At 43.3% G+C, this 72,089-nt stretch overlaps 1 protein-coding gene across 1 annotated transcript; it reads left to right on the forward strand.

Annotated features, from left to right (window-relative positions):
• Positions 1 to 14,766: 14,766 nt before the first annotated feature.
• Positions 14,767 to 57,209, forward strand: LOC139278590 (CD9 antigen-like). Its single transcript, XM_070897529.1, has 8 exons — positions 14,767 to 15,109; positions 31,223 to 31,325; positions 41,572 to 41,669; positions 44,324 to 44,398; positions 45,860 to 45,961; positions 53,605 to 53,694; positions 56,381 to 56,464; positions 56,574 to 57,209. The coding sequence occupies exons 1-8, from the start codon at positions 15,047 to 15,049 to the stop codon at positions 56,637 to 56,639; spliced, it is 681 nt and encodes a 226-aa protein (XP_070753630.1). The 5' UTR covers positions 14,767 to 15,046; the 3' UTR covers positions 56,640 to 57,209.
• The last annotated feature ends 14,880 nt before the right edge of the window (positions 57,210 to 72,089 follow it).

The raw sequence follows: 72,089 nt of genomic DNA on the forward strand, positions 1-72,089 counted from the left end.
ACCCTCAGTCCCCTAGTATTTTTGGGAGGTTATTTGTTTCTTCGTTAGTGAAGACAGAACCAAAGTATTTGTTCAATTGGTCTGCCATTTCCATGTTCCCCATTATGAACTCACCTGATTCTGACTGCAAGGGACCTACATTAGTCTTCACTAATCTTTTTCTCTTCACATATCTATGGAAGCTTTTGCAGTCAGTTTTTATGTTCCTGCAAGCTTACGCTCATACTCTATTTTCCCCCTCCTAAATAAACCCTTAGTCCTCCTTTGCTAAATTCTAAATTTCTCTCAGTCCTCAGGTTTGCTGCTTTTTCTGGCCAATTTATATGCCTCTTCCTTGGATTTAACACTTTCCATAATTTCCCTTGTTAGCCATGGTTGAGCCACCTTCCCTTTATTATTTTTTACGCCACACAGGGATGCACAATTGTTGTAGTTCATCCATGTGATCTTAAATGTCTGCCATTGCCTATCCACCATCAACCCTTTAAGTATCATTTGCCAGTCTATCCTAGCCAAATCACGTCTCATACCGTCGAAGATTCCTTTCTTTAAGTTCATGACCCTAGTCTCTGAATTAACTGTGTCACTCTCCATCTTAATGAAGAATTCTACATTATTATGGTCACTCTTCCCCAAGGGGCCTTGCACGACCAGATTGCTAATTAATCCTCTCTCGTTACACAAGACCCAGTCTAGGATGGCCTACTCTCTAGTTGGTTCCTCGACATATTGATCTAGAAAACCATCCCTTATACACCCCAGGAACTCCTCCTCCACAGTATTGCTACCAGTTTGGTTAGCCCAATCGATATGTAGATTAAAGTCACCCATGATAACTGCTGTACCCTAATTGCATGCGCCCCTAATTTCCTGTTTGAGGCTGTGCCCAATCTCTCTACTACTGTACACAACTCCCACTAACATTTTCTGCCCTTTGGTGTTTCGCAGCTCTACCCATATAGATTCCACATCATCTATGCTAATGTCCTTCCTTACTGTTGCATTAATCTCCTCTTTAACCAGTAATGCTACTCCACCTCCTTTTCCTTCCTGTCTATCCTTCCTGAATATTGAATACCCCTGGATGTTGAGTTCCCAGCCTTGGTTACCCTGGAGCCATGTCTCCGTCATCCCAATGACATCATATCTTTAAAAACAGCTATCTACGCAGTTAATTTATCCACCTTATTACGAATACTCCTCGCATTGAGACTCAGAGCCTTCAGGCTTGTTTTTTTAACACTCTTTGTCCTTTTAGAATTATGCTGTAATGTGGCCCTTTTTGATTTTTGCCCTTGATTTCTCTGCTTTCCACTCTTGTTTTTCTCCTTTCTACCTTTTGCTTCTGCCCCCTTTTTACTTCCCTCTGCCTCCCTGCATTGATTCCCATCCCCCTGCTATTTCAGTTTAAACCTTCCCCAACAGCACTCGCAAACACTCTGCCTAGGACATCAGTTCCGGTCCTGCCCAGGTGCAGATCGTTCGGTTTGTACTGGTCCCACCTTCTCCAGAGCTGGTTCCAATGTCCCAGCAATTTGAATCCCTCCCCCTTGCAACATTCATCAAGCCACGTATTCATCTGAGCTATCCTGCGATTCCTGCTCTAACTAGCACATGGCACTGGTAGAAATCCTGAGATTACTACCCTTGAGGTCCTACTTTTTAATTTAACTCCTAGCTCCCTAAATTCAGCTTGTAGGACCTCATCCTGTTTTTTACCTATATCGTTGGTATCTATATGCACCACGACAGCTGGCTGTTCACCCTCCCCCTCCAGAATGCGCTGCAGCCGCTCTGAGACATCCTTGACCCTTGCACCAGGGAAGCAACATACCATCCTGGAGTCTCGTTTGTGGCCGCAGAATCGCCTATCTATTCCCCTTACAATAGAATCCGCTATCACTATAGCTCTCCCACTCTTTTTCCTGCCCTCCTGTGCAGCAGAGCCACCCCTGGTGCCATGGACTTGGCTGCTGCTGCCTTCCCCTGATGAGCCACCTTCCTCAACAGTACCCAAAATGGTGTATCTGTTTTGGAGGGAGGTGACCGCAGGGGATCCCTGCACTTCCAGCCTTCCCTTGCTCTTCTTGATGGTCACCCATTCCCTATCTGGCTGTGCAAACTTTACCTGCGGTGTGACCAACTCACTAAACGTGCTATTCACGACATCCTCAGCATCCTCCAGAGTGAATCCATCCGCAGCTCCAGTGCCGCAATGCAGTCTGTCAGGAGCTGCAGCCGAATACACTTCTCGCATACGTAGTAGTCAGGGACACTGGTGGTGTCCCTGATTTCCCACATAGCACAGGAGGAGCATGACACGGGTCTGGGCTCTCCTGTCATGACTTAACCCTTAGATTAACTTAATTTGTAACAATGCCAAGGTTTTCTTACTGCTAAGAAAAATAAATGATCAAATACTCACCAACCAGCCAATCGCTTACCTGCTTGGCTGTGACGTCCCACTTCGATTTTTTCTTACTTCTTTGTTTACCTTCTGCCCCTGCACCAGCGAGCCTCCTCCAACTCTTGGGCCTTTATATGCCGCTCGACTGCCCAAACTCCCACTCCTGTGGCCGTCTCCTCTGACTCGAAGTTAGAGTGAGTTCAAATGGAAATCAAGGAAATCCCGTGGAGGAAAACATTCCTCAGGATCAGCCTCGAAAGAGTTTAAATTCGACACCATGTTTGGAAGATTCTGTTCGAGAGCGAAGTTATCCTCTTTGAAACAGAAAACAAGTTGTTAAGTTAAATTTGTAAGTGTGGCAAAATAAGTCCATATCCTTTGTTATGTACAAACATGCAAGTTATGTGTGATGTTTGTTATAATAACTTCTTCATTAAGGAGGGAGAAGTTTAATATTTGTAAGCTTGTAATGTTGTAGCTCCACACTGTGGATGTGTTACTGTAACTAAAGGTGAATAAATGAGTCAGCTGACCAGAAGCTACCGGAACTTCTGAGATGCTGTCTGCCATTATAGAAAGCTGTGTGTGCTGTGCTCTGTGAATATATCACAGGTGTAGAAAGAAGGATCCGCTTATTTGTACTGTAAAAATTGCCAACAGACTCCACCCCTTATTTCTGATTGGTCCCCTTGGAGGATAAGCCACACCCTGAAGTTTCATAGGAATGTGTCACTGGATCCGTCCATCGCAAGGTGTTACTGACTTTGCAAATTGTAACTCGATCCACTTTGCCGTCCTGAAGCAACGCAGCTCCCCAGAAGACAGCAAGGACCAGCCAAAGTGCCTTACCCCAGTCCAAGTATATCCCTCCACCAGCCAAAGTGCCTTACCTCACCCAGTCTAAGAACATCCCTACCCCAGCCAAAGTGCCTTACCTCAGTCCAAGTATATCTCTCCCCCAGCCGAAGTGCCTTACCCCAGTGCAAGTACATCCCTCCCCCAGTCAAAGTGCCTTACCCAACCCAGTCCAAGTACTTCCTTCCCCCAGCCGAGATGCCTTACCCCAGTCCAAGTGCATGCCTCCCTCAACCAAAGTGCCTTACCCAGTCCAAGTACTTCACTCCCCCAGCCAAAGTGCCTTACCCCAGTCCAAGTATATCCCTCCCCCAGCAGAAGTGCCTTACCCCAGTGCAAGTACATCCCTCCCCCAGTCAAAGTGCCTTACCCCACCCAGTCCAAGTACTTCCTTCCCCCAGCCGAGGTGCCTTACCCCAGTCCAAGTGCATGCCTCCCCCAACCAAAGTGCCTTACCCCAGTCCAAGTATATCCGTCCCCCAGCCGAAGTGCCTTACCCCAGTCCAAGTATATGCCTCCCCCAGCCGAAGTACCTTACCCCAGTGCAAGTATGTCCCTCCCCCAGTCAAAGTGCCTTACCCCACCCAGTCCAAGTACTTCTTTCCCCCAACCGAGGTGCCTTACCCCAGTCCAAGTACATCCCTCCCCCAGTCAAAGTACCTTACCTCACCCAGTCCAAGTACTTCCTTCCCCCAGCCGAGGTGCCTTACCCCAGTCCAAGTGCATGCCTCCCCCAACCAAAGTGCCTTACCCCAGTCCAAATATATCCGTCCCCCAGCCGAAGTGCCTTACCCCAGTCCAAGTATATCCATCCCCCAGCCGAAGTGCCTTACCCCAATGCAAGTACATCCCTCCCCCAGTCAAAGTGCCTTACCCCACCCAGTCCAAGTACTTCCTTCCCCCAACCGAGGTGCCTTACCCCAGTCCAAGTACATCCCTCCCCCAGTCAAAGTGCCTTACCCCACCCAGTCCAAGTACTTCCTTCCCCCAGCCGAGGTGCCTTACCCCAGTCCAAGTGCATGCCTCCCCCAACCAAAGTGCCTTACCCAGTCCAAGTACTTCACTCCCCCAGCCAAAGTGCCTTACCCCAGTCCAAATACTTCCCTCCCCCAGCCAAAGTGCCTTACCCCAGTCCAAATTTATGCCTCCCCCAGTCGAAGTCCCTTACCCAAGCGCAAGTGCAACCCCCTCCCTCCCCAATAGATGGGGCATTGTGTATGGATTTACAGGTTTATTGGGTATGAAGTGAACAGTGACAGTGTCGTGAGTTCTAGATATCATCCACTCGGACGATGTCCCTTGTAGGGCGTTGGAAGAATGTAATCCATCTTTCCTGAGCTCCCTCCCTCCCTCCCCCCCCACCCCACCACCACCCCGTGTCTCTCTCTCTCTCTTCCCCCCCACCCCCCCAGCCTCTCTCACTTTCTCTTCCCCCCCACCCAGCCTCTCTCACTCTCCCCCCAGCCTCCCTCTCTCTCCCCCCCCCCCCCAGCCGCGCACTCTCCCACCAGCCTCTCCTTTCCCCCACCCCCCAAGCCTCTCTCTCTTTCTCTCCCCCCAGCCTCTCTCACTCTCTCTCCCCCCAGCCTCTCTCATTCGCAGCCCCAAGCTCCTCCGGTCTCGGCCCCAGGCTGGCCGGGGGGAGGGGGAAGAGGGTCGGAGCCTCAGGTCCTGCTTCTCGGCACCATGTGAAGGGAATGATTCAGCTGTCTGTCAAAAAAAAGTGCAGTACAAATAGTTAGTCCCTAGACAAAATCAATTTGTATTTAGATAGCATCTTTTTACATCCTCAGGATGTCCTGTATCACTTATAGCTTTAGAAGTACAAGTAGGCAAACACAGCAGTCAATTTTGCAATTATGCATGAGATGAATGACAAGTCATTGTTTTTTTGTGGTGAAAAACTTTTTCAAGGCTTTTTGAAAGTAAATGTACCACATCATATGGGTTGCTGCATTCTCAATTTAAGATTAGTAAAACAGAATCTTAAGCCATGATGTGACTAATTACTAGATTATTGTTATGTAGATAATATTCAAGTTTGCTTCTGATATTGCTGCATGTTACTGATCAACAAATAATGGGGACCTATAGGGCTAGATTTTCCGGTCCTGGCCGCCCCTGTTTTCACCTTGGAGGGGCAGCAATGGCATTGGTGAATTCTTCTAGGCGGGCGGCCAGCTTCCAGCACCCCGTCAGAGTTTTCGGGGCCGGTTTCAGCAGGGTGCGGGGCATTACTGCCCAGAAGAGGCGAGCCGGTTTGCAACGCCCCTGGTTGCAACACCGGATCGATTTTTGACACCCGCCCGACCTGTAGCGCTGCATAGAGCGACATGCTGGGACCGCCTGTGAAAACGGGTGACCTGACCTGTAACGGCTGCAGTGAGGTAAGTAATGTCCACCTCAGGGATTGGTTTTTTTGGCGATTTTTGTCGGGGTGAGAATGATTTTGGTGGGGGGGGGGGGGGGGGGGGGGGGTGGTCTCTCCCCAGGCCTCTCTTAAAGCGTGCTCCGAGGCCGGCTCTTTAGCTGGGGATTTTCACATGCTCAGCCGGCCTAGCGCCCTAAGAGAGGTGTGTAACATCTCACTTAGCGCTCCGCCCCACACTCAGGGCCCAGCTGCCCAAATTTTCTGACTGAGGCACAAACTTTTTCTAGGCAGTATCAGGACCGCCCCACCGCCATTAATGCCCCGAAATCTTAAAAGCCGAAAATCCAGCCCGAAATTAGATTTGCCACCTTTTTTGAATCAGGGTACGATATTAGTTCATTTCCAATCCAGTGGAACCTTTCCATTATTCAATTATTCCCTCGTGCCTACTGTCGGCACTTCACAAATCAAATTCATTATTTTCTTTTGGGCAGGGGTCCTATTTTTCTGTAGGTCAGTGGAACTGTCGGACACGACAAGCCTAACCCGACTTGGATTCATACAAATCTCTCCCCTTAAAAGGATGACACCACTAAAATCCCTGGTGGACTGGCCCAGCCAAACAGTTTTTATTCCAACACGACTTAGTTAAAATAACAAATTAAAATAGTGAAGGCAAGGAAAATTAGAACAAAATTTCTCTGCAGTGCTCTTGGACAGGAGGTAGAGTAGAAGATGGTCAGTTGGAGATATAGTGAGGTACAGCCATTTTAACTCAAATTAAATTTAAGCACATTTTAGCCTTTTGTGGACCTTCTTCAATTCTGTTTCTTCAGTATCTGATTTACCAGCAAGTGCTTCCAGGCTAGTGCTTTTCCTTATTAGTGCCAAAAAGTTTATCTTTGTCGATTTTGTTTGCTATGATTTCTGCCTCTCCCCACTAGCCTTGTTGTTGACCTCCCTGCCGAGCTGTCCCATTCTTCCCAAGCTTCCTGCCCTTTGCTCTGCCTATGCTGTCCCCCCCCTTCCCTCCCCCTGGGCTTCTGTCGTGACTGGGTTGGTTATGTTGCCTCTCCCTGCTCCCTTGCCAGTGAACCTCCCTCCCCACTGGGCTCATTGTGCGGTCAGTGCTGCTCCCAATTCCTTCCCACTACCCTTGCTATATTGCTGCAGCTTCTCCTTGGCACTGGGCCATAGCAGAACATTGCAAGAAGTAAACTGGCGACAAAGAATCTTTCCAACCTCCTGTTTATTTTCATTATTTATTTTCATTCCTTAAAAAGAAAACCTCAGGAACATATCTTGAGAAATGGTTGTGGTCTTGAAGTCTGATCATGAAAACAGGACTTGGGTCATCTGCTGCCTTTGGGATAGAGCTTAATAAAGGTAAAGTCCTTTTTGATTCTCTTGGGGGAGGGAAATCAGAAGAGTGCAGTTTGTTGAAATTGGGAGCTGGAAGAATGAAGAAGAGAGAAATCAGAACCTGATCAAAACAGCGCTGAAAAATAGGAACAGAGGAGATTCTGAATTCAAAAATTGAACATGTGAAAGAACTGTGTATCTGTTAATGGGAGGATTCGGACGAAATTTTTTTGAAGTTTGCATTGCAACACATATTTGTTATTGTTTCTGAAAAATAATAAACTGCTCTTTGACTTTATATGAGTATGGCCCAGTACTTGTAAATTTCTAAACAGGGTAGGATGGAAAGTTACACAAGACATGGGGGAAGCAGATAGGGCATCAGTTCTTGTGTTGAATAAATTCTACATTAACTGCTGCTCTCAGGTAAATAACATCTGTCTAAGTGGATTTCTGAGCTCTTTAAGCCTGTCTACTATCTCCATCTTATTAATGTCAAAGTCTTAAAAAATACTTGGATTATCTATTTATAGAGGACTTGATACTATGGTCCTCCCAACTCAAAATAGTCAAGAGTATGTTAATTATTCTCTGTTTACCCTCAGTTTCAACTGCATCAGGATTTTACACCCTCCCTCAACAGCCTGCTTGCTGTGATGGTACTTGAAGAATGTTTTGCTGATGTGTTTAGCCCTTGAAGCTTTTCATTTTCAAAGTTTATCTGCTCCTGATCACACATTTAAGATGTTTCTGGCCAGGATCCTGCAATATATCAAGAATGCCTAATCACGCGGAGTTAGAGAGTTCTATGCAGGGAGAGCATACAAATTTGCTATGAAAGTGGAAAAAGAGAGTGTAATCTGTTCAGGGGGAGGGAGGGAGAGCATAAATTGTTTTTGTGAAGCAAGAATGGAGTGTGCAGAGAGTATCGCAGTAAAGGCGAGGGAAAGGGAGAATTTCTGTATCAGTGTGTGTCATGTATTCAACCAGCATTATAACCCATATATAATCTGACCTAAGTTGCACACTGTGAGAACAATGAGCACTAGGTGGGAGACACTCCTAACCTGGACCTTCAGGTACAAAAGGGGAAGCTCCACCCACCTTCATCACTTGAGTGCTAAGGAATAAAGGACAGGTCACAGACTGACCTTCTCTCAAGCATGGGCCTCGTGTGCATTTATACTGTACAGTAAGGACCTATCAATGGCGACGAGAAACTGGGATTTAAACCATGCGAGCATGGCCACTAGCAGAATAGACGAGAGGTACTGTGTTAAGGAATGGTTGGGACAGAGATTCAACATTGTTAAAGCAGTACACAGTTCTCCAGGCAGACAAGGGCAATCGGGCATGCCCCAACATGTAGTCGAACCCAGAGGGGGAGTTTGACAGAGACAATGGCAAGCTGAACGGCGATTCACACCATTGCAAGGGACAATGCGGCCAGTAGTGGGGCCATCAACACCTGTTAATAGCGCATTCAAGGACAGTCACAGGGGAAGTCAGGGACGATCGACTGGCAAGGGACCTTTTGTTTCCAACAACAGCTCATGTTGGAGGCGTGGAGGCACACACTCATCCGAAGTTTGCAGAGATGAGCAAAATACCTGCAGAAATTGCAGAAATGAATGCTGGGGGAAATCGCTGGAAGCTGAAGTTCAGCGAGTTCATGTGGAGCACGTATACAGTTCATACACCAGGATGCCACCGATAATGATGAAAGTGCTCCTCAATGGCATCCCAGTATCAATGGAGCTAGACACGGGCGCCAGCCAGTCCCTGATGGGTATCAAACAGTTTGAAAAGTTGTGGGCGTCCAAGGCCAGGAGGCCAAAATTATCGCCGATTGATGCACAGCTACGGACTTACACAAAGCAGATCATTCTGGTACTAGGCAGCACCACTGTAGTCGTGACCCACAAAGATTCGGTGAACAGGTTGCCACTCTGGGTTGTCCCGGGGGAAGCTCCCGCACCACTGGGGAGGAGTTGGCTTGCTGTCATGAACTGGAAATGGGGCGATGTCATGGGGGCCAAGGTAATGATTCACATAAACCCGGACGCCAGACCAGTACACCACAAGGCCAGAGTGGTGCCGTACGTGATGCGGGAAAAGATAGAAGGCGAATTGGACCGCCTGTTGAGGGAAGGCATCATCTCGCCAGTCGAATTCAGTGACTGGGCGAGCCCGATTGTGCCGGTACTCAAGGCGGATGGGTTGGTCAAGATATGTGGTGATTACAAGGCCACCATCAATCGGGTGTCACTCCAGGACCAGTACCTGCTACCGAGAGCGGACGCTATCCGGTGGCAAACTTTTTTCAAAATTGGACCTGACCTCAGCTTACATAACCCAGGAGCTGGCGAGTGAGTCGAAGAAGCTGACCACCATCACGACACACAAGAAGTTGTTTGAGTACAACAGATGTCCGTTCAGGACTCGCTCGGCCGCCGCGATCTTCCAACGAAATATGGAAAGCCTTCTCAAGTCGATTCCAGGGACGGTGGTTTTTCAGGACGACATCCTCATCACGGGCTACGATACTGAAGAACACCTCCACAACCTGGAGGAGGTGCTACGCAGACTGGATCGGGTAGGACTGCGACTGAAAAAGGCGAAGTGCGTCTTCCTAGCTCCAGAGGTAGAATTCCTGGGGATGAGGGTAGCAGCAGACGGGATCAGCCCTACTGCGTCCAAGATGGAAGCGATCCAAAGAGCACCCAGACCCCATAACACGACAGAGCTGCGTTCGTTCCTGGGCTCCTGAACTATTTTGGTAACTTTCTTCCCAAATTGAGCACGCTGCTAGAGCCGCTACACATGTTCCTATGCAAAGGTCGCGAATGGGTCTGGGGGGACAGCCAGGAAAGGGCTTTTAATAGAGCACGCAATTTGTTATGTTCCAACACTCTGTTAACACTATATGACCCATGTAAGAAACTTGTGTTAACGTGCGATGCGTCATCCTATGATGTCGGGTGTGTGTTGCAGCATATCACTGTCAAGGGTCAGTTACAGCGGTAGCTTATGCCTCCAGGAGTCTGTCCCAGGCAGAAAGGGGTTACGGGATGGTAGAAAAGGAGGCGCTCGCATGTGTATATGCTGTAAAGAAAATGCACCAGTACCTGTTTGGCAGGAAATTTGAGCTGGAGACAGATCACAAACCCCTAACGTCCCTTTTGGCCGACAACAAGGCCATAAATGCAAACGCATCGGCCCACATACAGAGTGGGCACTCACGTTAGCCGCCTATGACTATACAATTCGGCACAGACCGGGCATCGAAAACTGCGCCGATGCACTCAGCAGGCTCCCACTAGCCACCACTGAGGGGGCTACCGAGCATGGTGCTGAGATGGTCATGGCTGTTGAAACTTTCGGAAGCGAAGGCTCACCCGTGACAGCCCGTCAGGTTAAAGTCTGGACAAATAGAGACCCGCTATTGTCTCTAGTTAAGAAATGTGTCCTGAATGGGGACTGGGCAGCCACGTACAGGGCATGCCCTGAGGAATTTAAACCATTTCACAGGCGCAGGGATGAACTCTCGATTCAGGCCAATTGCCTACTGTGGGGAAACCGAGTAGTCATGCCCCAGATGGGCAGAGAGGTGTTCATCAGAGAACTTCACAATGAGCACCCGGGCATTGTCATGATGAAGGCAATTGCCAGGTCACACGTTTGGTGGCCAGGGATAGACGTAGATCTGGAACTTTGTGTTCGCAGGTGCAACATGTGTGCCCAGCTGGGCAATGCGCCCAGGGAAGCCTCCCTTAGCCCCTGGCCCGCCAAGCCTTGGTCACGCATCCATGTGGACTACGCAGGTCCTTTCATGGGAAAAATGTTTTTGGTTGTAGTTGACGCCCACTCCAAATGGATCGAGTGTGACATTTTAAATTCAAGCACATCCTCTGCCACGGTCGAAAGTCTACGGGCAATGTTCGCCGCCCACGGTCTACCGGACGTCTTGGTCAGCGACAATGGCCCGTGCTTCACAAGCACAGAATTCCAGGACTTCATGGCAGGCAATGGAATTAACCATGTCAGAACGGCACCGTTCAAGCCGGCCTCAAACGGCCAGGCAGAACGAGCAGTGCAGATAATCAAACAGGGGATGCTCAGAATCCAAGAGGGTTCCCTACAAAGACGCTTATCACGCCTCCCATTGGCCTATAGATCCTGACCACACTCACTCACAGGGGTTCCACCCGCAGAGTTGCTAATGAAAAGGACGCTCAAAACCTGGCTATCCCTTATATACCCCACCATGAAAGAAATTGTCGAGAGCAGGCGCCAGCCACAATGTGACTACCATGACAGGAATGTGAGAGCGCGATGTATTGATGTAAATGATCCTGTTTTTGTCCTCAACTACGCTGCATGGCCCAAATGGCTCGCAGGCACTGTGATTGCCATAGAGGGAAATAGAATTCTGGTAGTTAAACTTACCAATGGACAAATCTGCCGCAAACACGTGGATCAAACAAAAAGGAGGTTCAGCAACCCCATAGAAGAAGCAGAGGAACAACACGATGTCAAGTTCACTCCACCACAGGTGACCGAACACCAGAACCAAAGGGAGGAGAGCCCAATCACTGTGGGCAGTCTGGCTAGGCGTGAGGCACTGCAAACAGCAGACACTCAGGCCAGCGCCCAACAACCGGAGCCCCAACTCAGGCGCTCTACAAGAGAGACTCAACCTGTGATCCCAATAAGACTTTGGGGGGGAAGTGATGTCATGTATTCAACCAGAATTGTAACCCATGTATAATCTGACCTAAATTGTACACTGTGAGAACAATGACCACTAGGTGGGAGACACTCCTAACCTGGACCTTCAGGTACAAAAGGGGAAGCTCCACCCACCTTCATCACTTGAGTGCTAAGGAATAAAGGACAGGTCACAGACTGACCTTCTCTCAAGCATGGGCCTCGTGTGCATTTATACTGTATAGTAAGGATCTATCAGTGGGAGTGAGGAGTATCTCTATGAAGGGGCCACAGGCAGTGAAGGTTGAGAGAGGAAGGGAGGAGGGGGTAACATGCATCCCCCAACCCCCCCACTCCCCAGGACTCCTTGACATGTATGCATCAGTGGCACAAAGAGGGAGGATATTGGAAACAAAGTGTATGATTCTAAATTTGCTGCCTAAGGACTCTAGATTTCACTGCCTAAGCTTTCCTCTTTGGCAGGGTTACTACTGGAAATTTGGCATTTGACTTCTGAATGCCCATCTTACTGAACCGCCGCTAATCATGGCAAATTTGCAGTGTCAATTTAATTTCAAGAATCTAGGTAGGCTCCCAGCATTTATTCCCACTTTTGATTGGGTGTTCACCACTGGGTGGGGTGTGCTGCTATAGGATGTAAATGTCTGCAGTAGCTTAAAGGGCAAGACACCAAAGACCATTTAGCATATATGCATGTGTTACGATCGTTGGACAATGCCTGCCGGGTCTGCTGCAGCACCATCTTTTCGGCAGCACCTGCCTGATACTCCTCCCTTGGAGCCCTCCTCCTCCTGGGCCTCTATGAGGTTTGTAACCTCACGGCAGCTCATTGGAGGCAGTTCAGAGAAGGTTCACGAGGTTGATTCATGAGATGAAGGGGTTGTCTTATGAAGAAAGATTGAGCAGGTTGGACCTATACTCATTGGAGTTTAGAAGAATGAGAGGTGATCTTATTGAAACACACAAGATTCTGAGGGGGCTTGACAGGGTAGATGCAGAGAGGATGTTTCCCCTCATGGGGGAATCTAGAACTAAGGGGCCATCATTTCAGAATAAGGGGGTCACCCATTTAAAAAGATGAGAAGGAATTTCTTCTTTCAGAGGGTCATGAATTTTTGGAACTCTCTATCCCAGAGAGCTGTGGAGGTTGGGTCATTGAATATATTTAAAGTGGAGAGAAACAGATTTTTGAATGATAGGTAAGGGTTATGGGGAGCAGGCAGGAAAGTGGAATTGAGGTCAAGATCAAAGGCCAAGATCAGCCATGATCTTATTGAATGGCAGAGCAGGCTCAAGGGGTCAAATGGCCTACTCCTGCTCCTATTTCTTATGTTCTTATGTAAGGCAAAGTTGTGCCACACACCACCACTATCCTTGAGCCCTAGGTGGCCTATACATTAGAGAGTTCACAGGCCTATCCAGACACCTGAGGTGCCTTCAATTTTCAATAACATGCACGATGATGACTCTGGTGACAGAATGGACAACATCTAAGGAGTGCTGAGCTGGTGCCCTGGCATCACCAGGTTGTATCGGGTAGTCTTTATCTCCTAGGATTCTCCCAAGCAGAAAGAGTGCAGGCACAGTCGACTGCCATAAAATGAAAGCATTATGGCAGCTGCCAGAAAAGCAAGCATTTACTTGCATAAGATTGTACAGTGGACTCTACTTCTATTTCAGGCATTTGTTGCACAGAACTTCTATGCGCCTAATGATCTGCTAGCATCCTGCTCGTCATTAAAAAAGACTTGCATTTATGTAGCACCTTTCACAACCTCAGGATATTCCAAAGCACTTCGCTGCCAATGAAGTATTTTTGAAGTGTAGTCACTGTTGTGCACCCAGCGTCATCCCACCAACATTATTTAATGTTAACCCGAACATTTCGATCTCCTAGTCATCTGTGCTTACCCTGGCAGAGCAGGGCCCCAGAAATTTCCAGGCCTGCATGTTTGTATTCATGTCATAGCAGGACAGCCTGAACACTTGAAGGCTGGAAATTTACCAGTCATGTGTAGAATACATACTGTAATCTTAACCTTGTTAAGGCATAATGTTATCTTGGACATTCAACCTAAATTGCATCCTGTCGTCAACAGAATCCTTACTACTTAAATATTGTGATACACTTATTACAGCTGTTTAGGATGATCTACTCGCTGTCAATTTGACAAAGTGCCACATAAAAGGTTACTGCACAAGATAAAAGTTCACGGAGTTGGGGGTAATATATTAGCATGGATAGAGGATTGGCTAACTAACAGAAATCAGAGAGAAAGGATAAATTATTAATTCTCTGGTTGGCAACCAGGAACTAGTGGGGTGCCGCCAAGCTTTTGGTTACCTGCGCTAATTTCTATTTATGCGACTCGGTGTCAATTTTTAAAATCTCATAATACTCCTATGAAGCGCCTTGGGACGTTTCACTACGTTAAAGGTGCTATATAAATACAGGTTGTTGTCGTTGTTGTTGAAAGAAGCATGGTGAGATAGAAAGGAGGATGCATTCCCCATGACTAAATGATGGCTGATGATGGGCGCCCGACCAATGAGCTGTATTTCGCAAGAAGTGAAGGAAACTGTTTATACCAGCCCCTCCTCACAATTCTTGGAAAGGAAAAGTGTAAATGTACCGTCACCCATTCCGTGTACTGTATAGTGACACATGTAATGTCATTTGTTGAATGTACTACAATGTATCCCGTATTGTACCGAATTGTACTTTAACTGAAAAGCAAGGAAATGTATCGAACGGAACTGCCGTCAGCACCCAAATGCAGTGTATGGGATTGCTGACCGCAGCTAAATGTACTGCACTGCTTTTGAATGTACTGTACACATTTTTATATGAATAAAGTATATTTTTTCAAAGTTGCCCCAGCCCGTCCTCAGATCGAAGAACTGAAGCAAATCAAGTCCAGCATCTCCATGGAAACCCGTTATGAGAGACGTCAGCCATCGCTGCCGCCCTCCTTCTGTCAGCAGCGGGAGCAGAGAGAAACCCAGCCTGACCTTGCCCCCCGCGCGCGCACACGCACACACACCACGGCGCCCCCACTACCTGCAGCACGGTGACTTGCGCTGCCCCGGCGCCAGTCAGCACAGCAAGAACCCACTCGAGCGCAGCGCGTACTCCCCCGCCTTCCACACCTGTGAGCAATCTGGACAAGGGCGAGGCCGCATTCCGCGCTTGCGCACACCCGCCTGTTTGTTGGATCCTCGGAGCAGATCAGAGCGCAAAACACTTCATTCGAGTCGCTGGATTATCCACAGCTCAGGCGAAGCAAATCTCTGCAAACTATCCTTTCTTCAGCAGCAACATGGTACACGGTGGTATGAAGTGCGTTAAGTACCTACTGTTCGGGTTTAATTTCCTGTTCTGGGTAAGTTTGGTCTCTATTTTTGGTTGTTGAGAAAGTAATGTTCAGACCGACTGCTCAAAGGAAAACAAAAAAAGAGTTTGGCTTGGATTTTGTGTAACCGTGTATAAAGGCATTGGTTGGTTTCTGCGTGGCAACCCGCTTTGCTTTTCTTAACAACTGGCGAATTCTAATCTCCAGAATTTGAAATTGGAAAGTTTATTTTTAAACCAATCTGAATTTGTGATTGTTCTCGACCTGCAGTGAGATGCAGCATTTTCACTAACTTTGCACAGCTCTGAATAACTTCCTGCTCTCACTTTACTAAGTTCCTAAAACAGTTTAACTTTTTGTGACTCTTTGTGAAGTGGAAAATAGTTCACGTTAGTCTGAGAAGTACTGGTATCTCCTTCGAATCTCTAGGTGAATGAGTGTTAAAGGCAAACATGGCTGTTACAATGATAGCGAGAGCATGTCCTCACAAGTTAGAAGAGTGTGGAAATACTTGTTTTATAGATGGAAGATTCTGGTTGGCTGATAAGTAAGAATGTTCTGCGAAATGCTCATTGGTCTATAAACTCTGACTTCATTAAGTAAACATGATTTATATAACAGTTGATTGCCAACGTTTCCTATTTGTATTTCAAATTGCTGTTGTGTACTTGGCTGATTTTTTAATAAAATGCACAGGTTGTTCAGCATGGCATTTCTGTAAAGTAACAACTATTGCTTGGCTAATGACTTAATTTTTCACTTCGGGTGTGCTATTTTCTGTCCCTCTGACATCTTCCAAAGGCATTGAGTCAATTCCAAATGTACACTGACAACATCCAGCTCGACCCCTCCACTGCCTTTCTGTTGTCGGACTCGAGCGTGGTCAATGCTTCGATGCTGGGGATGTTGGTCTGAGTGAGAGTACTGACGGCGCGTCTGTCCTGCCAAGCTTGATCAGCTCCGTTGAGCATGCCTGACATGAGACTCCCAAAGCAAGCGCTCTATGCGGAGCTTCGACATTGCAAGCCGAGCCCCAGGTGGGCAGAGGAAATGCTTCAAGGACACCCTCAAAGCCTCCTTGATAAAGTGCAACATCCCCACCGACTCCTGGGAATCCCTGGTCCACAACCAGCCAAAGTGGAGGAAGAGCATCCGGGAGGACTCTGAACACCTCGAGTCCCATCGCTGAGAACAATCAGAAACCAAGAGTAGACAGCGGAAGGAGCGTGTGTCAACCCAGGCTCCCTGACCACCCTTTCCTTCAACCACTGTCTGCCCTGCCTGTGACAGAGACTGTATGTCCCCTGAGAACTCACCTTTAGAGTGGAAGCTAGTCACCCTCGACTCTGAGGGACTGCCGATGATGATGATGTTGGACTGCTTGTTCAACATACAGTCTTGGATGAGCTGCAATTTCCTCCAGTTGAACATTTGGAAAACAGAAGCTATTGTGTTTGTACTCTGCTGCAAACTCCATTCCCTGGCCACTGTCTCTGGCTGAACCAGACTGCAACTTTGGCACCCTATTTGTCTCTGCGATGTACTTCTGACTCTCTCTCTAGTCCTCTCCATCACACAGACCACCTACTTCCACCTCTTGTAATATCACCCATCTCCAGCCCTGCCTCAGCTCATCTGCTGCTCAAACCCTATCCATGCTTTTGTTGCTTCCAGACTGACTATTCGAATGCTCTCCTGGCTGGCTTCTTGCCTTCCACCCTCCATAAAGTTGAGCTCATCCTAACCCACACCAAGTCCCATTCACCTATCAGCCTTGTGTACATTAGCTCCTGATCCATTAATGACTTGATTTTAAGATTCTCATCCTTGTGTTCAAATACCTCTGACTTCCTTCAGCCCTATAACCCTCCAAGAACTCTGTTCCTTCAACTCTAGCCTCTTGTGCATTCCCCACTCTGCCTCACTGGCAGCCAGGCCTTCAGCCATATAGGTCCTAATCTCTGGTATTCCTTCCCTAATCCTCTCCATCACACTCTGCTCCTTTAAGACACTCCTTAAAACTTAACCTATGACCAAGCATTTAGTGACCCCAACTAATTGCTGCCTTTGGCTCAGTATCAATTTCTGTCTGCGCTTCTGTGAAATGTCTTTGGACATTTTCTTATGTTAAAGCTTCTGTATTTTTTGTGTGTATTTGTGTTTGTTTGAGAAATATCTCTTCAAACCAAGGAAAGAGGGATGGTCAAATATCTGACCTTGACTGAAGTACCTTCACTCTAGTTCTTGAGATTTTCTTTAATCCAAATAGGGTGCAGTTTTTGGCATCGTATTTGTTTCTTTATAAATGCACCATGTAAATGGTAGTGCTTCATTGTATAACATTTTGACCAGTCCAACATTTTTTTTGGTTTGCATTTTGAACAAACTTGGTGCCTATTCAAAGAGTTGAGTCATGTATCGCAGTACTCTGTTTATTTAAAAAGAAAAAATGAGTCACCAAGGTTTGCACTGAAATTGATCGTTTTGAATATTAGTGCAATTATTTATTCATTATTTCAAAAAGTGCTATTTAATTAAATAGTAGACCATGGTGTTCCAGACAAATGTGGTGCAGAAGAGCCCAATTCTAGGGCGTTATTGTACGGTAACTACTTCCTCCCCAAAATGACAGTTTTTTTTTATGTTGGATAGAACTTGGAACTTTTTTTTCTCTAGCCCAAATGTCATAGTGTAATAGTGTGAATTAGCATCTCTGCACATTCTCAACCTTAAAATAACTGACCTTGAGGGGGTTTTTATGCACACAAAGGGTTTTTTTAAACAAGAAACTGGCATTGATTGATAATAATTCCAGCCCCTTTTTATGTTGGAAACTGCAGAGAATAGATTTTGTTAACCACGCAGATATTTAAACATTTTAGAGAAATATCAGAAGGTTGTGTGATTTGCATGTTTCTCCTCCTCCCTCACTGCACGTGCATTAGTCCCTAACTGACTGGGAAAGCAAAACAGAAACTTATCAGACATTTGAGGGAGGCTAATCGCACATAACCATAAATGAGCAATCCGTTATTTCCGTAAGTTAAAAGGGGACTTTTTAAAAACTGTTATTTTTAAGGAACAAATTGAGGTTGGATGAAACTCTTTTTTTTTTTTAAATTTAAAATAGAATACAGAAAATAGAGAAGTCACTATACCAGTACTGGAGGATGACCTGGTGATTAAAAACCAAAGGTGGCTGGAATGGAGTACTTAATGTATGCAACTTGACCAAAACTCTTGGGATCAGGTGTGACATCTAGTCGGCGAGGTGCAGCAGATACGTAAAGGAAGACAATTTGAGGCTGTTCCCGTCTTGCTTACTGTCTTTGTTTACTTATTTTAAAAAAGAAACTTGGTTCTAGCTATTCACTTTCAGAGTTGCCAAAGACATTCGGGCTCTGTAGCACCATTCTGTCTTGAACATGAGTTTTGTGCCCATTGACTGTCATGGGCTAGCATCCCAAAGGCTGGGACTTGGTATTCAATAAATTTGTGGGCTGACACCGGAAAATGATAGTGAAAGCTGCCAGATTGTCATAAAAATCCAACTGGTTCTCTAATAACCTGTGGTGTGGGGGAGGGGAAGGAACATGCCACTGCTACCTGGCTGCCCACACATGACTCCAGTTCAGCACTACATGGTTGACTCAACGCCCTCTAAAATGGCCTTGCATGCTACTCGGTTGTTTTTTTAAAAAAAATAATAAAGGTGGTCTGCCACCTATTCCGGACAACCAGCATGGGTAGTATATGCACCCTTGCCAGTGCTGCCCACATCCCAAGAACACTTTGTAAAAAGCAACTTTCTTGCAAATGGGTATTTATTTAAGTGTTACACTGTTCTTGTATCTTGCTGTGTCTTTTTGCTTCTGCATATCATTTCACTTGTAACTGAATCTGACCTAGTTTACCCAGTACACATTGATCTGACGGCATGTTATTTCTTGCCTTCTGAAGTGATAGAACAACTTTTTGGGCATCCCACATATTCTGCAGTCAGTTATTTACAACAATTAGGTGCTCATTTTTAAGTCCACATATGCTGACTGGAAGACACCTGAGAATAAAGATCTGGGTTTGGATTCATAATTCAATTTGCTTTCAGAAACTATAGGTTGGCTGCAAACAAGGAAAAAAGGAGGGGGAGAGAGAAGGAGCCTGAACTGCATTGTACTCTTTTTTTTTTTAATATATATGTGATCCATATGTCAAAGGGATTGAGAGATCATTTGTTACATTTTTTATCATTGCAATGTGAACACTTATTCTTAAATCCCCCAAATCTTGGAAGGTTTTAAAAAATTGTATCTTGCTGCCACACCTGTGATTGTATAGGTGATGGGACGTAGATTTAAAATAAGTGGTCAGAGGTTTAGAGGGGATTTGAGGAGAATTTTTTCACCCAGAGGGTGATGGGGGTCTGGAACACTGCCTGAAAGGGTGGTAGAGGCAGAAACCCTCATAGCATTTTAAAAAAATACTTGGATATGCACTTGAAGTGGATCAAGAGCTGGAAAGTGGGATTAGGCTGGATAACTTTGTCGGCTGGCACAGACACAATGGGCCGAATGGCCTCCTGTGCTGTAAATTTCTGATTCTAAAGGCTGCACTTGTATTGGTTTAGGATCAGTAGTTATAGATCGGGCTCGTGTTGGGTTACACCTTGTATGACTGCCTTGATTCCAATCATAAGAGACTTTAAAAAAACATTTTTAGTGAGGTTTTTGTAGGTGACAGCTGCTTTAATGTGTTTACTGCTGACTGGGTAGGTACCTAAATGTTGTCACGTGTGTTAATGTTCCTTCACATTAATGAGTGTTAATTGGTAAGTTCACATAGGCAACAGAAACACTTAACATTGATCACTGACTACGAGAAGAGAACCAAATTAATCATATATGATTGTACAGGTTGAACCTCTCTGGTCTGGAAACATCTGTGGTTTGGCATTAGTTTGCGAAACTGCTGCTTTCGGCCATCTTCTCCCAGGCCTGTAGATGGGCAAACTCCATCCCCAGGTATTTCAGCAATCATGCCATTTTATGTCTGGAAATAGTGGGCCTCATTAACAGACAGTTTCTCTGCTATTATCAGCAGTCACTTTTATAAAGAAAAGTACCCAAAGAGCAAAACGCAAGTGGACAGATACAAATGAAAGAATGTTAAAGTTAGCCGAGGAGAGTGGGGAGCAGCACTCTACAGGGACCTGTAAGCCTAGGCTGGGTGTATCGGTACCGTCATATACTGACCTCCCATGGTTCGGATAATTCTCTAGTTTGGCACCAGCCAGGTCCCGAGGGTGCCGGACCAGAGAGGTTCAACCTGCACTATCAATCCATCTTGCAAGCAATGTCCTCACAGATGGCCTTGTCCTGGAAAGGGGGGTAGATGACAGGAATTTCTGAGATGCCTTTGAATCCTCTTGCGAGTGATGGTTATATTTTATTTGATGCTCTTCTATTGAGTCAAATTTCCTAGCAGAACATGGAATAATGTAACTAGATTATTGAGTGAATTTCTACTTCACCAAACTAACTATTGGAAGCATTTCCTGAATACCCAATTTTTGTGTAAATTTTGCAATAAAATGCTAATCCAAGTTATGTGTCATCGTGGAGAACCTCAGGACCTCTGTTATTGCTTTGGAACCGGAGCTGTAAGTTTTTGCAATCTGGTAAAATCTGCTGTGCTTGCTATTGCTTCTATTAATATTACTTAATAAAGCTAGTAGTTTAGAGATTTAGATAAAGGACCAGCTGGAATGTTTTTCTGTCAGTTGGAGAGATGAGGAGAGTTGAAGGCAGCTGGTACTATGTACAATGAGCTTATCAGCAACATAAGGGGTTTATTGTTCAGACAAAGGCACACTGCCTCCAAGATCACCTCACATTTCAGTTTGCAGGAATTGTGGGCCTGCCTGTGGCAAATAGTCCATTTTACTAGGAATGAGGAGGGGTATCTGGAAGCCACCTGGATGATAGCACCCACTTTTGTAATGCTTGAATCATAGGAATATGAGAGTGCTCTGTGGTTTACCAATGCACGGAGCTCCACTTTCTGCTCTTCAATTTCAGTGAGAATGTGCTCACTCAACAATAAATATAGTTTAACTTTTTCATAAAATACCCTATTGAACATATTTTAAATCTGGTTTGACCAAATGGTGTCAAACCCAAATGGTCAGGAATCGCTCCTCATTCAGGACTGGAGTTATACCACTAGTGTTATAACATAACACTGTTACTATGAAATGGAAACCAGTTTACAGCAAACTAAAATACTCACTACCAGTAATATGAATGATCTATCCAAGCTAAAATTGTATATGGGTTAAATTAAAATTTGATCCTAATGGCCAATGATAGAACCAGTATCCTGCGATACCCAATGGTCGTGGAAGGCTTCAAGCATACGAGTGGACACCACGTGATCTCTTTCTAAGGTTATAGGTTGCAACCTTTGCTCTCCTTTTCTACTTTCTTTAGTCACTGACTGGCTAACTTGGCAAAGAATAGGGATCAAACTCTTCTGGTCTGTGGTACATCAGTGCAATCTGCTGTATTAACCTTTGGGGGAGCGGCGGGATGAATTTTTATGTTGTATTTCAATGATTGTGAACTTTTTTTTTAAAACCTTCCCTTGTCTCTCTTGATCTTTGTCCATTTGCATATTTCAACACTTTGGAGTAGTTTCAATTTAGTTTCTCAGTTGAAATTGCAGGACGGGCTATTGCTGTCCTCTCTACCAGGAAGCAGGAGTTAATTGGCACATATCCAAGTAACTTTGCCAACATAAGTGAGCTGATCTACCTTTCTAATAAATTGTATAAAATGGACGATCCCTGATAAATTAACCACAAAGACACTTATTTTAGTTTCTCTCGTAATGCCAAGTTGGACCTGTCGGTGTGTTGCACTTTCTGGAATGGTGATCTATGTTGCTACTCGGCTTATTTAAAATCTATAATCCAACTATTGTGGGATATTTTCCACTGTTAGTGTAAATATTTCCGATGCCTTTTATTGTGCTTTATTGAAGTCCCAAGTGACTTTACTGCTGTGGATATAAACCAATAAATGCTGCCTATAATTGAACATGTTGGAATTTATAAGTACTGGCAGATCTCCAATTTCAAGCCATTTAAAGCTGTTTACTAAATTTTGGGTCTGACTTTTTTTTGAAGCTCAGGATACAAAGGAAGATAGAAGGGGAGATGTTTTCCGTTACATGTAGGTTGGAGGTGTGTATTGTAATAGTTGAGGGAGATGATGTAGGTTTAGTGATAATGGAGTACTGAGAAATGAGGATTGGGAGATCTGGAATTGGGGACTGCAGTGTTTAGTGGAGGTCATGTTGGAGAAAGAGGTTTGTCTGATTGGTAGACTGGAGGATCTTGCGGACAGTGCAGGAACAAATGCTCAGCCTGATGAATAATTGTACATGCAAGAGCCCAAAAAGGAAAATATCAGAAGATATTAAGATGTGGGCAACAAGAGGTGTGATGGGAAGGAGGTCCAGTTGGGAGAGAGGCTTGATGAGACTAGGCTGATACAGTAGGTGGTGGAAGTGGCAGTAGGGAGGAAGGAGATCTGATTGGGTAGAAGGCCAGGAACAAGTCTGGAAATCTGGGCTGGAAGGGCAGGATGTGTGTTCGAATCAGCCGATTAGAGGTGAGGAGTACAGATTTGCTTATATTAGAATACATTTTGGGATAAATAAATATGACAAGCATGAATGAGAAGCATTGCAGGAAGTGCATGCGATGTGCAAAACCTTTAATGTTGGTGAGCTTTGATTGTATTCTCCAACTTTCCATGAGTAACACAATGTTCATAAGGCTAGAAGGATTATATCAATATAATAGTGAATGGTGGGTTAAATTGTAAAATAGTTTACATTTTACACACATGGAAATTATGTATCAATGAAGTTACTGTACATGAAAAGCTTGGAACTTTATAGGTTTAGTAATGAGGTTTGGTTAAAAGTTAATGTGAAATTGTAAATTATATTTATGGTACTTAATGGAAAATATTTCAAATGGTATAAAATATGTAAATATTTGTATTTAAGTTTTGCATGTTATAAGCACCATGTATTCTATGTGCCAGGTGATTTTGGTGGTAGATGGTGTGTAGTGCTCTCAATATTAAAATGGAGAATGACACACTATCTGCCTGTACAATATTAGCCCTTTATAGGAGAAACAGACAAGATTGTGTAGTCTTTTTGAGATCCGTAGTGTGGACTTTCCAGTTGAACCTGACTCCATGGTAAGAGCCTACTCAGTAATTGCATCTTTGGGATGTCTCCAGTGTATGTGATGGAGGGAAGGCCATGTTCTTCAGTGTTCCAGTGCTTGCCTGTGTGTGGGGAGCAACGTGTGTGATATGTCTTCTTGCTGTGGATGAGAGAGAGGGAATGCTGCTATTGCTAGTGTTTGAATTCTGCAATCTCGGCTTGAGTGACTTTTTCATGGAATCAAAGAAGATGAGAACATAATTGGGAGCAGTAGGCCATTCAGTAAGATCATGGCTGATCTTCTACCTCAGCTTCACTTTCCTGCCCGCTCCCCATATCGCTGGCCACCTGCTCATCAATGCTGGTATATGCATAAAAGGTTGTAATCTATTCTTTCTGATTGGAATTAATTTATTTATGTAAAACTGTACTACTCTGAGCTGTAAATTCAGGCTTCAGTGGGTAGGAGGAATAAATGTTTACAGAAATAATAGATTTTTTTAATAGGAAAATCTCTTACTATAAATTTTAAGTTAAGTCACACTCATCAGACTGAGTCAGGAGGATAGGCTGGGAGGCACATGTTAGAATCAGCTGATTGGGTAAATAGAATAAATTAGCTGTCGATCGAATTCCACTCGAGATTTGAGCACTTAATCACGGCTGAGACAGTGCAGTACCAAGGAATGCTGTAATGTGCTGTCTCTCAGATTAATCGTTAAACAGATGTCCCATCTGCCCCATCGAGTGGACATAAAAGATCCCGTGGCACTATTCAAGGAAGAGCAGGGGAGTCGTTCCAGTGTCTAGGCCAGGGGAAGTTGAAGGGTATGTTTGATAAGGGGTGAAGGCTTATTTATAAGTGTGGGTATAATGTTATGGTGGAAGACGTGCTGGTTCCAGAGGGTATGGAGTTGTGTTGGGGAGCCTGTTGCATGAGTATAAAGTTGGCTGTGTGATGGGTGGAAAGGGAAGGCTTGGCTGGCAGAAACCTGTAGGATTTAGTGGAATCACAAGAAGGAAAATATGCTGCAGAGAGGCTGCTAGCAGCATGTAGGAAACAGGAAATTGTAGTGGCTATGAAAGACAGAAAGCTAAGGAAATTGGTATGGAGGGAAGTTTAAAAAAATATATATGGGGAAGGAGTCCTGAGTTTGGGACCATGTGGAAAGGATCTGCAATCATTTAGGAGGGTAATCTTTAGATTGCAAAATGATGGAGAAGGCTGGCAGGGTGGTCTTGGGCTCTGGAAGCAACAAGAGCGGCAGAGATGATACTGGGATTTTGGAGTATTGGGGAGAGGTGTCCCAATCTTTGGGAAAAGATTGGAGTTCTGTGAGGGATGTGGTGCCCTGGTTGTGGAAATACTGGATCTTTTTATTGGGATGTGGGCAACACTAGCAAAGCCTGATTTTATTGCCCATTCCTAGTTGTACTCATAGTAGGCTATCTTGTTAGTGATTTATTTAGAGCCATGTGGCTTGGAGACCACCTCAGACCATATTAGGAATCAACTACATAGTGTGCAACTGGAGTTGTGTGTAGGCTTGACCATGTACGATTGACTGGTTTATTTTCCTGAAGGAGATTAAAACAATGCTCAACCATATTTATTGCATTCAGTTTCACAATTTGCCGTGGTGGAATTTGAACTTCTTGTCTCTGGGTTGCTATCCCATAATCACTACAGTTCATCTAGAAAGAATGGGTAGAAGGATCTTGGGATCTGGGTATATGAAAAGGTGTTCGGGTCTGGTAGCATTGAGGGGGATGGAGACTAGAAGCAATTTGATGTGACCTCCATCTGACCCCTTTTTTGGGTCCTTGGCTTGAACCCTATTGCTGCCACTATGATGTGAGCATTGGCCCAAAAAGTGAGGCTGTTGCCTAGTTCTGGCATTGGATTATGTGCACCACCATACACCATGGTGTACATGTATCTATGATTTGCACTACGGAAGCAAATAGCATGGAACATTTCTTAACCATACGTAGTAAACATTGAATTATGCTTGCACGTTGCTCTGCGGCGTTCCTTGCTGCATGGTTCAAACTCTGCCACTTGTGAGGATGGAGGGGGTTGATGAAAACATCCTGATGGAAGGCTGGGGTCATGACTGGGAAGAGAAGTGCAAAACCTGGAAACATTAGGGTCCCAGATATTTGGGAACATTGGGGAAGAGGTCTTGGGATCGGGGGGGCTGCGGTGAGGGTAGGTTGTCTCGTCTGCCAAAATTGGAAGGGTGGATCTGGGATGTTGCAGCATTGGAATTGGAATTGGAAATGGAGGGATTCTGTGATCTAACAGCATTGGACCTGGGATTGTGGGGGTGGGGTAAGGGGAAACAATCCTGGGCTGAGAAAGAATAGGGCCCTGTGGTATGAAGCATAAGGAGAATTTCAAGAGGCAGAGGCTGGAAACAGGGTGTGAGTTAATGTCTGGTTATGCGGAATGGGGAGGTGGGTGGGGGAAGAGAGGGAGGTGTTAGAAATGTCGTCAGGAATCCTGTTGTGGCATTCCTGGCCATCAGCTAGTTTTCCACATTTCAGTGAGCATAAAGCATGGAAGTACTCAGCTAGTCTTTTCTGACTGCATACAGCCCCTTTAGCATCAACTACAAACCCATAGGAAGCAAGAAAAAAATGTTAATCATGTAAATAACGGGTTGGGGATGGAATGGAAGATATAATGTATGGTTAATGGAATTAAAGTGTTTACTGTACAACACCCCTTTTAGGAATTCTTCATAATGCAAGTTCCTTGGATGACTTTGGGGAGGCGGGGTGGGGGGGAATCTATCCGTGCATTCCATTGTATGCTTTAGTCACTGGAATATTTAGATTCATTGTAAAATAAGTGTCTGATCTCTCAATTATTCTGGAATTTTAGAGATGCTCAATATAAATACTAAAATTTCTTCAAATTTACAATTTTTTTGGGCGGGGGTGGTCCACTTTTTCCCCTTATATTTTCTCCTGCTTCACAGTTAAAGTAGATTGAGTTTTTACAATTTTAATCCTTAGTTGCGTGATTACATTTTTCCCCTTACATTTTCTGTATTAAAGCAATGGGGCAAACCACTGTAGTGTCTAGATTGCGGAGGGACCCCAGTAAACATCTAGAACACTCCAGCTCCCAGAATACCTGTGAGCAATGGCACAGCAACAACAACTTGTATTTATATAGCACCTTTAACATAGTAAAACGTCCCAAGGCGCTTCTCAGCAGTGTTACAAGACAAAACAAATAAATTTGACTCTGTCACATAAGAAGAAATTACGGCAGATCACCAAAAGCTCGGTCAAAGAGGTAGGTTTTAAGGAGCGTCTTAAAGGAGAAAAGAGAGCTAGAGAGGCGGAGAGGTTTAGGGAGAGAGTTCCAGAGCTTGGATGGTTGAGCGATGATCTAGTGTAATAAAAAAAAAAAACTTATTTATGCTTTCTAATCTCCCTACCCACTTCCTCTCCTGCCCCACACCCAATGAACCAGCAATTTATTTTTACAGCAGCCTGCCTCCCAACAAAAAATGAGTTTGGAGTGGTGCAGATTAGAACCCAGTGAGAGATGATTAGTACTTGCACTGCAGAATGTAGGTTTTGGCAGTACATGTTCTTATGAAAAGCCCGCATAAAAACTCAGAACTGCAATGTGAGACATTCCGAATCTGGGTCTGAACATATACTCCCTTTCAATGCTATATTTCTAGTTTTAATTTGGGGCGGGGGAATGATGCAGTTTTTTTCCACACTTGTCATTTAATCGTCAAGTTCATTTTGTACTTAAATTCACCTCGCTGTCTGGGAGCAAATTTAAATCTCTTCTGTTTTCCAGAACACATTCTTGTTACTGACCATTACATAAGATTACAGATTGTTTCTGGACTTCTGGTAATACCTGTAGTTTAATTACTTGTATATTAGTCAATGGCAGTGTCAGCATGTAATCTCGTTGCTTTCCTAATGGGAATCCATTATCATTAGAGCTACATCATTATATCTAAATGTTGTAGTTTAAAGGCTCCCTATGTGCAATCAGTCATTTTTAGTTGGCTTTCCATCCATGATGTTGGCCTGTATTTGTGAGACAAAAGCAAAATACTACAGATGCTGGACATCTGAAATAAAGACTGAAAATGTTGGAAATAGCAGGTCAGGCAGCATCTGTGCAGAGAGAAACAGAGTTAACGTTTCAACTCGATGACATTTTGTCAGAACTGGAAAACGAGAGATGTAACTGATTTTAAGCAAATGCAGGGGCAGGGAAAGAACAAAAGTAAAGGTCTGTGAAAGGATGGCAGGAGAGATTAAAAGACAAAAGGGATGGTGGTGCAAGCCAAAAGGAGATGGTAATGGGACAAGTTAAGAAACAAAAGCTGAGTCTAAATATGGTGTAAATAGGAATGGCAGAATCAACAGTTGCCATGTGGAAAAATATGGGCAGAGATTATGGTCTGAAATTATTGAACTCGATGTTGAGTCCAAAAGGCTGTAAAGTGCCTAATTGAAAAATGAGGTGCTGTTCCTCAAGTTTACATTTTGGAACAGTGTAAGAGCCCGAGCTGGAGAGGTCAGAGTGGGAGTGGAGCGGAGAATTAAAGTTACAGGCGACCGGAAGCTCGGGGTCACGCTTACGGACTGATGAGAGTCTGTTGAAGTCATTGAATTCATTCGAGAAATGATCCATAATCTCTTTGTAAGATGGAAGCCACCGAAGAATCCATTTTGTTACTTTTGGTTTACTAAGCAAAGTGCAGAGTCACTTCCTTTTAAAGATAATTTTTCTATTTGTTTCTTTTGTCATTCACCAACCAGGGAAATTGGCTAGGAGAAATGTTAAACACATGACACCAGCCAGCTGAACGTCATAAATGGTTCAAAGCAAAAGTTTGGGCTAATATCTGTCCTTTTTTACTGGTGTTAACTTGTCTCTCTCTCTCTCTCGCGTGCTTAATTCAGTAATTATTCTTAAACAATGTTTTCAAAAAAAGAGAAAATATTCCAGATTTTGGATTCTCTTTTTACACGTGAAAATGAGGTGAAGTTGGGAAAAGTTTTGTAACTTTTTAAAATATACAGAGCAAGTCGGTCTGCAGTATTACTTGATGTAGCTGGTCAGGAAATATGTTTAAGCAATAGACAGAGTAATGCAGGGAAGTTTCATATCAATTGAAGTGTAGGTAACATCCAACTGTTAGAGGCCTGGTCCTAGCAAACCTAGCTGTATGTACTGTACAAGATATGGCACAATGGTTGTACTGCTGCTGATACTTGAGGCTTTTTTCTCTCTCGAATAATCCATACCATAAACCACAATAATGGTGCAAGGTCACCTTTGGCACTGAACCACACACAGGATCTTGAAGAGAAAAACTTACACTTCCAGCAGAATTTTGGATCGAAGGTGATGACGAGCTTTAGAAAACCACATTTCACAATTTAAATGTCTTTTGCTAGGCATCGTTGTTCAGAGATGATTAGATGAGGGACCTGAAGATTTCTGATGACTCTCCGAAACAAAAAGATTTAATCCGTAGCACTATTGTTTTATTACCTTCTTGGAAACCAGAATTATAATCCATCTACATTCTATCATAATTGTACTTGGAATTCTGTGCTTCATAGTTCTCGTGTTGCCAATTTAAGATGACAAGTGGATTTGTTCCAGTTTTGCATATGTTTTTGACAAATCTTGGGGGAGGAATGATCAGTTGTAAAGGAATGGTTTGACCAAGATGTCAAGAATTAGCCAAAAACTTTCTTGACTAGTCCCATTATGCTGGTGCATGTGTTACATTTCAAAGTTTGTATCTATATGAAATACAATCCGTATACTTCTTTTTTATGATGCAGTATTATATGTCTGATAAAGCTGGTCAGTTTTCGTATCCAAAGCAATTAATCTGTCTTCTCCCTATTTTGAGTAAAAGTTCTTTTTAAATTTCAACTATTTAAAATCTCAAAATCATCGAATGGTTACAGCATGGAAGAAGGCCATTCGACTTGTCGAGCCTGTGCCGGTGCTCTGCCAGAGCACCTCAGCTAATTCCACTCGCCCACCCTTTCCCTGTAGCTCTGAAAATTATTTTCTTTCAGGTACTTATTCAACTCCCTTTTGAAAGACGTGATCGAGTCTGCCTCCATCACCCTTTCAAGTAATGCATTCCAGATCCTAACCACTCACTGTGTAAAAGTATTTTCTTATGTCACCTTTGGTTCTTTAGCCAATCACCTTAAATCTGTGTCCTTTGGTTCTCGAATCTTCTGCCAGTGGGAACAGGTGTTCTCTATCTACTCTGTCTGGACCCCTCATGATTTTAAACACCTCTGTCAAATCTCCTCTCAACCTTCTCTGCTAAGGAAAACAACCCCAGTTTCTCCAGTCTGTCCACATAACTGAAGTCCCCCATCCCTGGAATCATTCTCGTAAATCTTTTCACATCCTTCCTAAAGTACAGTGCCCAGAATTGGACACACTATTCTAGTTGAGGCCAAACCAGTGTTTCACACAGGTGTTCATCATCATATCCATGCTCTTGTACGCTATACTTCTATTCATGAAGCCCAGGATCCCGTAAGCTTTTTTAACTGTTTTTCTCAATCTGCCCTGCCGCCTTCAACGATTTGTGCACATATAGCCCTAAATCTGTCTGTCCATGCACCCTCGTTAGGATTGTACCTTTTTCGTTTACATTTTCTCTCCTCCATTCTTTCTACCAAAATATATTACTTTGCACTTTTCTACATTAAATTTCATCTGCCACGTGTCCTCCCATTCCAGCAGCCTGTCTATAACCACATGAATCCTCTTTGCAATAGTAATTCTGCCAATAAGATGCCCTTGATCATTGAGCTCGGAATGCTTATTTAAAAAAGATTTCTCTTGCAGATAAAAATTGACAATTTAAAAAAGACAGATTTGCATTTATATAGCACTTTTCACGACCTCAGGACGTCCCAAAGCTCTTTTCAGTCGATGAAGCATTTTTGAAGTGTAGTCACTTGTAATGTAGGAAACATGGTAACTAATTTGCTCACGGTAAGCTCCCACAAACGGCAATGACCATATAATCTGTTTTGAAATGTATATATTGATCAGAGAGAATTTCCCTGCAGTACTTCGAAATAGTGCCATGTGATCTTTTAGGTACATGAGGGCAGGCGCCCTCTGTTTTTTAACGTCTCATCCAAAAGCTGTCACCACCTACAGTGCAGCGCTCCGTCAGTACTGCACTGAAGTGTCAGCCTGGATAATGGGCTAAAGTCTCTGGAATGGGGCTTGAGAGTGCTCCCAACTGAGCCATGGTTGATGCTGCTCACTGTTAAAACACTAATAGATCTCTAGTGTTCCTCATGGATAATAAGTTCGCTTAACAACCTGTTCTCCGCATTCACTAGGTTAGTTAAATAAATGAATGTCTCAAGTACTGCGCAGTTACCTAACTAAACCTGAGGACGTAACATGATGCGATTGCATAAACAAGTAATTGTGTATTGCTCCCTTGCAGTTACATTAACATTTGTATTGATCTCAACCACTTCTGGCATTCAGTAACTGGCGAAAGCATGGCTGAGCTTAAGAACTGGGCACAATGTGACCTAAAAATGGAATATCTGTACATTGTACAATACATGCCATTTATAAATAGGCCTTTTAAATATAATGCCTGTGGAAATGCATTATCTTGCATCCTTTTTGGCTTGCTATTCCTGATTCTAAGGAAAAATATAAGGCCAGTATTTTCTGCTTTTGTGGTTTCTCATCCACTAAAGTGAATGGATGAAAAATCATAAGCTGACACATGCAGAAATGGAAAACATTAACTAAATGTCTAAGATGGTGGAATTGTGTTTGAAAGTATGACTAGTCCAATAATATTTGATCTGTTTCTCTTGTCTCAGCTTGCAGGAACTGCAGTCCTGGCGATTGGATTATGGCTTCGCTTTGATCCAACAACAAAGGACATATTTGAAATTGAAAACCATCCTTCTACATTTTATATAGGTAAGATATCAAATCTTGGAGGGGGTGAAGAGGAGAGAAGAAGCGAGTTTATCTATATTGATTCCTAAAGTATGGCATATACTAGACACAAAACCATGGATCTTCCATTGGGTGCTATTCTATGCAACAAAAAAAAATTCAATTGCACTCAATTGTAACTCTCCCATTCGCAACTCACCCAAACTATACAAAGATGTAACCAGCATCATCTATAGTAAGCATGATATATCTGGCTTTATTTTCGAAAGCTTTGTGTAGATGACAACTCAAATGAGTGCATGGTGGTTTGAGTTTACACCTGTGTAATAATAATGTATGAGCTCATGTTGGAAAATTGGTTAGGTTAAAAAAGGTATGGTAGCCCCTTTCAGTCAGCTCTGACACACAAATTAAGTATTTCACTTATTTGCCTTTTAAGATTTTTCAGAATGGAAAGCACTCCTGTCATTCGCTCGGAAATAGCTTTACTTTACACTGGATTTACAAATGGGTTGCTACGGTTATGCTTAAATGGACAGCAGCTATTCAAAATGGGTTATACTATGTTCGACAGTAGAACCTGTTCAACTCGCCTATGTAGAATGGTTTATGATGTGTAATTAATAATATAGTATGTTATTTATAGTATCATTTAGTGCAGAACATTTTGCAGGAGAAAGAGGAACAACAAAGTCGGGGTTTATGTTGGAAACAATGACATAGATAGGAAAGGGTTTGAGGTCCCAACAGAGTTTCAGGAGCTAGGGAAGAAGCTAAAGATCAGGATCTCCAAGGTCGTAATCTCTGGATTACTCCCAGTGCCATGTGCTATTGAGTATAGGAGCAGTAAGATAAGACAGGTTAATGTGTGATAGAGAAATGGTGCAGGAGGGAGGGCTTCAAATTCCTGGGGCATTGGGACCAGTTCTGGTGCTGGAGGGACCTGAACAAGAGAGATGCGTTGGAACCAATGTCCTCACAGGGAGGTTAACTAGTACTGTGGGGGAGAGTTTAAACTCATTTGGCAGGGGGCGGGGCAGCAGGATGATGCATTAGATAAGATACAAGGTGCATAGAGGACTGGGAGAGACCCAACAACATTAGAATAAAGAAATGGGTGGGATCAGATGGGGCAAAATACGACTGTGACGTAAATGCATGGAGCATGGTAAATAAAGGTGGTGACCTGCAGGCACAAAGAGCCACATGGGATTATAATTTAGTGGCAATAACTGAGACCTGATTCTCTCAAGGGGTGAAATGGGCATTTGATATTCCTGGCTACAATCTATTCAGGAAAGCTAAGGAAGGAAAAAAAGGAGAGGGTTTGGTAATATTGATCAAAGATCTGTTGCAGCACTAGGATAAAATAATACATACTGTACAGAAACAGGCCATTCGGCCAACTAGTTCACGCTGGATGGGCTGATGTACTGATGGGTGGAAAGACAGAATCTATTTGGTTACAATTAAGGAACAATAGAGGAACTACTGGGTGTATACTATAGGTCACCGAATAGTGGGAAGGAGATAGAGGAACAAATTTGCATGCGAACTACATAGTAGTGATAATGGGGGCACCAATTATCCTAATATAGCCGAGAAAAATAACAGTGTAAAGGGCAAAGAGCAGGAGGAATTCCTGGAATGTTTACAAGAGAACTTTCTTGATCAGTATGTTTCTAGCCAAACAAGAAAGGAAGCAGTGCTGGATCTGGTTCTGGAGAATGAAATGGGACAAGAGGAGCATGTTTCAGTAGAAGAGCATTCATGAAAAACTGATCAAAATAGCATTAGGTTTCGAGTAGTTGGGGGAAAAGGACAAAGAAAAGTCCAGGGTGAAAATACTCAATTGGAATGAGTTGCAAAGAGATCTGGCTCAGGTGGATTGGAATCAAAAATTGCCAGGTAAAACAGTTAATGAGTCTTCAGGGGGAGGGGATAGTTCAGGTACAGACAAGGCACATTCCAATGAGTGAGGTGGGGGGGGAAGAGGGCATTCAAAGCTAGAGCTCCCTGGATGATTAAAGATATAGAGATTAAAATAAAACTGTAAAAGGAGGCCTATGATAAATGTTGGGTTCATAATTCAGTAGAGAGCCAAGCTGAATCCAAAAAGTACAGGGGAGAATTGACAAAGGGAGTAAGAGGGACAAAGAATATGAGAATAGATTAGTGGGTAACATTAAAGGAAACAGTCTTTTATAAACATATAAATAGTAAAAAGGTAGTCAAAGAATGGTGTTCCAATTGGGGACCAAAAAGGAGATCATCTTGTGGAGGGAAGAAGGCACCACTGAGGTACTAAATGAGTACATTGCATCTGTCTTCAGTAAAGAAGAGGATTCTGCCAGTGTCACTGTAAAGGAGGCAGTAATAGAGAATTTGGATAAAAATAAAGAATTTTTTTAAAAGGTTGGCAGCACAAAGTCAAAACGTCACTCAGTCTGAATGAGATGCACACTAGGTTGCTGAGGGAGGTAAGAGTGGCTCTGGCCTCAATCCTCCAATTCTCCTTCGATATGGGAGAGGGATATACCCGGCAACTACAGGCCAGTCAGTCTAACGTCGGTGGTGGGGAAACCTTAGAGACATTAATCCGAGAAAGTAATAATTGACACTTGGGAAAAATCTTGGTTAATAAATGATGGTCAGCATGGATTTGTTTCAGCCAAATTGTGTTTGACGAACTTGATTGAGTTCTTTGGTGACACAATGGTGAGGTTTGATGAGTGTAGTGTGGTTGATGTTCTATATATGGACTTTCAAAAGGTGTCTGATAAAGACTTATTAGTAAAATTGAAGCTCATGGGATTAAAGGGACAAGTGGCAGTGTGGATATGAAATTGGCCAAGGGACAGAAAGCAGAGAGTAGTGGTGAAAAGTTGTTTTTTCAGACTGGACGGAAGTGTGCAGTGTTGTCCCCCAGGGGTCGGTATTAGGGGGGGTACTGATATTTTTGATGTACGTTTATGACCTTAATTACCTTCATCCCTGGTACCATTCTTGTAAATCTCCTCTGCAACTGCTCTTGAAGCCTTGACATCCTTGGGTATATAGGGCATAATTTCAAAGTTTGCAGAAGACACAAAACTTGGCATTGTAGTAAACAGTGAGGATGATGGTAACAGACTTCAGGAGGACAGACTGACTGGTGAAGTGGGCAGATACCTAGCAAATAAAATTTAACGCCTAGAGGTGTGAAATTAATCATTTTGGTACAAAGAATGAAGAGGCAATATAAGCAAAATGGTACAAATTTTAAAGAGGGTGGTGAAATGGAGGTGGAAGCTGATTCAATAGTAACTTTCACAAGAGTATTGGTTAAATACTTGAATTGAAAACATTTGCAGGGCTATGGAAAAGAGCAGGACTAATTGTGATAGCTCTCTCAAAGCACCAACAGTCATGTTGGGCCAAATGGCAGCCTTCTGTGCTGTATCATTCTATGATTATATCAGAAAGCTACATGTGCAAGCTTCCACATATTTTGGGTGGAAATGCTGGGTGCTTGAAAATTTAATCTGGAGGCCAAATGGGTGCCCAAAGTCCATACCAGCTTTTCCTTTGTCGGTCGACCCTGATGCAACTGAAGTGAGTGGTGCTGCATGTTGTGAGGTGATGGCCTACTCAGTAGCACTAGGCCCTGGCTCTACTTGTGGAGCACTATAGGAACAAGGTTTACGATACTGTCCTTGATGAAGTCCTTTCACATCTATTTTTCAGCAGAATTGTGCTAGGCACTTGGTGAGTGAATAAGGTGAGAATAAAGAGCAGAAGGTTGTTTATACTAACTGAACAGACAGCAGGACTCCTAATTCCCCACCCTCTTTGTCAGTGGGTTCCATGCCTGGAATCTCCAGGGCTGTCTTCCTGTACGAGGTAGGAGGACATAAGTTGTGGGTTGCCCTGTGTGTAATAGTTCCCTTTTGTTGTTCAGTCTTCAGCAAACCAAGTTGAACATGGACACATTCAGATTGTTAAGAGGGCATACAGAGATGCACATGTCACCATTCCACATGTAAAGGGTGGGACTGTATTAAAGATTAGTGGCAGGCTTCCGATGACTAACCCCAGAAGTTCTGGCAGGGACAGCATACCAATTGATGGCTAGGGGATGTGATAATTACAAGGTACTCAACTCCCACCCGGCTAGAGACCTAACCATATACATTACTATGTCCATCCATTATGGCGCAGCATTAAGCCAGGCAAACAATGCTGAACCATGTTACGAAATCAGTAGAGTACAAGTCTAATAGGTCAAAGCTCTACAGTGCTGTGATCAGATTGCACCTTTTTGAGTGTTTTGTTCAGTGCTGGTGACTGAGCCACAAGGGAACCTTCAAAGCTTGAAAGGGTGTAAAAAAGAGTCAATAGGACTGAGTTTATAAAGAAACATTTTAAAAAAAATGAACTCTCCAGCTTGGAGGTAAATAAAAGGGAATCTCAGCTATATAAAATAAGTGTAATAGAAGGGTTAATCTGGAGCAATGTTTCAAATTCAGCCAAGACTCAGGAACATGGGTACAAATTGGTAAAAGGCATGTTTAGGAGTAATATTGAGATTGGCTTCTGGGTAGAATTAGATGCTCTGATGGGAGAGTTGAAGGTTTCTATGACAAGATGGGCAAAATAAACTCTTGCATTTGTTGCATTTTTTGGGGGAGACATTTCAGACTAAGTAGATAATCAACCACAAAAAGGCGTCGCTGCACGAGACCAGCTGAAAACTAAGTTCGAAAGTGCATAAAAACTATTGTCTTCAACGAAGATGAGGTTCCAAAAATGTGCAGTTTTTAACGTTACTGCCACCTAAATTTATTTGGAAATGTATTTGATATACATTGTTATACATTGAGTGCATGAGCCTTCTCATGAAAGCATTGGTCTCAATGGTATAGGAGCAATGGAACACTTAGTTATTACAAGACGGTGATTCTACAATCGTGCACTTGCCATGTGAAAATCCTGGGACATCACGTGTGCAGCCCACCACTTTCCAACTATTTAGATGGATGGATAGAAAATCACCTAAGATGTGCTTCCTGGGAATGCCACTCCATACTGGGAGTGCTAGACCACGTAATCATTCGGCCTACTATCTATACTACACTAGACTGCAGTGTATGTTTTTAAAAAAAAAATTAAGTTGTTTTGTAAATGATTACAATTGTAGTTTATGCAAGGTGTGACCTAACCCTGATCACTTGTGATGGTTTTATTTTTAAATGTTTTTTTTTAATCTTTCATGTAAATTGGAATAAGCAGACTAGCTCATGTCACAAAGGTAGTGAATACCTTGTGTGTTCAGGATAGTTTTCTGCAACAGAACCAACTAAATGGGCAGGCCATATTAGATTTAGTAATGAGTAAAGAGCTACATTTAGTTAAGTCTAACTGCATGAACATTTATCCAATAGCAATCATAACATGATCGAGTTCAACGTAATGTTTGAAAGAGGAAAATGCAAAACAGCTACTAAGATTCTAGATTTGGATAAGGCTGACTTCAAAAGAATGAGACTGAGTGTCCACAGTGAACTGAGTAAATCTGTTAATGGATAAGATGACAGAAAATCAGTGGGACGTGTTCAGAAAAGAATTTAAAGTGATGCAGAACCAGTTTATAATCCCAAGGGGCAAGAGTGTTACTACTTTTTAAAAAAAAAACAGCCATCAGCCGTGAATGACTAGAGCTAAGGGACAACATAAAACTAAAGGATAAAGCATATAAAAATGCAGAAACTAGCAGACTGGCAACTGGGAGAGATGCATAGAACAACAAAAGGTGACAAAACAGATAAGAGCTACAAAAAGGAGTATGAAAGTAAACTGGCAAGGGATATCAAAATCAACACAAAAACATAATTATATTAGGAAAAAGGCAGTGGTCAGGAGCAATATGGGCCCTTAAACTGCCCTTTGTCAATGAAAATAAGGAAATGGAGGACATATTGAATAATTACTTTGCATCAGTATTTACAGTAGAAGAAGAGGATAGCATGCCAGACATCCCAAGGATACTAATATTGAATTCAGGACCGGGCCTCCCCCAAAATTAAACGTAGCAAAATAACAGTAATGAAGAAAATAATGGCACTAAAGCGTGACAAATACCAGGGCCAGATGGTTTCCATCCCAGGGTTTTAACAGAAGTAGGTGAGAACACTTCAGATGCCCTAACTATAATCTTCCGAAGTTCTCTCGATTTGGGAATCGTTCCTTTAAATTGGAAAAGTACGCATGTCACTCCGTTATTTAAGAAAGGAGATAAACCAGGGAATTGTAGACCAGTTAGCCTAATATCTGTTGTCAGGAAATTACTAGAGTCTACAAGGATAGAGTGACTGAACACCTTGAAAATTTTCAGCTGATCAGGAAGAGCCTGCATAGATTTGCAAAAGGTAGGTCATGCCTGACTAACCTGATTGAATTTTTTGAGGAGGTGACAAAAGTAGTGGACAAGGGAATGTCTATAGGATGTTATTTATATGGACTTCCAGAAGGCATTTGATAAAGTCCCTTGCAAGAGACAGTTAACTAAGGTTGAAGCCCATGAAATTGAAGGCAAATTATTGACCTGGTTAGGAAATTGGCTGAGCGACAGGAGACAGAGAGCAGGGATAATGGACAGGTACTCTAATTGGCAGTATGTGACTAGTAGTGTCTTCCAGGGACCTGTGTTGGGGCCTCAACTATTCACTATTAATTATTTAGATGATTGGATAGAAAGCCACATATTCAAGTTTGCTGATGTCATTGTAAGCAGTGTAGATGGAAGCATAAAATTACAAAGGTCTTAATAGCTTAAGTGAATGGGCAAAACTGACAAATTGATTTCAGTGTGGGCAAATGTGAGATCATCCACTTTGGACCTAAAAAGAATTGAACAGTGTGCTTTCTAAATGGTGAAAAGTTAGAAATAGTGGAGGTCCAAAGAGACTTTGTGGTCCATGTACAAAGATCATTAAAATGTAATGGGACAAGTACAGAAAATAATCAAAGGCCAATGAAACTCTGGTCTTTATATCTAGAGAACTTAAGTACAAGGGGGTAGACGTTGTGCTGCAACTATACTACGCCCTGGTTAGACCACACCTGGAGCACGGAGCAGTTCTGGGCAGCACACCCTTGGAAAAATATATTGGCCTTGGAGGGAGTGTTGCATAGATTTAACAATGATACCTGGACTTCAAGGGTTAAATTATGAGGAGAGATTGCACAAACTAGAATTGTATTCCCTGGAATTTAGAAGATTAAGAGGTGATTTGATTGAAGTTTTCAAGCTATTTAGGTGAGATGGGGAGAAACTATGTCTGCTGGTTGGGGAGTCTATGACTAGGGGGCATTGTCTTTTTTTTAAAAAAAAAAAAGAGCCAGCCTTCCAAAAGTGAAATTAGGAAATCCTTCTACACACAAGGTGGTAGAAGTTTGTAACTTTCTTCCACAAACGGCAATTGATGTTGGGTCAATTGTTAATTTTAAATCTGGATTAATAGATTTTTGTTAACCAGAGGTATTGAGAGGTATGGGGCAAAGGCAGGTATATGGAGTTGGCTCACAAATCAGCCATGATTTCATTGAATGGTGGAACAGGCTTGAGGGGCTAACTGGCTTACTCCTGTTCCTATATTCCATTTGGTTTGCAGTTGATTTTTAATGGTAATGGCTGGAACATTTGCAACTGCTAAAAATAGAGCAACCTTGTATATTAGTCTTCACTGTTCCTTGTTGGTGAAGAAAGGCTTTGTGGAAAATGTTAATCATTTACAGCAAAATGCTAAATTGTACTTCTCGTACAGCAGTTATGCAGGAAGTACAATTTTGCTTTTCTGGAACATTTGACAGTGTTAAGTGTTTTAATTTTGGGAACTATTTTTATGAAGTGGTTGAACTGAGATTAATTCTTAACTCCAAAAAGTTGTTGAACATACGAAATGCTTTTTGGCTTGTACATCGTGTTGTTTGATAGAGGCAATCCACTTTAGGACGAGTGTATGGTAGCTGTCAGTATAATTCAAAGTAACAAAACATTAGGCTGCAGTTATTGGTTTCAGACCAGTATCTGCATGCGATGTGGAGTCAGCTGACCAGTTAACTCCCTGCTTTACATAGTCACGGGTTGCACGGAGATCAGCCGCAAAGGAAATCTGGACACAGCTGCTTGGACGCATGCACAAAATGTTGACCCATCCACCTCCACGGAGGTGTGTGGGGTTGCTGACCCATCCACCTCCATGGCACGAACCTGGTATTGCAGTACTTCCAGGAACGGTGCAGTGGCTCTCGGCCTTTTGGCTAAGAGCATTGGCGCAGAGTGATCCTTGATGTGTGCAAGGTGACCTTTGGCGTTTGTGATTTGACAAAGAATTGGAAAGATTGGCTACGAATAAAAAAAAATTACTTGACTTTAGCGCACTTTTTTTCTAAAAAGCAAATTGTTCTCGGGATGTGGGTGTCGCTAGCAAGGCCAGCATTTATTGTCCATGAGAAGGTGGTGGTGAGCCTACGGCCCCAAGTTTCCACATGATTTGCTCCTGATTTTTAGGAGCAACTGGTATAGAACGGAGTATCTTAGAAATCGGCATTCTCGTCATTTAGTTTGCTCCAGTTCTAGTCAGTTAGAACAGTTTCACTTTGGAACAGAATTTTTTTTCAAAAGGGGGCGTGTCCAGCCACTTACGCCTGATTTCAAAGTTTCGTGAGTGAAAACTTACTCCAAACTAACTTAGAATGGAGTAAGTGAAGATTTTTGTATGCTCGAAAAAACCTTGTCTACACTTTAGAAAATCAGGCGTAGGTTACAAATTAGGCATAAGGAACGAGGTTGGGGGAGGGGGGAGGGGGGGGGGAAGGGAAGTCATTAAATTCTACAATCAATCCTTAGTTATACTTATACAAATATTATACAAATAAATCCAACCTGAATAAAAATTTATAAGCAAAGAAAAGGTTAAATAAACTATGTTCCTACCTGTGTGAAATAGCATCAGCCTTCGAGCTGCTGTGCTTCAGGCAGGTCTTTCATGTTGGAGACAGGCAGGGATGTGGCGTCAGTGTCTTGACGGCAGCGGCAGCAAGCTTCGAGCTGAGCTGCAGTGCTTGAGGCAGGCCTTCATTCTCTTCGTGGCTGGCCGCGAAGAAGCAGCACCGGACAGACCCGAGGCCATTTGGCCATGCGATATCAGCGGCGTCAGTGGCTGGCCAGCAGCCAAAGAATCAGCAGCGGACCGACGTGAGGCCATTCGGCCATAGGTTATCAGCGGCGTCAGTGGCTGGCCGGCAGCCGAAGAATCAACACCTGACACACGCAGCTCTTTACGGTGCTTGAGGCCATTCGGCTACGCTTTAGGGGCGGCGTCAGTGGCTCGACAGCAGCAGCCTTCGAGCTGTGAGGGGGACTGAGGCCATTTGGACAGGGAGAGGCAGCCACATCGACAGTTTTATATTTAAATTTGCCGAATGGGTGCTGCATTGTCAACCCCAACGTATTATGCAATGGTTTGCCATCTTTGTTCTTGGTGGACATTGATCCATTGCAAAGTTGAATTGGCACTCTTATTTCTCCAAACACAGTCCTTAATTTGCATGCACCAATGCAGCACCGGTTCTGCAAGTTTAGCAGTGAAAAGTTGAACTCACTGATTTCAGCAGGTGATTTATTCAGCAGTGCTGCTAAAAGCACTCCCTCGCACACAGAAATATCAAAAAAAAATTAAATTACAAGCCTTTGCAGGGGTCCAAGAAACAAATCTTCACTTTTTCTGCAGTATTTTTAAAAATGGCCGAGTGCCAATGTTTGTGTGAGACTGCGCACACGCTCCAACGCGCACGCGCAGGGTTGCTGGCACCACGAAGACTAATTTAATTTAAATTGTACCCGCCCCCTGCTACTTAGAAAATCGGTGCGAGTGTTAGGCTCCACCCCCTGCTGCAAAGAGCGCGCCGTGCCAAGCAGACATCGAGCTCCAAGGAGCTCGAGAATATCGGACTTTTTTTTAGGCACAGTTTTTGGCGCGTCAAACAGGCGCCCAGCTCGGAGGTGCGCCGTTTTCGCCGCGGGACGAAACTTGGGGCCTACGTCTTGAACCGCTGCAGTCCGTGTGGTGAAGGTGCTCCCACAGTGCTCTTTGGTAGGGAGTTCAAGGATTTTGATCCAGCTGCCGTGAAGGAATGCCGATGTATGTCCATGTCGGGATGGTGAGAGATTTGCACGTTCCCATACACCTACTGTCACTCAAATGGTTTATGCATTTCCTTACAGGTGTCTATATCTTGGTTGGAGCTGGTGCATTGATGATGATTGTTGGGTTCCTAGGATGTTGTGGTGCAATTCAGGAATCTACATGCATGCTTGGATGTGTAAGTAGAAATTCATGATGTAAATGATCTAGTAATGTTGTCCTATGAGCAGAAGCATTCTTGTATACATGGTCAGTTTTACACACACGTGTACATGCGATTTAAATGATAGTCGTACCTTTTGTTTGACTTTTTAATTTTTGTCTGGGATTTGTAGAAATGGTCAGGGGGTGAGTCTCAACCAAGCTACTGACCAATCCATATAGGTTGAATTTTTGTTTGCCCAATACAAAATGTGCAGCTTTCCCCCATACAGACATCCCATTTATTTATGTACAGGGTGCTTGGGTACAGGTTGGCAGTAACCAGGCTTGGGGACTCCCAAGTATGTTTCAGGTCCTACTGGAGTTTAACTAACTAAACTCTACTGGCACATCACTAGTAAGCTTTTTACTGCTTGTCCATCCAAAACCGCACTACCCATTAAGGCATTGACCTGATGGGTTATCTGGAACCTAGTGGGAATGAATCTAGGTTTATCTTAATAGGTCTACTCTTCTGGGTTCCATTAGGGAGCCAGATTAGCTGGTCAATTATTTACAGTTCCCTGAGGTACCATGGACCTGCCTGGTTCAAGTATTGAATTACTTAGTCTGTCAGAGTTGACTTGGATACCAGTTTGCACCACCAAGTGTATCATCTTGGAGCTACTTCATCCCCAAAAAGACTCACTCACTGCAGCCAGGAAGGATACTCACTGGATGTCTGTTAGACAAATGGTGAACATGGATTCAAACACTTGCTCGGTGGATAGCAGACACTGAAAACGCCTTACAAGCAGTAAGGTGAGCAGCACATCTCCCCATAAAACGTATGAGTGCATTGCCACCATCCTCCTGACCACAGTGTGGACACATACGTAACACTATACCCTGTTGAATGGAGATGTAAGAGGTGCAGTCCTTCAGCACCAACTGCTTACCTCTCTGCAACCCTTTTGTAGTAGGTGTCAGGCCATGGTGATAAGGGCATATGTGCCCTTATCACCATGGCCTTCAGGTAAGGTCTTCCAGCACTTGTTGTCCCAGGTCTGTTTCCTATTTGAAGAATATCTGCCTTCAGCATGTTAGAAGGGCCTACATAGCACAGCTGGTGAATTGCCAGCCACCTTGATGTACCAAGCTTGGCCTTCACCAACTGCTTAATCCAAGCCTTCATGAGGGGCTTTGGCAAAGTGGCGTGTGCACCAAAGGGGCAACTTTCCACCTCACTGGATACTCTATATTAGATTGATGGAAGTTGGAGCCCACCTTCCTGAATCATTTCCCCTTGTTCCACAATCCACCTTGCAGCTTGTTCTTGCATGTGGGCAGGAGGAACTCTGAAACACAAAGAAGAACTATTTGAATATCTGTCACATGCATAACTTGCATTGAGAGAGACCACGATGGCTTTGCCCCCTTTTTTTATCGCAGTCCCAAACGTCTGCCCAGGCAGTCCAACCTGGTACTGAAGTGATGCCTCCACAGTTGAATAGATTGACACTACGTTTGTACAGCTCCAAGTGAAGACTTCCCACTTGGAGTTAATATCGCTTGCAAAACAGTATCCCAGCTGTGCTCTGTTCAGAGGTGGCAGGCTAAGGGGAGAAAATGGAGAGAAAATCCTATTCCGACACTCAGTTGGCTGCTTTCAACTTGGCAACTATCCATGTCCTACCTGGGGCACAATAAGTAATCTTTCTGACAAATGTTCAGTGTGATTTCAACAGTGAAAGGTAAATTTTTTCTGAAGGTTGAGAAGTAATTGAGAAGCAACTTCAAAGTGCATTTACTAAAGGGTTGAACTTGCCATGTTTTCCACTACTGTTACTTGAAAGCACATGAAGATTCAGGCCAGTAAAGCTGCTCATTTACTTGTATTCTTCATTCCTCCCATGCACCTCAGCCCCCACCCCCGCCTGTCTTATCTGATCCTGCATTGTGGTTTCTATCAACACGTCTAGGCCAATAAAAGTGGATTTGGTGTTTCTGCAGCAATCTTAAGTTACTGTAGGAAATTGTTTAAACATCGAGTGCATGGTAAACTTTCTGTAAGGAATACAAGTTCGCTCCAGGGCTTTTAACAAAATTAATGTACCCAATGAGAAATATCTGGGGTTGGGAGGAGGGGGGGCGGCTCGTAATGTGTTTTGATGACTGAGTATCCTGATACATTTTGCTATTGCTAGTTGCAGCTTTGCTATTGAGTCAACATAAATTTTTCTTAGACTTTGCTAAAATGAAATTACTCTTTATTTACTGGAGATTTCTGGCCACAATAACCTCTTCTTTTACATGATCCAAGCCAAGAATAATGGTTATTTGCACCACAAGTTTAGTGTTGGGGTCAATTGGTTTCAGTTTCACATCAACACTAAATTTCTGGGGTGTAAATTAGGTGACCAGACCTGAACTAATTGTGAAGTGAAGCAGAGTTACGGAGCTTCCTCCAGAGAGTCTTGCTCCATTACTGTCCGGTCAGGCCCTGACTCTGGATTAAGGTTCCTTTCATGCACTACAACTGCAGCATCGATACAAAGTGGTTTGCCTTTGAGCGCTAATTATAGTATGAATGCATTCTTGGAAATATGGAATTAAAGTATTTTTCCTTCTATAAACTGATTTTATTTTTATATAGTTCATATATAATAACCTAACACTCTTCTCTTTCAGTTCTTCTTGTTTCTCCTGATTATATTTGCAGTTGAAATAGCAGCTGGAATATGGGGCTTTTTGAATAAAGGCAAGGTATGGATCTATTTCTACTTTAAACCTGTCTGATAGCTTTCTTACTTTTTGTGCTGATCAAAGTAAGCGATGTTGGTGCTGTGGAATTGAACACTAACCTGTTTCAGCCACCCCATTGTCACCAGCCACTCCCAGGTTAGACATAGTGAAACTTCCTCTACTGTACCATGATAATGTGCCATGTACCTGTTGGAGCATGTGCCATTTTTCTATTCCCCACATCAATTATCCTATAGCCTCTGGGACTGCCGGGTTGGGGCAGTTGATCCATAACAATTAGGGACTGGACTGAGATTGTCCAAGCTCTCCCATGTTGGTCTCTCATGGCAGCAGAAAGAGAAGAAACTTTTGCACCATTAGTCTGAGTTGAATTTAGAGCCAAATGTAGGAGGCCAATGTATAACCCTTGGAGCCACCTTAAAACTATTTTGTTTTTTTCCAGCGTGTGTCTCTTCCCATGTCTCTCTCCGGACCCATAAAAAGAAAAGCGCACTGAATTGGCAAACTAGAAGGCTTGCTTTGGTTTGTGTTCGGAATCTAGGGAAATTTCAGTCTCTGTCACACGTTTTCTTTTAAATTTTAAGTTCTGTGATCTGAAAACAGTTGCTCTATTACAGTATAGGCCCTAAACAACAAAAGAAAACATCTGAAATAGATGGTTGGTACAATTAACTGAAACTGTCGGACAGCATTAAATGAGACATTTAATCCCAGTAAAATTGAATAAATTATGAGGCTACCAAACATAATATGTACCCCACACACACCTAATTTTAAAATTGTCAGCAATGAAACTAAAACCTGAGTATTACTGTTTTCAATGGTTGGAGGTAATGTACAGGTAGAATTTTTATTTTTTCAATATTTTAGAGTGCCAAAAAGGACCAGGAAGTGTAAAATTTGAGCTAGTTTTACATCGGGTTAGTGCAAGTTTTTTCTTTTAATATCATTTCCTCGGCACTTTACTTCCTCAGGATGTGCCAAAGAGGAGAGTTGTAAATTGAAGACCACAAGCGATTTCCCCCCCCCCCTCCTCTTTTCCCCCCCCCCCCCCCACCCCTTGTTTACTTTTATCATCGACAATGCTGTCTTGCCTGGCCTGTAGTTGATTCATAATGAGGTATAATCTGTTTTTTAATGAAACTTGGCTGTGATTTTAAAAAGCAAAATACTGCAGATGCTGAAAATCCGAGGGGGAAAAAAAAAACAGAAAATGCTGGGAACATTCAGCAGATCAGACAGTATCTGTCAAACACAAATTGCTATTTTGGGTATTGATCTCTTCCTCAGATTTCTGCTTTTCCTTTTTTTGGCTGTGATTAAATTGTCTTAAGGTTGTAATGCAACCATTGTTTTTTTTGATTGCAGTATTTATAACAGGTAGTTTGTCACACCTTTTGACATCAGTCTCTCAATAATTGTACCTTGAATAAATCACCTTGTTCTAATTGTATCTTGCAGGTCACTGAAGAAGTGAAGGAGTTCTACAGTTCTTTGTACAAAGAGTACGTCACTTCAAGGGACAAGAGCAAGGGAGCAGCTCTAACTGCAATGCAGAAAGGAGTAAGTTATTAATCTCCCAATAAATCAGTTTTTTGTTTATAAACTGATCTCCACTTTTATCGTTAAAACTATTTATCATAAAATCTATTTTTAAATATATTTAGTGTCATAACTTTCAGCAACTTGAGGTGCATTTGCATTACAAGTTCAGTATCTGTGTAAAGTAGGTTTGCCTTTGCATTGACTGTAAACTTGTGTAGTATACATCAGTGTTGAGGTCTGGGGTGTAGTGCAGTGAAACTCTCCAAGTTGAACCCGGCATTCAAGCTGTAGTTTCAGTATGAAGACAAATAGTTTGCATCTACTCTAAAGCAGTGTAAGTGCTCCCCAAATTTTTATCTAGATTATGACTGAGCAACCAGTCACTCCAAAATCATGACTCGTCTATTTGTCAGTATGATAATCAGACCACCTCTGTAACCGAAGTAGAGTACTTGAGCCCACAATTCCCATTTTCACCAATTTAAAAAGGGCCTGTCAGTGCCTCTGAAAATCCGTTTACAATTCATTCATCTCTGTCTTCACCAAACCCCCCACCCACAAAAAACACACAATTTCACTTTATTGTGTATTGGAAATGTTGCATTTCTGATTACTTTTAAAAGCTACTGAATTTGCAGTGTCCTTTTTGACCATTATATGAGTAACATTCACATTTTTGAATGGCAATGCAGAGCTCGTGTTTTTGAAAATATATACATGGTATGGTGCAAATCGAAGTTTTGTTTTAGAACTGGCTTTAATGTTTTGAAAATCTGGGCCATTGCTGAAGGGCAACATTGGAGCTGCTGAGAGGAAAATTTTGGACATATGTAATGACGTTATCAGTTGGATGGGAAGAGGATAAAGCTCTGAAAACAGATGAGTGTGAGCTTTAACAGAACTGGAGTAAATTTGCAGTCTTAGCCCCAGGATGCAACTTGGTGATTCTAACGGTATGTCATTCATTAGCTCTCCTGGGCTGGCAGTAGTTGAAACACTGACCACACTTGATTGGCTCTGCTGGGCAAGCCACATTGTCCGCGTGCCAGACACGAGAGTCCCAAAGCAAGCGCTCTACTCGGAACTCCTTCACTGCAAACGAGCCAAAGGTGGGCAGAGGAAGCGTTGCAAGAACACGCTCAAAGCCTCCCACCGACACCTGGGAGTCCCTGGCCAAAGACCGCCCTAAATGAAGGAAGTGCATCCAGAAGGGCGCTGAGTACCTTGAGTCTCATCACCGAGAGCATGCAGAAATTGAGCACAGGCAGCGGAAAGAGTGTGCAGCAAACCTGTCCCACCCACCCTTTCCCTCAACGACGGGGACTGTGGCTCTCATATTGGATTGTTCAGAAACCTAAGAACTCATTTTTAGAGTGGAAGCGAGTCTTCCTCGATTCCGAAGGACTGCCTATGATGATGATGAGATGCAGGTGCATCTGGACCAACAACTGGGTTAATTAAAGAGTGTGCAGGGATGCCACCACATGTAGCAGACACTAACTTGCATCACTTGGCATAGGCTTTTTTTTTATATAAGAACATAAGAAATAGGAGCAGGAATAGGCCACATGTCTCCTCGAGGTTGCTCTTCCATTAATAAGATCATGGCTGATCTGATCATGGACTCGGCTCCACTTCCTTGCCTGCCATCCATAACTCTTTATTCACTTATCGCTCAAAAATCTGTATCGCCGCCTTAAATATATTCAATGACCCAGCCTCCACAGCTCTGAGGCAGAGAATTTCACAGATTTACAACCCTCCGAGAAGAAATTCCTCGTCATTTTAGTTTTAAATGGGTGGCGCCTTATTCTGAGACAATGGGCCCAAATTTGGCTGAGCCCGTTTTTCGGCACATTTACCGGAGTTGCACTGCTTATTTACGTGCCAAGATTGGCCGGAAAAAAATGCTGCAACTTTTACCGCTGCCTGGCCTCTTCACTGCAGCCACACAGCGTGGCCAGTGGAGGGGGGGGGGGGGCAGAGCCAGCGTTCTGCGCTGAAAACTGCACCAGCACGTCTGCACATGCGCAGTGGATAAGGGTGATGTCTGCACATGTGCAGTAGAGTTGGCAGTGGGCCCCGATGCTTGCCAGGTAGGCTGCTCCCTCCCCCACCTTCTTTCCACCCCCCCCCCCCCCCTCCCCCCCGCAGCCTCTCCATTGATTTTCGGCCTTCTCTCTGTGGGCCCCGATGCTTGCCAGGTCGCCTCCCCCCCAGCCTCTCCGTTAAATTTCAGCCGGTCAGTTCCATTGCTCCCACTCCTAGCCCAGGCCAAGTGACCTCCCGCACCGGCCCGCTGCCTTTCCGGGCTGAATGCAGAAAGCTGCATTGCATTTTAAAGATGAAGGTAGGAATTTAATTTTTTATTCTTTTAACTGTGCAAAGGAAGGATGGCTGTTTCAGGTCCACGTCCTCTCCGCTTTCCACCCTTATCCCAGGCCGAATGGTCTCCAATGTACCTATCTGCATTGATTTCTTTACTCAATGCAAGGGTTTTCTGAAATGGCCACATACGCCGGCCTAAGTAGAAGTAGAGTAACTATTAGTTGGCCAAAGTGGCCTAAATGGGCAGAACTGGTGTAGGTGGCTTGAAACGCCCCCTTTTGAGAAAAAAAACTAACCTAAAAAAAAACGTAACTGAGTTACACTGGTGCAAATTGATTGGGGAAACTGGGGATTTTTAAGTTATGCCAGAAAAAGTGGATTACTCCAAAAAAAAAACAGAGCAACTCCTGGCCAAAATTAAGCCCTAGGTCCCCTAGTTTTAATTTTCCCTTTGAGTGGAAATATCCTCTCTGCATCCACCTTGTCAAGCCCCCTCATTATCTTATATTTCGACAAGATCACCTCTCATTCTTCTGAATTCCATTGAATATAGGCTCAACCTATTTTCATAAGTCAACCCCCTCATCTCCGGAATCAAGCTAGTAAATCTTCTCTGAACAGCCTCCAATGCAAATATATCTTTCCTTGAATACGAGGGACCAAACCTGTATGCAGTACTCCAGGTGTAGCCTCACCAATCCCCTGTTAAGTTGTAGCAGGACTTCTCTGCTTTTATACTCTCTCCCCCTTTGCAATAAAGGCCAACATTCCATTTACTTTCCTGATTACTTGCTGTACTTGCATACTCACTTTTGTGTTCCATGCACAAGGACCTCCAGGTCCCTCTGTACTGCAGCACTTCACAATTTTTCTCCATTTCAATTATAATTTGCTTTTCTATTTTTTCTGCCTAAGTGGATAACCCCACATTTTCCTACATTATACTCTATCTGCCAATTTTTTCCCTACTCACTTAGTCTATCTATATCCCTTTGCAGATTTTGTGTCCTCCTCACAATTTGCTTTCCCACCAATCTTTGTATCATCAGCAAACTTGGCTACGTTACCAACACTCCCTTCATCCGAGTCATTAATATAGATTGTAAATAGTTGAGGCCCCAGCACCAATCCCTGCGGCACCCCACTAGTTACTGTTTGCCAAGTGGAAAATTACCCATTTATCCTGACTCTCTTTTCTGTTAGTTAGCCAATCTTTATCCATGCTAATATATTACCCCCAACCCTGTGAACTTTTATCTTGTGCAGTAATCTTTAATGTGGCACCTGATCAAATGCCTTCTGAAAATCCAAATACACCACATCCACTGGTTTCCCTCTTATCCACCCAGCTCGTTACATCCTCAAAGAACTCCAGCAAATTTATCAAACATGATTTCCCTTTCATAAAACCATGCTGACTCTGCTTGATTGAATTATGCTTTTTCAAATGTCCTGCTACTGATTCCTTGATAACAGGCTCCAGTATTTTCCCAATGGCAGATGTTAGGCTAACTGGTCTATAGTTTCCTGCTTTCTGTCTGCCTCCCTTTTTTAAATAAGGGTGTTACATTTGTGGTTCTCCAATCTACTGGGACTGCCCCAGAACCCAGGAAATTTTGGTAGATTACAACCAATGCATCCACTATCTCTGCAGCCACTTCTTGTAAGACCCTAGGATGTAAGCCATCAGGTCCCTGGGACTTGTCTGCCTTTAGTCCTATTATTTTACCGAGTACTATTTATTTAGTGATCATGATTTTATTAAGTTCCTCCCTCCCTATAGCCCTTTGATTATCCACTATTGGAATGTTTTTAGTGTCTTCTACCGTGAAGACCGATACAAAATATTTGTTCAATGTCTCTGCCATTTCCTTCTCCATTATTCATTTCACAGTCTCATCCTCTAGGGGACCAACATTTACTTTAGCCCTCTTTTCCTTTTTTACGTACCTGTAGAAACTCTTACTATCTGTTTTTATATTCCATGCTAGCTTACTTTCATAATCTATCTTCTCCCTTTATCATTTTTTTAGTCGTTCTTTGCAGGCTTTTAAAAGTTTCCCAATTCTCTGGCCTCCCACTAGTCTCGGCCACATTGTATAGCCTTGTTTTCAATTTGATACCAAACCGTATTTCCTTCGTTAGCCACGGATGGTTATCCCTTCTCTTAGTCTTTCCTTCTCATTGGGATATATTTTTGTTGCGAGTTATGAAATACTCCTTAAATGTCTGCCACTGCTCATCAACCGTCCCATACATTAATCTATTTTCCTAGTCCACTTTAGCCAATTCTGCCTTCATACCTTTGCAGTCTCCTTTAAGTTTAGTACCCTGGTTTGAGATCGAACTTTCTCACCCTCCAACTGAATTTGAAACCACTCATTCCTAGAGGATTCTTTACTCGGAGATCATTTATTAATCCTGTCTCATTACACAGTACCAGATCTAAGAGAGCCTGCTCCCTGGTTGGTTCTGCAAAGTACTGTTCAAGGAAACTATCCTGATACACTCTGAACTCTTTCTCAAGGCTACCCTGGCCAATTTGCTTTGCCAGTCAATATGAAGGTTAAAATCACTCATGATTATTGCCATTCCTTTTTTTACAAGCCTCCATTATTTCTTGGATTTATGCTCTGTCCAACAGTGTAGCTACTGTTGGGGGACGTTCAATGTCTCTGCCATTTCCCTGTTCTCCATTATTAATTCCCCAGTCTCACCCTCTAGGGGACCAACATTTACTTTAGCCACTCTTTTCTTATTTATGTACCTGTAGAAACTCTTTCTTAGAACATTGTTCGCATGCCAGACACGAGACTCCCAAAGCAAAAGCGCTGTACTCTGAATTCCTTCATGGCAAACGAGCCAAAGATGGGCAGAGGAAACGTTACAAGGACATCCTCAAAGCCTCCCTGATAAAGTGCAACATCTCCACTGACAACTGGGAGTCCATGGCCAAAGACCGCCCGCCCTAAGTGGAGGATGTGCATCCGGGAGGGCGCTGAGCACCTCGAGTCTCATTGCCGAGAGCATGCAGAAATCAAGTGCGGGCAGCAGAAAGAGCATGCAACAAACCAGTCCCACCCACCTGTTCCCTCAACGACTATCTATCCCACCTGTGACAGGAACTGTGGTTCTTGTATTGGGCTGTTCAGCCACCTAATAAGGACTAATTTTTAGAATGGAAGCAAGTCTTCCTCGATTCCGAGGGACTGCCTATGATGATGATGATGTTAGGGGGCCTATAGACTACGCCCACCAGTGACTTTTTCCCCCTATTATTCCTTATCTCCACCTAGCTGATTCAACCTCTTGATCCTCTGAGCCAATATCATTTCTCACTAATGCACTGATCCCATCCTTTATTAACAATGCTACCCCACCTCCTTTTCCTTTCTGTCTGTCCTTCCGAATTGTCAAATACCCCTGAATATGTAGTTCCCAGTCCAGGTCACCTTGCAACCACGTCTCTGTAATGGCTATTTGTATCTATTTGTACTGTCAACTCATCTATTTTATTACAAATGCTGCGTGCAGTCAAATAAATAGCTTTTTAAATTTGTTTTTTTACCATTTTTTCCTGCTTTGACCCCACTTTCTGATTCATCATTATGTTTATACATTCTGTCCCTTCCTGGCACGCTCTAGTTTTCATTTCTCCACTGCTCTATTATTTCCTTCTCCTTATTCTTTGACTTTTAAAATGTTCACACCTGAATCATCCTCCCTCCCCCGCCCCCCCCACTAATTAGTTTAAAGTCCTCTCTACAGCCCTAGTTATTTGATTCGCCAGGACCCTGGTCCCAGCACAGTCTAAGTGGAGCCGGTCCAAACGGAACAGCTCCCTCTTACCCCAGTACTGGTGCCAGTGTCCCATGAACCAAAACCCATTTCTCCCACACCAGTCTGAGTCACGTGTTTAACTCTCTGATCATATTTACCCTATGCAAATTTGCTCGTGGCTCAGGTAGTAATCCATAGATTATTATCTTTGGTTCTGCTTTTTAATTTGGCCCCTAGCTGCTCATACTCAGTAGAACATCTTTCTTTGTCCTATCTATGTCATTGGACCATGACAAATGGATCACCCCCCCACTCCCATTCTAAGTTCCTCTCCAGCCCTAAGGAGATGTCCTTAACCCTGGCACTGGGTAGGCAACACAGCCTTCGGGGCTCACGCTCTCGGCTGTCGAGAACCTTATCTATCCCCCTAATGATACTGTCCCCTACCACTACAACATTCACTTGAATGGCCCTCTGTACCATGGAACTATATAGTCAGTTTGCTCATCCTCCCTGCAGTCCCTGCTCTCGTTTACACAGGAAGTAAGAACCTGAAACCTGTTGGACAAGAACAAGGGCTGAGGCTCCTCCATCACTACCTCCTGAGTCCCCCATACCTGCCTCGCTTGTCGTCACATCCTCCTATCCCTGACCATGGACCAAATTTGAATTAATCAATCTAAGGGGTGTGACTGCCTCCTGGACCACGGCGTCCAGGTAACTGCCCCCCTCCCTGATGCGTCAGTGTCTGCAGCTCAGACTCCAGCTCATCAACACGGAGCCGAAGTTTCTCGAGCTGCAGACACTTGCTGCAGATGTGGTCGCTGTGGACCTCAATGGTATCCACCAGCTCCCACATGCAACAGCAGAAACACATCGCCTGTCCTGCCATCTATAATGTATTTAGTTCATTAAGTTTTCAAGTTTTGTTTTTAATCCCAGCTCTTAATTCAAACCAATGCCCCAGAAAAAAAGAGAAACTCTCCAATCAACCAATCACTTCCCTTCTTTCCTGTGATGTCACACTTTGATTTTGGTTCTTTCTATTTTTTGTCTTCAGGTCAGTTGCTGTTTGGGCTGCTTCATGGAGTGATGTTTGACTAATGTTTGATCATTGGCACTTCACCGAGCTAGCTCACAACCCTGCAAAATAAAGTACACAGTTGTGTACATTACATATGTCTGCCTATGCTTGTGTCAGATAAGTAGAACTGGATTACAGCAAAAAATTATTTGGGGCTCAATTACAGTAGTGAGGTTTGAGTAATTAGTCGTCTAAACTCAATGAGAGGAGATTATGGCACTAATTGACTAATAATAAATGTGGAAATGCTTGTGGTTTGATGGTGTCACTTCTCTTGTATATCCTGTCCTGCAATATGCCTTGGTTTTCTTGAATGCTAAACTAAAATGGTATTTAGCTGCTTTCCAAAAATGAACATTTATGTGCAATTGAAAATTCTCAATGATATGTTGACTCTTTGTGCTAGTTATGCAGCACTGGAGTTTTCTATAATTTTACAAGAATGTTTGAGAAATGTATCTTCTTTTAGCTGGACTGCTGTGGAATAGGCGGCAAACTGGAAGTACTTATTCGAGACACCTGCCCATCTACAAATCTGATTGGAGAATTTAGTAGAACGGTATTACGATTTCCTTTCTCATTTTGGTTTGTGATAGGTTTAAACTTGTACTAAAAAAAAAGCTACTGTTGATATATAACTTATTTTCTGACAGGGAACTTGCTCTCTACTAAAAACAATAATTAGTAATGTGCCTATTTTATGTGTGGCTCTCGAGCCTACTTAAAGCTGCCGACTCAACCAAAATTATTGAACTGCAAATTAGGTACTGTTGGGTCAAGGTGTAGATGGCTAAAAATAAACTTGCTTTCCTGAAGCAGGAAATATTTCAGGGGGCAATTTTAACTTCACTTACCTTATTTTAACGCACCCTAGAATGGGTGCAACGCTGGTTTTACACCCTGCTCAATTTTACTTTCTGTTGAAGTCAATGAGTAATATTGGGTAGAGTGTAAAACTGACGTGGTTTTTCCACCCAACGAGTTGGGTTCAAATAACCCCCTCCTCCATTCCCCCCGCCCCCCCCCCCCCCCCATCACCTCCCTCAGTTCCACCAAATAACTGCAAATATAATTAGATAAACCAAACAGCCACACTTGATTGTCATGTGCTGGTAAAGCATGGAGATGCAGTAGAATTGGCTGCAAAGACTAATGAGGAAGACCTGTTAAGACATCTGATCCTAAACAACAGTCTCTGCTAATATTGGCTGATTTTAGCTTAGTCAAATAAAGTTAAGAATTACTGAGCAGTCTGGGCTTTTCTCATCTAAAATAATCTGACTTGACTGTGAACAAGGAGGAGGTGCTGGAGTAATAATGTCCAAGAAGTGGATGAGGATTTTTAATGCTCTGACTCAAACTCCAGTGTCGCTTGCAATTTAACTTGTTTGAGCATTAGTGTTAGGAACAGTGCTATCAATGATTTAAAACTAGTTCCACCTTTAGTCTTGTAGGGAGAAAGACAGTTAAATACTTCATCTGGTATGATAACACTTCAAATCCCAAAGACTCGTTGGGGTGGACGGAGACAGAATGGGATGCAGTACTACCACATCCTGATGGAATATTCTGCAGCTTAATTTTAAGGAATTCACATTGCAAAAGTGCAGGTGACATCAAAACTGCAGTTGTACCATTGTTGTATGCACTTGGCAATGTGAAACATCTGACCTACCCTTGTTTTGGCAGCAGAGATCTACGCTTACCTGGATCTCCAGATCTGCTGCAAGCACATCAACCTTTCAAATGCACTGAGCCATATTACTGTGCTTGCATCATAACAAATTGTTGTAGCATGAACATGTATGATGCACTGACCCAACTCAGCAACTGCTCCTAGTTTCTTGCACGTAGCTTAGGGCAATATGTTGAATAATATTTCCCAGAGCCATTTGTAATCCCAAAATACATTAAATGGTTTAAGCCTCGAGTTCTGAGGTGCAGCTCCGAGTTGGAGGGCTCAGACAAGATGCCCAGTGCAAATCAGATGAGTTTTGAGGAAAATTAGACACGCTTAAGTTCTACAGTCTACAAAGAATGTTTAACGAGCTCCTCATTTGTGGTGTGTGTATATATGTTAAATCATGTCATTATGATCTAGAATATTGAAGGTTAGTCACAGCAGGAATACATGTGAATATTACATTAATGGCAAGTACACATTAAATCTTTTGATTTTTTTTTGGGGGGGGGGAATAACCTACTGCTAAAAACATGGTGGAGTCCTGTTGACTTTTCCTGAAACATGTTCCACTATTTCCTGTCCTAATGTTCATATTACAAAATTCTGCCGATATAAATTATTTCCACGTTAATTTCGAGAGGTTGGATTTTATTTGAACATTCCTTGAGTTAAAAATGCTTCCTCTGCTTTATCTCTGAGCAGATTTGGCTTGTGGGCAAATTATGTCCTTCTCCTTGCTGCGATATTTTCTGGTCGCATAGCGCTAAATTTTGTTTTTGGAGGTACGAGTAAATTATGTATATTGACATAGCAAGATTGAATGGGAAATGTTGGCACAACAATATACAATGGGAAATATTAAAGAAGAAACTTGCATTTATATCGCATGTTTTGTAGCCTCCGAATGTTCCAGAGTGCTTCACAGCCAATGAAGAACAGATGCAACGTCCCGAATACGGAACTCCGAAAATCGAAATTGTCCAAAAAAACAGACATTTTGCGCATAACTGATGGAATTGTCCTGAAACTGGACATTTTTGAGCCAAAACCCAGCACGGATTCAGTCGGGGATTCCGGATTTCAGACAAGAAAATCAAGTCTGAAATCCGGAGCCCTTGACTGAATCCTTGCCGGATTTTAGAGTTTTGCCAGATTTCAGACCTCGCTGCTCAAAATCCGGCATGGATTCAGTCGAGGATTCCGGATTTCAGACTAATGATTTGCCTGAAATCCAGAAAAAACCCAAAACCGGAACGGATTTGGTCCTGAGGATTCTGGATTTTGGACATTGTACCTGTACTTTGAAGTGCGTCATTATTGTAATGTTGATGACACAAAAGTGCGACCAAAAATTATAACGGGAAATAAGGTTTGTGGAGAGAAGGTGTATGCCCTACACAAGATTTTTTTTAAATAATCTATGTCGATATAATTAACGTGCATACAGTTAAACAATGCGCTCGGGATAGCCATGTGAAACATAATTGTTTCCAAAGTGCTAAATATACAACATCCTCAAGTTTAAATTAAATAAACTCTTGTAATTTTTGATTGTGTGCAGTCATGCTTGACCGCTATTGATGACGTATTCAACCAGAAGCTTTACATCATTGGGGCAGTTGGCATCGGCATTGGGATTGTAATGGTAAGTAATGCAGGCTCCACACCAGCTTTTGGAACAGATAGCTCTATTGTGAAGTTTCACTTTTTAAGTTGTGTAACAAAAATAGTAACACTTTGTTTCCTTTCTCCAGATTTTTGGCATGATTTTCAGCATGGTGCTGTGCTGTGCCATCCGCAACAGCAAAGAGATGATTTAAAGACTGGTCAAAACAATCGTGCCATTCAGTAATGGAATGCATTGCATTTTTGCCGAATATTTGCTTCTTTTTGTTAACAGCTTAACTTTAGTAAACATTAAATTTTTTCACAATTTTTGTATTCAGTTGAAAATCTCTGGATAACTTAACTTTTTAAAAATACTTCATCTGTTTAATATATTCACATTTTGTTTAACGTTTCATTGTTTAACCAGTTGAGAAATTCAAATAGTAAACTTTAAAATTATTGATAACTTCAGATTTCAAAGATATATATTTGTTGTATCTGGTTAAATTGGAAGTGTTTGAAGTCCGAGAAGGAATCCAGACTTTAGATTCAGAAATTTAAGATGCTGAACTAGTTAAGCTAGATAAGTATCACAAATGTTAAATGTTTTGTCAAAATGTGATGGCTCAAAAGAGCAAATGCTTATGTTGAATCTTGGCCTTACCAGAGTTTAATAAATTCTTTAAATAGCTTGATTGTAAAGAATGAGAAATAAAACATGTAGATATCAGATTTGCCATTTTTCTTTGAGAAAATAAAGTTTAAATTTGAACCTTCAGAAAGTTGATCTTTTTGAATGTATAGAAAAGAAACTAGTATTGGGGGAAGACCGTGGCCCAGATCGAAGTCTTCCCGTGAGCATATTACTGAAAAAAGGGGAAAAAAATTGCATGCACACCTGAAGGTGCTGCGCCAGCTTGAACTTCCGATCCTGAGGCCTTCGCTCCCTACACATCGGAGTGCGTGCACGCTGGAGCTGGAGTCACATGGCTCTGGGCAGCCAATCGAGGTACAGTATTGGAGTTCCCATTATGATGAATGAGAAACCCCCCAAACACACACAACACTAATTTAAAAAATAGAAAAATACACTAAATATTTAAGATTCATTTAAATGAAAGTTGTCATTAAAAAGTTTTTTAATTATGCCTTAAAAACCCTCCCACTTCGTTAAACATAGAAACATAGAAACATAGAAAATAGGTGCAGGAGTAGGCCATTCGGCCCTTCTAGCCTGCACCGCCATTCAATGAGTTCATGGCTGAACATTCAACTTCAGTACCCCATTCCTGCTTTCTCGCCATACCCCTTGATCCCCCTAGCAGTAAGGACCTCATCTAACTCCTTTTTGAATATATTTAGTGAATTGGCCTCAACAACTTTCTGTGGTAGAGAATTCCACAGGTTCACCACTCTCTGGGTGAAGAAGTTCCTCCGCATCTCGGTCCTAAATGGCTTACCCCTTATCCTTAGACTGTGACCCCTGGTTCTGGACTTCCCCAACATTGGGAACATTCTTCCTGCATCTAACCTGTCTAACCCCGTCAGAATTTTATATGTTTCTATGAGGTCCCCTCTCATTCTTCTGAACTCCAGTGAATACAAGCCCAGTTGATCCAGTCTTTCTTGATAGGTCAGTCCCGCCATCCCGGGAATCAGTCTGGTGAACCTTCGCTGCACTCCCTCAATAGCAAGAATGTCCTTCCTCAGGTTAGGAGACCAAAACTGTACACAATACTCCAGGTGTGGCCTCACCAATGCCCTGTACAACTGTAGCAACACCTCCCTGCCCCTGTACTCAAATCCCCTTGCTATGAAGGCCAACATGCCATTTGCTTTCTTAACCGCCTGCTGCACCTGCATGCCAACCTTCAATGACTGATGTACCATGACACCCAGGTCTCTTTGCACCTCCCCTTTTCCTAATCTGTCACCATTCAGATAATAGTCTGTCTCTCTGTTTTTACCACCAAAGTGGATAACCTCACATTTATCCACATTATACTTCATCTGCCATGCATTTGCCCACTCACCTAACCTATCCAAGTCGCTCTGCAGCCTCACAGCATCCTCCTCGCAGCTCACACTGCCACCCAACTTAGTGTCATCCGCAAATTTGGAGATACTACATTTAATCCCCTCATCTAAATCATTAATGTACAGTGTAAACAGCTGGGGCTCCAGCACAGAACCTTGCGGTACCCCACTAGTCACTGCCTGCCATTCTGAAAAGTACCCATTTACTGCTACTCTTTGCTTCCTGTCTGACAACCAGTTCTCAATCCATGTCAGTACACTACCCCCAATCCCATGTGCTCTAACTTTGCACATCAATCTCTTGTGTGGGACCTTGTCGAACGCCTTCTGAAAGTCCAAATATACCACATCAACTGGTTCTCCCTTATCCACTCTACTGGAAACATCCTCAAAAAATTCCAGAAGATTTGTCAAGCATGATTTCCCTTTCACAAATCCATGCTGACTTGGACCTATCATGTCACCTCTTTCCAAATGCACTGCTATGACATCCTTAATAATTGATTCCATCATTTTACCCACTACCGATGTCAGGCTGACCGGTCTATAATTCCCTGTTTTCTCTCTCCCTCCTTTTTAAAAAGTGGGGTTACATTGGCTACCCTCCACTCCATAGGAACTGATCCAGAGTCAATGGAATGTTGGAAAATGACTGTCAACGCATCCACTATTTCCAAGGCCACCTCCTTAAGTACTCTGGGATGCAGTCCATCAGGCCCTGGGGATTTATCGGCCTTCAATCCCATCAATTTCCCCAACACAATTTCCCGGCTAATAAGGATTTCCCTCAGTTCCTCCTCCTTACTAGACCCCCCGACCCCTTTTATAACCGGAAGGTTGTTCGTGTCCTCCTTCGTGAATACCGAACCAAAGTACTTGTTCAATTGGTCCGCCATTTCTTTGTTCCCCGTTATGACTTCCCCTGATTCTGACTGCAGGGGACCTACATTTGTCTTTACTAACCTTTTTCTCTTTACATATCTATAGAAACTTTTGCAATCCGTCTTAATGTTCCCTGCAAGCTTCTTCTCATACTCCATTTTCCCTGCCCTAATCAAACCCTTTGTCCTCCTCTGCTGAGTTCTAAATTTCTCCCAGTCCCCAGGTTCGCTGCTATTTCTGGCCAATTTGTATGCCACTTCCTTGGCTTTAATACTATCCCTGATTTCCCTTGATAGCCACGGTTGAGCCACCTTCCCTTTTTTATTTCTATGCCAGACAGGAATGTACAATTGTTGTAGTTCATCCATGCGGTCTCTAAATGTCTGCCATTGCCCATCCACAGTCAACCCCTTAAGTATCATTCGCCAATCCATCTCAGCCAATTCACGCCTCATACCTTCAAAGTTAGCCTTCTTTAAGTTCTGGACCATGGTCTCTGAATTAACTGTTTCATTCTCCATCCTAATGCAGAATTCCACCATATTATGGTCACTCTTCCCCAAGGGGCCTCGCACAACGAGATTGCTAATTAATCCTTTCTCATTACATAACACCCAGTCTAAGATGGCCTCCCCCCTAGTTGGTTCCTCGACATATTGGTCTAAAAAACCATCCCTTATGCACTCCAGAAAATCCTCCTCCACTGTATTGCTTCCAGTTTGGTTAGCCCAATCTATGTGCATATTAAAGTCACCCATTATAACTGCTGCACCTTTATTGCACGCACCCCTAATTTCATGTTTGATGCCCTCCCCAACATCACTACTACTGTTTGGAGGTCTGTACACAACTCCCACTAATGTTTTTTGCCCTTTGGTGTTCTGCAGCTCTACCCATATAGATTCCACATCATCCAAGCTAATGTCCTTCCTAACTATTGCCTTAATCTCCTCCTTAACCAGCAATGCTACCCCACCTCCTTTTCCTTTTATTCTATCCTTCCTGAATGTTGAATACCCCTGGATGTTGAGTTCCCAGCCCTGCTCATCCTGGAGCCACGTCTCCGTAATCCCAATCACATCATATTTGTTAACATCTATTTGCACAGTTAATTCATCCACCTTATTGCGGATACTCCTTGCATTAAGACACAAAGCCTTTAGGCTTGTTTTTTTAACACCCTCTGTCCTTTTAGAATTTTGCTGTACAATGGCCCTTTTTGTTCTTTGCCTTGGGTTTCTCTGCCCTCCACTTTTCCTCATCTCCTTTCTGTCTTTTGTTTTTGCCTCCTTTTTGTTTCCCTCTATCTCCCTGCATTGGTTCCCATCCCCCTGCCATATTAGTTTAACTCCTCCCCAACAGCACTAGCAAACACTCTCCCGAGGACATTGGTTCCGATTCTGCCCAGGTGCAGACCGTCCGGATTGTACTGGTCCCACCTCCCCCAGAACCGGTTCCAATGCCCCAGGAATTTGAATCCCTCCCTGCTGCACCATTGCTCAAGCCACGTATTCATCTGAGCTATCCTGCGATTCCTACTCTGACTAGCACGTGGCACTGGTAGCAATCCCGAGATTACTACTTTTGAGGTCCTACTTTTTAATTTAGCTCCTAGCTCCTTAAATTCATTTCGTAGGAACTCATCCCTTTTTTTTTACCTATGTCATTGGTACCAACGTGCACCATGACAACTGGCTGTTCTCCCTCCCTTTTTAGAATGTCCTCCACCCGCTCCGAGACATCCTTGACCCTTGCACCAGGGAGGCAACATACCATCCTGGAGTCTCGGTTGCGGCCGCAGAAACGCCTATCTATTCCCCTTACAATTGAATCCCCTATCACTATCGCTCTTCCACTCTTTTTCCTGCCCTCCTGTGCAACAGAGCCAGCCACGGTGCCATGAACTTGGCTGCTGCTGCCCTCCCCTGATGAGTCATCCCCCTCAACAGTACTCAAAGCGGTGTATCTGTTTTGCAGGGGGATGACCACAGGGGACCCCTGCACTACCTTCCTTGCACTACTCTTCCTGCTGGTCTTCCATTCCCTCGCTGGCTGTGGACCCTTCTCCTGCAGTAAGACCAACTCGCTACACGTGATACTCACGTCATTCTCAGCATCGTGGATGCTCCAGAGTGAATCCACCTTCAGCTCCAACTCCGCAACGCGGACCGTCAGTAGCCGGAGGTGGACACACTTCCCGCACATGTAGTCGTCAGGGACACTGGTGTTGTCCCCGTGTTCCCACATGGTACAGGAGGAGCATATCACGTGACCGAACTGTCCTGCCATGACTTAACCCTTAGATACACTTAAATTGCTAACAAAATATGTTTTCATGTGTAATTTAATTTTACTGTTTATATATGTTTAAACACTTGCGCCTGTAAAAGTAGGCTATACGCCTGCTTTTTCAGGCGCAAGATTTTTTAGGACATTTGCTGAACAAGATATGCGTAAATATCGCAAATCTTGCCCTTGCAAGTGTCCTCGCTCCCAATATGCGCGAGATCTGTCAAGCCAGAAACTTGACAGATCTGAAAAGCCGGTTTTCAGCGCATGCGCATTGCGCACTGAAAACCGGCTTTTCCAGTTCCTTCCTGGGTTCGTAGAAACTTCGTACGGCCCCAGGAAATCGGAATTTAAGGCTCATTATTTATTTGGCCTATCAAATACACTCCTTCCATCCAAAGACAATTCCGCAGTTACGGCCTGCACCGTGGGCCATGCCTTACTCAGCAAAGAAGGTCATGGGATCCGTTGGTGACCAGGAGGTTGGGGGAGGGGGGGGGGAAGGAAGTGGGAGGGAGGGTCAAAAGGGAAGAGAGAGAATCTGAGCAGGGGGAAAAGCGAGATTGTGGGGATGGGGGGTTGGGGGAGATCGGAATGGGAAAACCGAGAAGAGAATGGAGGGGTCAGAGAGAGGGGATTGGAGGGGGGGTGTGGAGCAGAGATGGAGTCTTGACTGGAACCTGGCAGTTAGAACGAATGGCTCGAAAAACACATTGTAATGTATTTGATTACTTTGGCTGGCAGGATCTAATTACACATTCAAGTTAAACTTCTGGGTGTGTTTGGTTCCTTTGGAGTACAACTCAGAGATCTTGAGTTGCAAAAAGACGTGGCCATTTTTCTTGGATCCAAAGTGGATGACCTGACACTTTCCCACATTGAACTCCATTTGCTATAGTTCTGCCCAGTAACTTACACTAACCCTTTGCAACTTTCAGCTCCAATCTATACTATGTACTGTGCCACCTAACTTGATGTCGGTAGCAAACTTAAATATATGGCTTTTTGTTCCAAGTCATTTATAACTTTCGTAAAAATCTGTACCGATCCCTGGGGGATAGCATTAGTCACATCCTGTTGATTTGTGTACAACTCCAGTATCCCTACTCTGTCTCCTACCATAGAATAGAATTATAGAATGGTTACAACACAGAAGGAGGCCATTTGGCCCATCGGACCCGTGTCTGCTCTCTGCAAGAGCACTTCGGGTAATCCCACTCCCCCACCCTTTCTCCGTAGTCCTGCAAAAAATGTTTTTCCTTCAGGTACTTATCCAATTTCCTTTTGAAAGCCACAATTGAATCTGCCTCCATCACCCTTTCAGGCCATGCATTCCAGATCCTAACCGCTTGCTGTGTAAAAGTTTTTCCTCATGTCGCCTTTGGTTCTTTTGCCAATCACGTTAAATCTGTGTCCTCTGGTTCTCAACCCTTTCACCAATGGGAATAGTTTCTATCTACTCTGTCTTGACCCCTCATGATTTTGAACACCTCTATCAAATCTCCTCTCCTCCTTCTCTACTCGAAGGAGAACAACCCCAGCTTTTCCAGTCTATTCACGTAACTGAAATCCCTCATCCCTGGAATCATTCTCTTAAATCTTTTCTGTGCCCTCTCTAAGGCCTTCACATTCTTAAAGTGTGGTGTCTGGAATTAGACACAATACTCTAGTTGAAGCCGAACCAGTATTTTATAAAGATTCATCATAACTTTTTACTCTAGGTCTCTATTTATGAAGCCCAGTATTTTTTTAACTGCTTTCTGAACCTGCCCTGCCACCTTCAATGATCTGTGCATATGTAGCCCCAGGTCTCTCTGTTCATGCACCCACTTAGGATTGTACCCTTTAGTTTATATTGCGCCTCCTTGTTCTTCCTACCAAAATGTATCACTTCGCACTTTTCTGTGTAAAGTTTTATCTGCTCATTTCACCAGCCTGTCTGGCTGTCTTGCAGTCTATCATTATCCTCCTCACTGTTCACTATACTTCCAAGATTTGTCATCTGCAAATTTTGAAATTGTACCCTGTATTCCCAAGTCCAAGTCATTAATGTATATCAAGAAAAGTAGTGGTCCCAGTCTTGACCCCTGGGGAACCCCACTGTATACCTTCTTCCAGTCCAAAAAAACTACCGATCACTACTACTCTGTTTCCTGGCACTTGGCCAATTTCGTATTCATGCTGCGACTGTCCCTTTTATTCCATGGACTTCAACTTTGCTGGCAAGCCTATTATATGGCACTTTTATCAAACACCTTTTGGAAGTCCATGTACACCACATCAACCGCATTGCCCTCGTGCATTTGCAATTCTCCAGTTCTTTGGCACCACCCTCGTATCTAAGGAGGATTGGAAGATTATGGCCAATACCTGCGTGATTTCCTCCTTAACCTCCCTCAGCATCCAGGAATGCATCCCATCCGGTCCTGGTGACTTATCTACTTTAAGTACAGACAGCTTTTCTAGTACCTCCTTTTTATCACTTCTTATCTCATCCAGTATCTCCACTACCTCCTCTTTCACTGACTTTAGCAGCAGCATTTTCCTTGAAGACAGATACAAAGTACTCATTTAGTACCTCTGCCTCCATGCGTAGCTCTCCTTTTTGGTCCCTAATCTGCCCAGCCCCTCCTCTTGCTACCCATTTACTATTTATATGCTTATAGAAGACTTTTGGATTCCCCTTTTATGTTAGCTGCCAATCTATTCACATACTTTCTCTTTGCCCCTCTTATTTTTTTTCTTCAGTTCTCCTTTGAACTTTCTATATTCAGCCCGATTCTCACTTGTATTCTCAGCTTAACATCTCGTGCTCTTTTTCTGCTTCATCTTTCTATCTCTTTCATCATCCAGGGAGCTCTGGCTTTAGTTGCCCTACCTTTTCCCCCTCGAGGGAACTAATTTTGACTGTACCTGAACCATCACCTCTCTAAAGGCAGCCCATTGTTCCATTACAGTTTTGCCTGCCAATCTTTGATTCCAATTTACCTGGGCCAGATCTGTTCTCAACCCACTGAAATTGGCCTTCCTCCAATTAAGTATTTTTACTCTAGATTGCTCTGTCCTTTTCCATACCTAATCTAAACCATATGATACTATGATCACTGTTCCCCTACTGACACTTGCTCCACTTAACCCACCTCATTCCGCAGAACTAGATCCACCAATGCCGCCTTCCTCGTTGGGCCAGAAACATACTGATGATGAAAGTTCTCCTGAACACACTTCAGAAATTCTTTCCCCTCTGCCTTTTACACTATTACTATCCCAGTCTATATTAGAATAATTGAAGTCCCCCATTATTACTATATAGTTGTTGCACCTCTCTGTAATTTCCCTGCTAGTTTGCTCCTCTATCTTTGCCACTAGTTGGTGGCCTGTAGAATAAACCTAGTAATCTAATGGCACCTTTTATTATTTCTTAATTCTAACCAAACAGATTCTGTCGTTAATCCCTCCAGGACATAATTCTCTCTCCAGCACTAACATTTTCCTTAACCAATACTGCCACCCCCTCCTTCTTTCTTTCCTTCCCTACCTTTTGTGAACACCTTATCTCCAGGAATATTTAAAACCCAATCCTGCCCTTTTTTTAAAAAGGGTCTCCTTATCACCACATCATCATATTCCCATGTGGCAATTTACACCTGCAGTTCACTGACCTTATTTACCATGCTTTATGCTTTTACACACATGCACTGTAAACCTGTCTTAGACTTTTTTGTATTCTCTCTCATTCTGACCCCATCCAATACCTTACTATTTCTTACTCTAGTGTTAGCTGTCTTTCGCCATCCTTTGTGCACTTTGTTTCTCCTCTCAGTCACTTTAGCGCTCTGCAGGAAGTGCTAGCGCTTGATTTAGCACTCCACTTCCCTCTTGGAGCGCTAAAGCAGCAATTCCCGGGTTTTGCGCCTGGTGAAACTTTTCAGAGCGCAAAAGTAATTGCCCCAAACGGGGCGCTTTGCAATTTCTAGCCCTAAGAGTCTTAAAAGTCGGGCCTACCTTTATCTCCGGATGCTTCTCTCGCTCTTGGTTAATAGTTATGTTAATTTATCTGTTTAAGTTAGGGAGAATAAAAGGCTATTACTCACCCACCAATCACCTACCTGCTGTCCTGTGACTTCACTCCTTGATTTTGCTGTTCTTTCGGCATTCGCTGGATTTGTACTGCTGCCGACTTCTTTCAGTTCCGCGCTGTCCTCAGGTACTGCTCTCTTTATTCTCTGCTGCCGACTCCTTCCTAACCAAATCCCTATCCAAGCCGAAAGGTTACACTCTCATTTTTGTTAAGTCTCCCTTAAGTGGAACCTTGTCAAATGCCTTCTAGAAACTTGGAGCCTTATATCCTGGAATTATTTTCACTAACCCTCACCCGTACCCTTTTAGGGTAGGATACTCAAAGTGCACATGCTGTTGCAAGTGTGGTCTTAACAAATGAGCGTGTGTGTCTCTGAGCTGTACCACCCTCTGAGCTTATCTAAATTAGAAACGTAGCAGGTTAAGGCCCAGTTAGTAATTGGAATTTAAAAGAAATGAAAGCTAACTTATAGCAAGGTACAGAGTAAAATGAGTCCCATGGTTATAGAATTGTACAAATTTGTATACTCCTGCATAGAATACATTTGAGAGATTATCAGTGAGATGCCATGTGTAGTTTATAATACTTTAAACTTGTACCTCTACCAGAGCTAACTATTCCATAGTTTAAGACCTTGGGATATGGCATGACCAGCCTCGTGTTGTGATAAATATCTCCACGAGAGAATGGCTCGTGCCACAAGTTATAACCTGGCTGGCCACGCCATACATTCCATTTATAACATTGATTTATTATTACTTAGATTTGAAGTCTCTGTCAAGTTTTTCACCCCAAATATAGTGATTTAAATTTGACTTGCTTAATACAGGAGCTAGGATATTAAACTGTATTCTACATACATTGAACAGTGCTATAAACATAAACTAGTTATGTATGAGATATGTCCAAAAGAGTCAGGATTTCGTACTTCGTATGTAGCAACCTTATCAGTTGTACAGATTGACTTGTTCAGGGTAATCCAGCACTGGTCCAATGGGGGTTGAGTGAGTTGTTTTTTTTTTTAAAAGTGTGTTGTATGGAATTGAGTTGAATATATCTCAACATTCCTGTGAAATGCCTTGGGACGTTTCACTACTTTTAAAGGTGCTATATAAATACAAGTTGTTGGTGTTGTTTCCATTACTGCCTCTTTAATCTATAATTCTTCCGCCCATCTGATTAATGATGGAGATACATACGGTTTATAGGTCGACGAATCGGGAGTTCAGAGGCCTGGAGGTCGTTGAGGTGAGTTGGCAAGTAGCTCTACTTTCTCTCTTTTTAAGGAGGTCGGCAGTTCGGAGGTCGGGAGGTCACAGAGGTCGGTGAGGTGAGTTGGTGAGTAGCTCTCTTTTCTCTCTCTTTTTCAGTAGATTTTAAACTAGAGAAGTCTAACTAGTGGGATGGCAGCGCAGCTCAGCCCCGTGGAGTGCACATCCTGTGGCATGTGGGAAGTCCTGGACGCTTCGCGCAGCCTAGACAACCATGTGTGCAGGAGGTGTCTCCAGCTTCAACTGCTCGGGCTCCAAGTTTCGGAGCTGGAGCAGCGGCTGGAGTCAATAAGGTACATCCACGAGGCTGAGAATTGCGTGTTTCAGGCAGTGGTTACCCTGCAGCTTAAAGGCGTGCAGGTAAAGGGGAAGTGGGTGACCACCAGACGTAAGTGTGCTAGGCAGGTAGTGCAGGAGTCCCCCCGTGAGTCCATCTCACTTTCAAACCAATATTCAATTCTGAGTATCGATAAGGACGATGGTGCCTCTGGGGAGTGCAGCCAGAGCCAATTCCAAGGCACCACGGGTGGCTCAGCTGCACAGGGAGGAGGGACGAAGAATAAAAAAGCGCTAGTGATAGGGGATTCTATAGTTAGGGGAACAGACAGGCGTTTCTGCGGCCATAGATGTGACTCCCGAATGGTTTTGTGCCTCCCTGGTGCCAGGGTCAAGGATGTCACAGAGCAGATGGAGGGCATCCTGCGGGGGGCAGGGGGATGGTAAACATCTCGGTCGTGGTCCATATCAGGACCAATGACATAGATAAAATGAGGGATGAGATCCTACAGGAAGAAATTAAGGAGCTAGGAAGAAAATTAAAGGGTAGGACCTCAAAGGTAGTAATCTCCAGGTTACTACCGGTGCTACGTGCTAATGAGTACAAGAATAGAAGGATAGAAAGGATGATCACATGGCTGGAAAATTGGTGTCGGAGGGAGGGCTTTAAATTCTTGATGCATTGGAACCGCTTCTGGGGGAGATGGGACCTGTACAAACCGGACAGGTTGTACCTCAACAGCGCCGGGACCAATATCCTCGCGGGGAGTTTTGCTAGTGCTGTTAGGGAGAGTTTAAACTAGCTTGGCAGGGGGATGGGAACCTGAGAATGAATTCAAAAGGGAAGGAAGTAAAGCAGGAGTTGGATAGCAAGAATCTAGAAAGCTAATCTGCAAGACAGGAAACAGGGTTTAGTATGTAGTAAACAAGGAGGTCTTCCTGTGCTGATGGTATATACTTTAATGCAAGGAGTATAGTGAATAAGGCGGATGAGCTAAGAGCACAGATAGTCACTTGGGAGTATGACATTATAGCCATTACAGAAACCTGGCTGGAAGAGGGGCAGGTTTGGCAGATTAATATTCCTGGCTACAGGATTTTTAGACAAGATAGAGAGGGGGCTAAAAGGGGGTGGGGGGAGGGGTTGCGGTACTAATTAAAGAAACTATTACAGCGGTGAGGAAAGATGATATGTTAGAGGGATCTTTAACTGAGGCCATATGGGTCGAATTGAAAAATAAAAAAGGGGCGATCACACTGCTGGGAGTGTATTATAGACTCCAAAACAGTGGGAGGCAGATAAAGGAGCAAATATGTAGGCAAATTGCTGTGAAGTCTATAAACCATAGGGTAGTAATAGTAGGGGATTTTAACTATCCAAATATTGGTTGGGACAACTTTAATGTGAAGGGTATAGAGGGTGCGGAATTCTTGAAATGCATTCAAGAGAACTTTTTTAGTCAGTATGTAGCAAGCCCAACACGAGAGGGGGCAGTCTTGGATTTAGTTTTGGGGAATGAAGCTGGGCAAGTTGAAGGGGTATTAGTGGGGGAGCACTTGGATGCCAGTGACCATAATTCAGTCAGATTCAAGTTAGTTATGGATAAGGACAATAATAGGCCTGGAATAAAAGTTCCGAATTGAGGAAAACGCTAATTTTGCTAAGTTAAGGAGTGATTTGGCCATAGTGGACTGGAAACAGCTACTTGTGGGTAAATCGGAGGCATTCAAGGAGGAGATCTGAAAGGTCCAGCCCAAACATGTGCCCTTATTTAAAAAAAAAGCTGGGGAAAATAATTCTCGAGCCCCCTGGATGTCTAGGGACTTACAGGGGAGGATTAAGAAAAAAATATCAATGGCCAAATACTTTAGAATCTGTAGAGGAATATAGAAAGATAAAAGGTAAAATTAAAAAGGATATTTGGAATGCTAAGAGAGAGCATGAGAAATTCTTGGCCAGTAAAATTAAGGAAAACCCTAAGATGTTCTATAAATATATTAAGAGTAAGAGGGTAACTAAGGAAAGGGTAGGGCCTATTCGAGACCATGAGGGTAATCTTTGTGAGGCAGCAGAAGGTGTTGGTAATGAATACTTTGCATCTGTTTTCACAAAGGAAAGAGGTAATGCAGATACGGCTATAGAGGAGGAGTGTGATATTCTGGATGAAATAAATATAGTGAGAGAGGAAGTATTAAGGGGTTTAGCAGCTTTGAAAGTAGATAAGTCCCCAGGCCCAGATGAAATGCATTCCAGGTCATTGAGCGATTTAAAAGAGGATATAGCAGAGGCCTTGACCATCATCTTCCAGTCCTCTTTGGATATGGGCATGGTGCCGGAGGATTAGAGGACTGCTAATGTAGTACCCTTGTTTAAGAAGGGAAAAAGGGATAGACCGAGTAATTACAGGCCTGTCAGCCTAACGTCAGTGGTGGAAAAATTATTGGAAAAATATCCTGAAAGACAGGATAAATCTGCATTTGGATAGGCAAGGATTAATTAGGGACAGTCAGCACGGATTTGTTGAGGGATGATCGTGTTTGACTAACTGATTGAATGTTTTGAGGAGGTAACCAAGAGGGTCGATGAGGGTAGTGCATAGTATATATGGACTTTAGCAAGGCTTTTGTTAAGGTCCCGCATGGTCGACTGGTCATGAAGGTTAAAGCCCATGGGATCCAGGGCAAAGTGGCAAGTTGGATCTAAAATTGGCTTGGAGGTAGGAAACAAAGGGTAATGGTTGATGGACGTTTTTGTGACTGGAAGGATGTTTCCAGTGGGGTTCCGCCGGGCTCAGTATTGGGTCCCTTGCTTTTTGTGGTATATTTCAATGATTTAGATTTGAATATAGGAAGTATGATTAAGAAGTTTGCAGACGACACTAAAGTTGGCTGTGTGGTTGATGATGACTCGGAAAGTTATGGGCTGCAGGATATCAATCTACTGGTCAGGTGGGCAGAGCAGGAGCAAATGGAATTTAATTCAGAGATGTCTGAGGTGATGCACTTTGGGAGGGCTAATAAGGAGGGTATACAAATTAAGCGGTAGGCCACTTAATAGTGTAGATGAACAAAGGGACCTTGGAGTGCTTGTCCACAGATCCCTGAAAGTAGCAGGCCATGTGGATAAGGTGGTTAAGAAGGCATACAGAATGCTTGCCTTTATTGGCAGAGGCATAGAATATAAGAGCAGGGAGGTTATGCTTAAGTCGTATAATACTTTGGTTAGGCCACAGCTGGAGTACTGCGTGCAGTTCTGGTCACCGTATTATAGGAAGGACGTTATTGCACTAGAGAGGGTGCAGAGGAGATTTATTAGAATGCTGCCTGGAATGGAGAATCTTAGTTATAAGGACAGATTGGATAGGCTGGGTTTGTTCTCATTGGAACAGAGGAGGTTGAGAGAAGACTTCATCAAGGTATACAAAATATTGAGGGGCCTGGACATAGTGGATAGTAAGGGTCTATTTCCATTGGTGGAGGGGGCTATTACGAAGGGGCATAGTTTTAAGGTGGTTGGTGGAAGGTTTTGAGGGGTGGCTTCTTTACATAGGGTTGTGGGGATCTGGAACTCACTGCCTGGAAGAGTGGTGGATGCAGAAACCCTCCCCACTTTTAAGAGTTGGTTAGATGGGCACTTAAAGTGCCGTAACCTGAAGGGTTACAGACTTAGAGCTGGTAATTGGGATTAGACTGGATGACCTTTTGTTGGTCAGTGCAGATATAATGGTGAGTACTGCAGAGAATCGAATACGGCCAGGGTGATCTGGACTAGTTTCGATCGCCTGAATGGGACGGAGAGGAATTTTCCCAGATTTTGAGCTCTAGTGCCAAATGCCTGCTTAGAAAATATGTTAAAATGTTGCATAAGATTAACTTGCTCCATATCGGCAATCTATCACAGGAAATTCGTCACAGGAAACTGAAGATGACTGTTTAAAGTCTGCTTAAAGTCTTTCGTTGGAATTGATCTAATCGTAGATTTGCTCATCTGAAGCTTGCTTTAAAGAGATTTTATTTTTGAGTAAAGGGCATTCGTGTCAAAAGCTTACAGGCTGTAAGTTTCTTTTCACCTTTCCTCTCATTCTTCCCTCTTACCCTGCTAGCTGTGTTGCTGCCAATCGTGCAGTGATTAAGGCATTTTAACACTCCTCGTTAATACTGTGCCTGGATGCTGTGGAATGTGCAGTGCCTAGAGGTTGTAGGCACTCGTCCTCCCAATTGATGATCTGACATTGAAGTTGCGGGAAAGTGGGAAAGCTCATGTTTTCTCATCGACATTTCTCCCAATCTAAGAGCACATCCGTGAAATGCACCAGGTTATCTCTCCCTGCCCAAACATTGCTGCTTTCTAAATGTATCAGTGATGTGGGGTGCAATTAACATGTAGCATTAGCTTTTCTGATTTTAATGTAGAACTACCCGTACTGGTGCTTGAAAATGGCAGTATATGGCTGTTGCAGTTCTCAACGTACCAGCCTATCTTTAGGCATGTGTTAATCATTGCTTCATTGCACTGTGCATATGACTGGTACTTGTTCACTCTGGCCTGTTGTCATGGTCGATGGTTTTTACTATAGTCTCCCATTTTCATTCCACGGTAATTCAAGATGTTTTGCATGCAGTTTGTTCTTTGATACTTTTCCAGTAACTGCTGGACACGTAACACTTAACCTGAGCCATAAATTGCCATATTGGGAAAGTAACTTCAATTACTCCAGTATTTTTGTGACTTAATTATAAAGCAGTATGAAAGAGCAGCAATCATACTTCATTTCTCAGTTCAGGAAAACTGAAGTATTCAATAAAAAATTAGAAAATCTTTGGCC

Source organism: Pristiophorus japonicus, chromosome 13 (assembly GCF_044704955.1).
Source record: "Pristiophorus japonicus isolate sPriJap1 chromosome 13, sPriJap1.hap1, whole genome shotgun sequence".
Lineage (NCBI taxonomy): Eukaryota > Metazoa > Chordata > Chondrichthyes > Pristiophoridae > Pristiophorus > Pristiophorus japonicus.

What these genes read in the sequence shown, in the direction of transcription:
- LOC139278590 (XM_070897529.1), top strand. Translation starts at nt 15,047, where the DNA reads ATGGTACACGGTGGTATGAAGTGCGTTAAGTACCTACTGTTCGGGTTT. An exon ending in CTACATGCATGCTTGGATGT is followed by an intron (nt 41,670 to 44,323) that starts GTAAGTAGAAAT and finishes CTTCTCTTTCAG; the next exon opens with TTCTTCTTGTTTCTCCTGAT. An exon ending in TAACTGCAATGCAGAAAGGA is followed by an intron (nt 45,962 to 53,604) that starts GTAAGTTATTAA and finishes ATCTTCTTTTAG; the next exon opens with CTGGACTGCTGTGGAATAGG.